General features: G+C 35.7%; 4 protein-coding genes across 4 annotated transcripts; 2 read left to right on the plus strand and 2 right to left on the minus strand.

Annotated features, from left to right (window-relative positions):
- Positions 1-11,455: 11,455 nt before the first annotated feature.
- LOC136227867 (sister chromatid cohesion 1 protein 1) lies at positions 11,456-20,138 on the minus strand. Its single transcript, XM_066016636.1, has 20 exons — positions 19,940-20,138; positions 19,521-19,589; positions 19,378-19,436; positions 19,243-19,287; positions 19,129-19,148; positions 18,925-19,001; positions 18,692-18,815; positions 17,898-17,973; positions 17,723-17,798; positions 17,419-17,534; positions 14,241-14,311; positions 14,003-14,161; positions 13,609-13,774; positions 13,456-13,541; positions 13,205-13,374; positions 13,031-13,126; positions 12,777-12,919; positions 12,582-12,666; positions 11,785-11,897; positions 11,456-11,538 (listed from the first exon to the last, which is right to left on the minus strand). Exons 1-20 carry the CDS (start codon positions 19,990-19,992, stop codon positions 11,456-11,458), a joined length of 1,887 nt encoding a protein of 628 aa, XP_065872708.1. The 5' UTR covers positions 19,993-20,138.
- Positions 20,139-33,641: 13,503 nt separating this feature from the next.
- LOC136226124 (protein VAPYRIN-like) lies at positions 33,642-37,419 on the plus strand. Its single transcript, XM_066014454.1, has 2 exons — positions 33,642-34,681; positions 36,814-37,419. Exons 1-2 carry the CDS (start codon positions 33,725-33,727, stop codon positions 37,252-37,254), a joined length of 1,398 nt encoding a protein of 465 aa, XP_065870526.1. The 5' UTR covers positions 33,642-33,724; the 3' UTR covers positions 37,255-37,419.
- A 7,088-nt stretch (positions 37,420-44,507) lies between these two features.
- Positions 44,508-47,257, plus strand: LOC136226123 (peptide-N4-(N-acetyl-beta-glucosaminyl)asparagine amidase A). Its single transcript, XM_066014453.1, has one exon. It carries the CDS (start codon positions 44,567-44,569, stop codon positions 46,358-46,360), a length of 1,794 nt encoding a protein of 597 aa, XP_065870525.1. The 5' UTR covers positions 44,508-44,566; the 3' UTR covers positions 46,361-47,257.
- A 248-nt stretch (positions 47,258-47,505) lies between these two features.
- LOC136226474 (probable methyltransferase PMT23) lies at positions 47,506-52,263 on the minus strand. The gene is made up of 8 exons (XM_066014976.1): positions 51,525-52,263; positions 49,459-49,608; positions 49,110-49,380; positions 48,920-49,030; positions 48,655-48,826; positions 48,280-48,531; positions 47,965-48,159; positions 47,506-47,886 (listed from the first exon to the last, which is right to left on the minus strand). The coding sequence occupies exons 1-8, from the start codon at positions 52,062-52,064 to the stop codon at positions 47,700-47,702; spliced, it is 1,878 nt and encodes a 625-aa protein (XP_065871048.1). The 5' UTR covers positions 52,065-52,263; the 3' UTR covers positions 47,506-47,699.
- Between the last annotated feature and the right edge of the window lie 10,891 nt (positions 52,264-63,154).

A 63,154-nucleotide genomic window follows, 5' to 3' on the forward strand; every position in this document is an offset into this window, starting at 1 on the left:
AAAAGGAAAACAAAAAAAAGATGAGAAGATGCGCACCTCTGGATAAGATTTGGGATATATATATATCCCAAATCTGGAAAATATCCAGTTTGATCCTCAATCTTTATATAATCTTTTAAAAATTACCCTAAACTTTTAATTTACATATAAAACCATCGAATTAACTCCAAATTTTTCCTATAACACCAAATAAAAATCACATACCCAATAATTATAATATATATTAATATCTAGATATAAATTTTAGAAATTTAGACACGGACGTGTCAGTTACCCACCGTTTAGGCGAGGTTTGGAAGTTGGCTACTTATTGTAAGAATTATGGTTAGAACTTTGGTAGTTCAATTGTAATATAATGGCGTTGGATAATTTGGAGACTCTTAAGTATTGATTATGATCTTTCTATTTCACGCCTGATGCCGATTGAGGTCGTTTAGGGTCGGGTGTGACAGTTTGGTATCAGAGCTCTAGATTAAATTCTTCGGACCTAAGGTTGATAGTAATTGAGGAATATGAATATTTGGTGATAGCTAAGAAATAATCGATAGTAATTGAGGAATATGGATATTTGGTGCAAGTTAAGAAATAATTTGGAATTTTTCGAGGATTGAGTAACTAGCTAATGATGGGTAGAAATGAGATTTGATAGTTAGTAAAATATTGGGTGTATTCGTATCTAAATCTTATAATACATTTTTCGACCAGATATAGGTTGAATCTGTCATGGAGTCCTAAATGAAAGTTCTTTATTATTATCTTACGTTTCCAAAGGTTTTTGAATCGCCTTAATCGGACTCCGTATGAAAAAGTTATGCTGAAAACGACATATGTTGGTCATTTTAGCGTTAAACTAGAATTTGGTTTTTGCTTTGATTTTTCTCCTTATTTGAGAGACATTGCTACTGGTTTACATGATAAGTTGGTTTTCTTAGGAATATATGAAATTGAGGAAATGATAAAGTGATCAATTGAAGATAATAGATATGGGATTGAGAAAGATAAAATATGGAGGTTTCATTTAATGGGTATGGAAGTTGATTAAAGATTGGGAGATCATAACATGAATTTAGTGTATTATAGAATCTTAAGTTGAATAAATGAGATCTGAAATTTAAATTCATGTTTTACTGGTGAACTTCATTGGGTGTTGAGATTTAGAATTATTGAGAGTTATATAAATGATGTTTAGAGAGATACGGATGTTAGTGATCAATGAGAAATAAAGTGTGAGAATATATTAGATGTTTGAGGAAATAATTAAGATATGAATTTTGAAGACAAATTTTCTGATCTTAAGCACAGTTTGAGGTAGGAAATTAAGAGATAAATATGAAAGAAGTTATTTTTAGTTGAAGTTTGTGTGAATATAGTTTCAGATTATATAAGGATCGAATTGAGTGTTTATATGTCAAATAAGAAATTCTAAGGATATTATAGATTTATTGACTTTTATGGATGTATAGATATTATTTGGAGTTTGGAAAAAAAAAACATATTAGCTGGATTGATTTTAAGGAGTCAAATGGAGACTTATAAGAGTGATGTTAATATTAGGATTTTATGAAATGACTCTGATTGATAGGAAATTGTATCATAATAATGAGGTTTATAGTTGATTGATGATGGTGATTGAAGTTAATGATATGAATTATGATTGGAGTGAAAATTTATAGATATAAGTACATTATTATTATGATGAAGTAAGATTATATCAGATTCAAATCATTATTCGAATTATTTGAAGTTTAAGAAAAATATAATATCATACATATTAGCGGTTCAAAAGTGATATTTTTGAAGTCTGTAGAACTTGGAGATAGGTAAAATATATTTGATATATATCTGCAATTGATGGAATTCAATTGTGATTTAAATTTATTGCAGTGAGATTTGGTGTATGAGAATTTGTGGTCTTATTATGCTATAAGGAATCTTGATAATGTGAAATAATTTTGTGATTTTGGTGATGATTTGAGGAAGAAAATTTCGATTAGAGAATATGAATTTCAAGGACAAAATTTCTTAAGGTGGGGAGAATTATCACGTCCGCGACTAAATTTCTAGAATTTATATTTTGATATTAGTATATATGATAATTATTAGGTGTATGATTTTTATTTGGTGTTATAGGAAAAGTTTGGAGTTAATTTGATGGTTTTAGGTATAAATTAAAAGTTTAGGATAATTTTTAAAAGATTATATAAATATGGAGGACTAAAAGGGATATTTGCCAGATTTGGGATATATATCCCAAACCTTCCCGTATGATCCACCACCATCATCATCTTTACTTTTTCTTTTTCTTTTTCTTTCTGCTTCTTCTGCAGATTCATCGATACCGAACCGTTTCTCCACCGTTTCTTTGATTTACGGATATTTGACCGTCCGAATCACTCAAAATTGGAAACATAGAATCCTTATACATAGATTTAAGTCATAACCGAAGAGTTTTTCAATTTCGGCAGTGTTTTGAGAGAAATGTCTTAGACAGAATTTAAAGAAGAATCGATCGGGTCAATTAGTAGCCAAGGTAAGTAACTATCAACTATATTTTGAGTTTATGTGTATGGATATATATATAATCAAAGAAGTTTCAGAAATTGATATTTTGGGGTTATGCATGAATTTTGTAAAATTGGGTTTTTCATGATTTTGCTTTTTATTGTGAAATTACGGTTCAAATGAAGCTATTGATTATGCTTCTATGTGAATTTCAGATTTTACTTGATTATGTTGATTTACGGCTTAATTTGGTTGATTTACATATATACATATATGTTTTTGGTTTCAATATATATCTATATTGAACAAAATGAATTTGATGATTTCTTACGAATTGTTTTTGGATTGAGAAATCTGTTGCGGTTATTGTTGTTATTATTTTGGATTGAAGTCCAAATATGATTTTTATGATACAAAAGGGCTAATTGAAGCCAAATGATTTATGGTTATGAAATAGTTTGGAATTTGATCGTGAAAGGAAATTTGAGCACGTTATGATTTTATGATTTTATATCCATCGAGAGTTATCCGGATCGGTGGTTTTATATTTGAAGACCATGTTCAGTGAGGGACATGGCCTGTGTACACAGTGTGAAAGACCTATTGGGTATGGCAAAGAAGTGTCGAGTAAGACCATATGGGATAGGCAATGTTAAGAGACGTCTCGACTATATATGTGGTTATGGATTGATACTTACGGGGAGAAACTCGATGATGGATACAATGTTTTAAGTTCATTTGGATTATGTTTTCGGTTATGATTGATTTTGATGTAAGGTTTTACGATTTGGTTTGATAAAACATTTATTTGATTACAAGTTGGTTTGATAAAACATTTATTTGATTATGAATTGGTTTGATGAAACGTTTATTTGTTTTGATAAGATGCATTATAAAAGGTTTTGATTAAATCCCTTTATAAATGTATATATACAACTATGTTAAGTAAAGTTGGTTTTTATAGCTGATAGTTTCTTACTGAGATTTTTGTCTCACGTTTTTAAATGTTTTTAGGTGAGAAAGTACAGGATATAGAGGAAGTTACCGACCGTTTAGGTGAGGTTTGGAAGTTGGCTACTTATTGTGAGAATTATGGTTAGAACTTTGGTAGTTCAATTGTAATATAATGGCGTTGGATAATTTGGAGACTCTTAAGTATTGATTATGATCTTTCTATTTCACGCCCGATGCCGATTGAGGTCATTTAGGGTCGGGTGTGACATGTTCTTCAGCTCTAATGTCAAGTTGGAGGATAGATTGGCTATTCGCAATATCCTTCAAATTCAGGCTCCCCTTGACACGGTTCGGTATCTTGGCCTACCGTCACTCATTGGCAGATCCAAACGAGCAATTTTTGGTTTTCTGAAAGACAGGCTGGCGAAACGACTTAGTAACTGGACCTTTCGTTTCCTCTCTTCTGCGGGAAAGGAGGTCCTGTTAAAATCTGTAGCACATGCACTACCTACTTTCTGTATGAGCACTTTTCTCCTCCCAAAAGGTACCTGTGACGAGCTGCAGAAAATGATGAACTCCTTCTGGTGGGGTACGAAGGAGGGTGGGAGCAAAAGAATACACTGGTTTGATTGGAAGAGAATGTGTAGTAAGAAGGAGGGAGGAGGATTAGGCTTCCGAGATCTTAGGGAGTTTAATTTAGCCCTTCTTGGGAAACAGGGTTGGAAATTGATTGATGAGCCTGACACTTTGGTGAGTCGAATGTCTAAAGCTAAATATTACCCTAGAGATACTTTCCTTTCTTCCAAATTGGGCACTAATCCCAGTTTTGTTTGGAGAAGTGTCTGGTGTTCAATTGATTTGTTAAAAGGAGGCCTAAGATGGCGGGTGAGTAGGGGAGATCAAGTAATTGCGCATCAGGATGTGTGGATTTGGGATTCGGAAAAGCTGTATGTCGAGCCTGTGGAGAATTTGGGAGAGAGACAAATTCGAGTTGAGGAACTGTTCATACATGGCACTCGGCTTTGGGATAGGGGTAAATTAAGTCAGTACTTCACCGAGGATATGGCTAGGAGGATCGAAAATATGGTTGTCCCGTATTCAGTACAGTCGGATAGGTTAATTTGGCATCACACGTCAAATGGAGTCTACTCATCCAAATCAGGATATAACCTTCAGGCGGCAAGAAGTGAAAGTTACCCGACAAGCACAGGGTGGAGAAGGCTATGGGAGCTAGACTTACCCCCAAAAGTCAAGTTCTTTACATGGAAGCTAATGTCTGGAATTCTCCCTACACGGACAAGATTAGCCAGCAGAAGGGTTCCTATCCCAACTCATTGTATTCTTTGCCCAAATGACATGGAATATGGTTGGCATCTATTTTCCGGGTGCAGCTTCGCTCGTGAGTGTTGGCATGTGATAAATACTACACCCCCAGGGGAAGAATGGGAAAGCATTGAAGAATGGGTCCTACATGTGTGCTCAAACTCTCCCTCTAGCTTGCTTTGCAAATACATTACTGTATTGTGGGCAATATGGAATGCCAGGAATATTCTCTTATGGGAACAGAAGGCGCAAAGGCCACAGGTTGCTATGGAAGTAGCTTCCCATTTTATTACAGAATGGAAGTTGGCACAATGTGGAAAAAACGAGAGTGCAAATGGTGCCAGGGTGCAGCAGGAAAATTCCGGGGACAGGGGCTTGGAGGTGGAGGAGGATAGGGAGAGAGAAGGAATAGATGAAATGGGTGGGGAAAGAGAAAGGGATGTTGGTGGGGGAGATCAGGAGGGACCACACTTTTTTCCTAACACTGTTTGTTCAGTTTTTGCAGGTGTCTCGGATCGTTCTGGAGCAGTGAACCACCGAACCGGTATTGATGTTATCACCAACAGTGAAGACAGGCGAAACAACATGAATGCAGTACATGTCGACACAGAAATGGAACTGATCGGTGGAGAAACAGCAGTAATACTGTCACAGATACATGGCGCAACAACGGATTGCAGAATCAATAGCAATCATCCCCGGCAGACGGAACGCAGCGCTGTCACAATACCAGACGTCCAGGAGCCTCAACCAGCAAGAACAGCAACAAATCAAAGCAACATTGCTGCAGAAATTCACCTAGCTCAAACCACCTCTGCTGTAGCTATATCAGCAGGTAACAGAGCTATCCCGGCTATTGCAGAAAGAGAAGATCCAGCCAGCGCGTCTACTGAGCTTCCAAGCAGACCGCTAAGTGCAGTTCGCTGGAAGCCGCCTCCGCAAGGCTCACTGAAATGCAACACGGATGCAGCATTATTTCATGACGGAAGACTAGGTGGAGGTGCAGTTATACGTGACTCCCACGGACTCTTCATTCAAGGTTTCAGTATGCATCTACAAGGTACCGTACCCGTTAAGTTGGCAGAGGCCCTCGTCCTAAAAACTTCTATGGAATGGGCTACCTCTCTAGGGCATCATTCAATGGAATTTGAGTCGGACGCCAAGATTATTGTCGAAGCACTCAAGGCAAATAGAAAGGACCTTACTGAATTTGGTCAGGTCCTTAACGATATTTCATTTATTCTTTGTTCTCATCCTAGGTTTACGGTGAGTTATGTTTCAAGGTTAGCAAACGGTGCAGTCCACATTTTGGCACAAAATGCACGTTCCTATGCTAATTCTTTCATTCATTTAACCAGTCCTGTATTCGTTAGAAGCTGTCTGATTCAGGACGCTTCTCCTTATTGCTAATAAAGCTTATTTTTTCCTTCAAAAAAAAAAAACCTAAATAATTTTTAAAGCTTTTTACATAAATATCAAATTGATTATAAAGTTACAATTAAATCATTTCATCAAAATTACTTTTCAATATGCTATTATTTTTATATATAAGAAATAAAATATGATTTTATACTCTAATTTAAAAAATTTAAATCCTAATTCATAAATTCTAAACTTTAATAAATAAATTCTAAACTTTTAATTTATATTAAAAATAATAATTTTATCTGTTTCACATAATTTAAAAGTACATAATTATAAATATAAATAAATTTTTAAAAGTGAATAATAATTTTTAAAAGATATGTTGGTCTAAAAAAATATGCTTTTGTCACTATTCGAACATAAATTGTTGTTTACCTATATAAATACTGATAAATCGAATAAAACTTTGGACCCCTTACGGCCTTGGGTTCTAGGCCAGTGCACTTCTGGCCTAGGTCCAGGGCCGGCCCTGGGGGCTTAATGTATCCAAATAAAAGATCAAGGGCTTAATGAACCAAAAAATGAAAAATCAGGGGCCTAATGATGCTTTTTGCCTACTGGTTTTCAGTATACTTAACAAACTAGACTGAACCGCTTGGGTATCACTATATACATCTTACCAATAAAGTAGCGGAGCTAGGAATTGACAATTGGAGGGCTAATTTTAATCCGATTATTGGGAGTAATTTTTTGAAGTCCAGCCTGTCAAGGCTGGGCAAATTTTTATTTTTAGCTATAGATTGTTTATATTTTTCATAAAATTTAATTTAGAAATTAAGTTAATTGAGTCTTAAAAGTAAAAAGTTGATTTTTTTATAGCTAATAAATTCTTAAAAAAATAGATATAATAAAAATAAGTTCAAATAAAAAAAAATGAGCCTGGTGTGATTTGAACCCATGACCTCTCATTTTAAAACAAGAATCGTAAGCAACTTAACCATTTTAAACTATTGAAATAATACTACATATGTTAAATATATATCAATATTAGGGGGAATTACACGAAATAAAACTAACGATACTCAATGGCGGAGCTGGTGGCCGAGGGGCTTTGGCCCCCCGAGATCTGGGCCGGCTCCACCCCTGACTAGACTAAAAGGCCAAACTATGAGGTCAACGTCAACGCATTTTAAATAAATTAAAGCAATTAGTAGATCACTTTTAATCAATTTAAAAAACTAACAAAATAATCTATAATTTAAGAGGTAAATAATCTATATTTGACTCTAAATATAATAAAGACAGTAACTAAAAAGTGATTTACCTTTTAAACTTATAAATTCAGAAGGTCGGCATTATTTTAAATAAATTAAAGCATTAATAGATCACTCTTAATAAATTTATATTTCGATACCGTGAAGGGGCATTCATTGGTTTGATTGGTCTAAAGGGAAAAAGTTAGGGGGTATGGTTTTAAAGATTTACATGTTTTTAATCTGGCCTTATTAGGTAAGCAGTGTTGGAAATTGATTAGATCTCCAAATAATTTAGTGGGTAAAATGTTCAAAGCTAGATATTTTTCAAATGAGGATTTGCTTTTGTCCAAATTAGGTGATAATCCTAGTGTGGTTTGGAGAAGCATTTGGAGTGGCATGAATATTCTAAGGCTGGGTGTTAGGTGGAAAGTGGGTAATAGTAAATCAATTAGGGTATGAGAGGCCCCGTGAGTGCCTAATTTAGATGGTTTTTACATAAATTTTCTTTTACTCCCTAAGATGGGTGATTTAAAGGTTGCAGATTTGTTACTTGAAAAGAGGAGGGGGTGGGATATGGGTAAGCTCCAAGGATGTTTTAGTGAGTCAGAAGTAAAGGCAAATTGTGATATTATCTTACCATTTAGAACTTGTGACGATGAATGGATCTAACAGTGGTCAAAGGACTATATGTATAATGTGAAGTCAGGGTATCACGTGGGAATGGGTCTAGGGGGATGCTGGAACGACTAATGCTAGGTGGAGGAAGCTTTGGAGTATGGAGATTCCACCAAAATTGAACTTATTTGTCCGGAGAGTTTGTGCGGGGTGTATACCAACTCGGTCCAGACTGATTCAAAGGAGGGTCCCCCGTTACTGTAGAATACCCAGTCTGCATGGATGGGGAAGAAATGGAGACAAATTTATTCATGGATTGTTGTTTTGCACGTGAGCTTTGGCGTGTGGCGGGGATGGCTATTCCGCATCTTGGAGATCTATTGCTCGATCAATGGTTGCTGTAGGAATTAATGAGTGCAGCCCCGAAAATGTCGTTCAAACTGTGCTGCGGATTACAGACTATTTGGGAGCACCGAAATCGCGTCTTTTGGCAGGCAGAATGGTGGCCGACGAAACCAAGATGGCGGATGGTATTTGATGGCTATCGTGATTGGTTGGCCTTTAAACAGTCTCTATGCAGGTCTACAGGGGGTCGAATAGCAACTCCTCTGTGGCGTCCGCCTCTCCACGATGCCATTAAATGTAACTCGGACGCGGCCATCTTTGCACCTGAGGCACAATGCGGGCTAGGTGTTGTGGTACGGGACGAGACGGGATTCTTCTTATTTTGTAGCAGCAGTCTGATGGTAGGGTTGAAGGACCCGAAAATCGTTGAATCTCTAGCAGTGCGTACTAGTGTGCTATTGTTGGAAAGTCAACACTTCACCCATGTGGAGTTTGAAACGAATGCCAAATTGGTAGTGGATGGAATTGACTCTACATCGACGGATCTCTCTGAATTTGGTTCACTGATATAAGACCGCAGGGTCCTTCTTTGGCTCTAATCCCAATTTTAAAATTTCATTTATCTCTCATTTAGCGAATGAGACTGCTCATTTAGTTGCTAGGCAAACTTGTTCCAATGATAGCGATTACTTTTCTTCATAACTGCAGAGTTGGTTGATAATGTAATTCTTAAGGATGCACATCCTACAAGGGTAAATAATTATAAAGTCCTTATATTTTTACATAACAAACGAGTAAGTTTATTATATTATTATAAGATCTTTAAATTTTGTTTTAATCAACTCTTTAGTTCTTCCATTTATTTTTTAGATGAAAGTACAAAATTGCACCTAGTTATATACATAAAAAAAAACTTATCTTTTAGTTCCAAATTTAATCTAAATAGTTTTAATGATGTTTTTGAAATATATACACTAAAATTGATATATACTTATATATACCAATCATAAAAAATATATTATTCATTCTGTTAAATTTTTATTTTTAAATCAGATTCTATTTGTTGATTCGTAAAATTTATTAGAGATAAATAAAGATTACTTTTTATAATTTTATATAGTTTTACTTCTATTCTATTTTAATATTTTTTGAAATAATTTTCATTTATTTTTTTTAGTCAATAAATCTTATGTTACTAAATTAAAGTTCTATAATTATATAAAACTTAATAAATTAATTACTTAATATAGGAGAGATTATGATTATGTAGAAAAAAGAATAAAATAGAAAAAATGTAATATGTTTATTATTAAAACATAGATTAAAGGGTAATTTTGTTATTTTAACATTTTTTTAGTATAGTTTGACCATTGACTCAAACATAAGGATTAAGAAGTTGACGAAAATAAAAACTGTATGGACTTTATAATTATTTGTAAAAATAGAGTGACCTCCTAGTATATTAGATAAAAACAGAGGAAACTTATAATTATTTATATAAAAAAAACAATAGTCTTATGCTTGTGCACATGGAAGTCATAACATGTTTGTGGAATTAGGTAACAGGTTTAAAAGAAAGCAAAGTGGAATTAAATTGCCACCAATTTATGACATGAGATTCTGACTAGTCACTGACCTTTCAGAATCTAAACTGTTGGCATCACACAATCATACAAGGTTCAGAGATTGGAGGTATGAAAATGGATTATCATCTTATATGATTTATATATATTATAAAATTGTTTCAAAAAAACATATATATATCATAAAATTATATATAAAATATAAACATAATAAAAATAAAAATTATATCATATATATTGTGTCCAGCAAATTATCTTTATAAATCTGTAGGTATGCCAAAAATTGATAACTCACGGAGTGGTCATTCAACCGTTAATAATGCTTCCTTATGGTCACAAAACATCAATTTGTACTTAAACTTTCATTTTATTTTTGAATAAAGTTGCATTCAATTGATAATTTCAATACCCAAATATCACTTCAGTACCACACAATGGTGAATACATAATTGTTTGATTGGAAGGCCTATTTTACATGTGGTGTGTAAAAAAAAACATTTTGCTAAATTAAATTTGTTCAAATTTTTTTCGTTTATATACATGTTATAATCTGAGTAGTCAAGAATCAATTTTTAAGTATTAATGAAAAACTCTTCAAAATTAAGTTACATTGTATTTAAGATTTTTAACATGTAAATTTTTTTTTGTCTAATAGAAAAATTCGGATTTAGAGAGGGAAAAAAATAGAAATTTGGATTTAAAAATAGCCTAACATGTCAAAAAAATTTAGAATTTTGGATTTAAAGAGGGTTTAACGGACAAAAAAAATAGAATTTTGAATTTGGAGATAACCTAACATGACATAAACTGATTTTGGGATGCTAATTCAATACTCGATCTAAATTTCTTAGAGACTGGTTCCGGCGGTCAGAGGGGCCGGGCCTCTATATCCGCCCCCTGGTACGGCATGTCAAAATTGTAATCCTAGATCAATAAATTTGGAGATTCTTGGCAATGTAGTTTTATGTAGACATGAATTGAACAATTAAAAATTTGATACGTAATGCGTTAATTTAGTTGCTCTAGCTATCTATCGCATTGATATTGTATAAAATCGGTCAAATGCAACTTTATTGAAACAGTACTTTTAGATGTTTTATTGGTACAAATTTTGAAGTTTTATGACCATATCTAAATATTATAATTATTAATTGAGCTACCCTCTCTACATTTAACCCCAAAATCACAATATCACAACTATAATGCAAGAGAGAGAAGAGAAAGGAAAACTTCTGATCACATAGTAGAAAAGGCTAGTGTATTCGCATTGAAATTGTATAATACAGGGTATGTCCTAAAACTATATAGTAGAAAACATATATTATAGTACTACTTTGTTAATAGAGAATAGGTAATTAACTTCTTTCTAGAATAATAAGCTGTACCAGGGAGGAATTAACTGTAATATTAGTAGAAATATGTATCTAATGAAGTTATAATAGAAGAGAAATTAAAATTATATGCTAGAATATATATAGAGAGATATATACTAGGTACTCACCTTATAAATCTTTACAACTTCCCTCCTTTAAAGATGAAAATATCCCCATAAGGCACCTTCTGTTCAACTTTTAGGAAATCACGAGTAGCAAGAACTGCATCAAATTAGCCATATTTATTAAACAACTAAACTAAAGAAAAATTTCACAGTACTCTAAATGTAATACAGATCAATTAAAATCGTTTTGCGTACGATTACATGAGAGATGATTGATGTAAAAAAATGTACAGATATAACATTAATTGATTTGTCGAGTGTGTAGTACTCCAAATATTTTCCTAAACTTAAATGAAATGGTATTTTAATTGGCAACATGATGAAGTAGAAAATGTTCAAATACCACAAGTTTGATAAAAGAGCATTGCTGCTCCTTTTCTGTTCATCCCATCAGCAAGTTTATTCAAGGATTCTACTGAAGGAGCTCCTGGTGTATCAAAATGTGCTTTCATCTGCCTGTAGGTGTTTAAATGATGTAAGTCAGCTGATCATACCATAGGCAATAGCACCAATTTTACATGGAAAGGGAAACGGATACGTAAATGGAGACCGATCCTAAGAAACTGCATTTGAAAAAGATATAGGAATATATGGTCTCAAAACTTCAATTTGTGCAATGATACAACTAAAGTTTTATTTTGTTTCAATAAAGTCGCATTTGACAAATTTTGACAATTTCAATGCGACAATAATAGCTAGAACAACTGAATTACCATCACATAAGCATTACATATCAAAATTTAAATTGTTCATTTGGATAATTCATGCTAAATAAGATAACATCGTCAATGAATCTTTCAAGAACCTTAAAATTTATTGATCTAGTACTAAAAATGTGGTACTGAAGTGACGCTATTTTGATTGTTCTAGCAATACTACTTAGCATTTCGGTATTAAAATTATTTAAAATTTGTCAAACGTGACTTTATTGAAACAAAATGAAAGTTCACTTATATTTATTCAATATGTGATTAATATTGATTTAATTATGGATATATTACATTCTAGCAAACGAATTTCCGGCTTTTAAAATAATAGAAACATGATTTGAAATGCTTAATACAAGTTTCCGCGAGTTTAGTTTCTAAAACGTTTTAAAATCAAAGTTTACATGCAAATAGAATAAGACAAGAGACATACATTCGCATGGTATCTGTTATCTTGTCCAACTGGTGGCCGATTATTGGATGTTGAGTTTGTGTAGGACCAGTTTCCAACAAAACTTCTGAGAGAAAGATTAAGAAGCTTGATCAGGGGCATTAAGATCTCTAACAGAAAAGGATTTAGATTTCAACAGCAGAAGTTGCTGCAACCAAAGGACTGTTTTACAGGTACCTTGATCAGTTGTTGGATCATTCTCAGAAAGCCTTGATAACTTAAAATCAGGGTCAGGAAACTGCCATGTATTCTCTTCTTCAACAGGCTCGAGACTACTACCACTATTTCTAGATGATGAATGGGGCCTTTTCTTGTTGGCTCTGTTAATCGAAATATTATCCTCATCATACAAACATATATATTTCCATTGTGAAAACTTAATAGTTGTACACTCAAATGAAGATTTCACTCAATTTGTAGGTTCGTCTAACCTTGCTGAATGGACCTCTGAATGATGTGCTGGCAGACCATGTCCTGATCCTGAGCTAGGGATCGATCTAACTTCATCATCTGTAAATAAAAAAAAAAAATAAATAAATGAGACAAGAACTTGTTACATGAAAATACTAAGAGAAGAGAGATTTGACATACCAGAAGTTCTAGGTGTAACAATATTGGCCTCAGTTGTCTTCTTACCATTGTCCATAAGGCCAAAATTAACTCCTTCCACAGGGATTTCCATTGGAATCGCATTGTTGACAACATTTGTCCGCAGTTTCTCTATGGAGATACCCAGTGAGTCAGAGCCAACTCCACTGTTAAAATCTTCAAAGGGCTTCATGTCCAAACATTCAATTAGATAAACTGCAGTTTTTATCCATCGAGAAGTAACTTATAGATGATTGAAGTGACTTACATATCCTATTGGATCTTGATAATGTCCTCCCGGCGGTGGCGGTGAAGACGATGATGGTTCTGGAGGCAGAGGCACATTAGTCCTAACTGCTAAGAGAGTTAAAATATTAATAACTTATCTGTTCTCCTTCTGATAATAATCTAAAAGTCTCACCGGAAGGCGAGTCATGAGGAGGTTGTGTACTTTTCATCCAAAGATCTAGAAGAGGCGCTGGATAATAGATTTGATTGTCACGTGTGGATAAATCTTCAAGTAGTACTAGAGGTGGAAGCTCCATGAGGTTAGGTACCTTCATCCTATATACAATATGAATATACGCCTGCAAAACATGCAATGTATCAAGGATTGTTTTTGTATTTTGATCTTAGTGCTGGTATTGCAATTAATGTGGACAAGAATGTTCTCAAAGTGTTATCCTAATAATGGTAAATAATTGCAGGCAAGTTGGATAACATAACCAATTCTATTCACATAAATAGGAAATGACAAGATGCTTATTATTGAACTTAATTTTGATGTGGATCATGTTGGAGATCAAGGAAAAAACCTTTCTTTTTCTTCGGCTTCTTGAGACAATACCAGAAGTGTTTTTAAGCCATGACGTGTATATGTGACCTGGAATAATGATCTGATCATAGTCCATTTCTGTGTTTGTGTTTGCATGTCTTCTTGTTTTCTTTCTAACTGGTTCTTGCATCACCTGTTCCTGCTTCAGCCCTATTCAAATTAGTTCTTTTTTTTCTTGGTCTCACAGCTAATCCTCCAGTTGTATTAACTTAATTTACCTGCTTGACTTCCTTGCATTTATCCGGTTGTTGATCGAATTGTTTTTCTGGAGGGTCTTGAACTTCATCAGCTGCAATCGTAAAGGTAAAACATAGACAGCTTAATATAGCATGAAAATGTTTATCGGTTTAAAAATTAAAACTATCAATTAATATTGATTGCGAAGAGATCATATCTACGATGTCCTACTTCACTAAAATGAAGTGGAGGAGGAACTAATAATGCATACCTCCTAAGCAAGAAAAGAAAGCTATCGTAAGAAAAAAATGACCACCGAAAAAGTTTGTCCAAGGTAAACAAATTATTGTTTATGAAATTAAGGAACTTCGCAATAAATGACAAGCAACTAATAAAATACATACCACTTTCTTTCAAAAAAAAAAAAACATACCACTTAAAAACAGAAATACAGTAGAACCTCGATAAATGAATGTTCGATAAATGAATAACCTCGTCTAATGAATAAATTTCTTCGGTCCCAACTTAGTCCAATGGACTTAACGAATAACCTCGCTTAATGCATTAACGAATAAATACAAATGAAGTCTTTATAGGCCCTATGTAAATATAAATGAATAATTACTATATTTCAAATAATATATTTTTATTTATATAATATATCATGAATACATTTCATCCAATGACTAATTTTCAAACACATTAATAAGTCATATTTTTTCGAAAAATGTCTCCAAAGTTGATTGTTTCTTTCCTCCCCCAAAATGCATCTGATCTTTGATTTTGTGTAAAGCATGCACCACTTCTGGAATATTTTGATCATGTTGCACCAGGTAATTTTGTATAGTGACAATAGCTTGAAAAGCTTCTCTTGAGGACACTTGTGGTATAGTGATACTATCATCAGGTTCAGGATCATTTGCCTCATCATTTAGTCTAAAAATATCATCTAAATGAATTATTATTCATTTATCGATAAATAAATATTATATTCATTAATCGATAAATAAATAATCTCGCCAAATGAATATTTTTTTTGGTCCCAAAGGTATTCATTCATCGAGGTTCTACTGTAGCTAGATAGATATATATATATTTGCAAAGAAGTAGATAGATAGATATAAAACATGCTTCGTATAATATGCAAACATTTCCACATTACTAGATTCATTAATGGGCCGGTAGAAGCTGCATCTCAAAAATGTCTACCTAATAACTCAGCCCAATATCAATTTAATCAAATCTGGATCGGATTTAGATTTAAAAATCAAATTTTAACTCAATCCAAACATCTTCGCCTCATTATATATATTTTTATTTTTAAATTTCCCTATCAATTATACATATAATTTAGGAAATTCACATCGAAATTCACTTTTAAAAAACTATTTACAACTATATCAAATCATAATTTTAAATTATGTCAAACTAATAAAATCATTATTTTTAAAAATTAAAGTTTATAAAATAGGGGTCTAGAATATATTGTCAAGAGTTTGGAATTTATAAAGTAGGTTTTTAAACTTTTTAAATTAGGTGTAAAAACATAATTTATTTAGTATATATAAAAAAATGACATATTGAAAATTAAGTTTGATTATATGATTTGACCTTAATTTTGGGTGCCTTCTATGGTTACTTGGTGTGTTTTCACCATTGGATGATGGAGCATAAAATTAATCCAATGGTGAAAATATACAAAATAAGACTTACTTTGTAAAAAAACAAAGTAACCATAACCTTTACCTTAATTTTGTAATCAATATTCATGTAATTTAATAGTTACATGTTGGGCTGGGATGTCAGTCCGGGCTGAACCACCTTATTTTTACAGATCAAGCCCAATATAAAAATTAGCGGAAGCTTGGTTTGGCTAGACCTAATATCCCTTTGGGCTTTTTTCATAATAAAAATCATCCGGCTATTTATGAAAATCACGTTAGTTATAAAAATTATAATTACATCATATTATAAAATTTAATTCTAACGACTTCATTATTTTATAAAAATCATAAAATAAGTATGTTTTTATATTCTAATTTATAAATTTTAAACCTTTATTTATAAATTCTAACCCTAAAAATATCCTACACTCCTAATTTATAAATTCTACCCTTTAAAATATATTTTGTTTGACATAATTCAAATAATGATTTGATATATTTATAAATAATTTTTAAAAACCGTATTTCCATGTAAATTTCCCAATCATTATACATAATTACATAAAAATTTACAACTAAATCACATTACTAAAAAATAATTCTAAATCTTAAAAAAAATCTAAATATGTTACCTTTTTCTATATATTTTGTATATTTTAATTTAAAAATTTTAGATCTCAATTTGTACTACATCTTAAATTCTAGAAAATATATATTAGACCCACAATTTATAAATCTTAATCCTTAAATAAGTTAAAAATAATGACTTATTTAGTTTGATATAATTAAAATTAGGGTAATTAATTTATTAGTCCCTATATTTTGACAAAACACACTGTTTAGTCCCTGTATTTTCAAAAACACACGGTAAAGTCCTTAACGTTTTTCTCGGTGAACTGTTTAGTCCCTGCCGTTAGACTCTCATAAAGATTCGGTTAGTCAATTTGGATTTGCATTTTTCTTTTCCTTTCTTTTCCTTTCCTTTAAACTCTGATGCATCTGAAATCAACTTTGAATGTTCTTCTTCTTGATTTTTTTCTTAATCGTTCAAATTCGTAAGCATTGGGTCTGTTCTTTTTCTTGTTCTCCATACAAATAGTTTCTTTTTCTAAATTGGATTTCCTCTTCTGAAGTTTGAAGGTAAATAGTAAAGGGTACTTTAGTCATTTCTGAAGTCATAAACGGTAAAAAATCTAACAAACAGACAGAAGGACTAAATAGTTCACTGAGAAAAAAGTTAGGGACCTTACCATGTGTTTTTGAAAATACAGGGACTAAACAGTGTGTTTTGTCAAAATATAGGGACTAATAAATTAATTACCCTTAAAATTATTACTTAACTAGTAGATAAGTTTTGAAAAATGAAGTTGTATATAAATTGCCCTATCCTTTTGAGGTAATTACATTTAAAAAAAAAATACTGTTTTAACAAATATCAACATCTGTAAATATTCAACTTTTTTATGATTTTCATGTAACTGTGCCTATCATTTTTATTGACCCATTGAATATGTTCTAGACAGACCGGACAGTTATTTTATTGGGGATTACTTACCTCTTGGAGCCTCTTCCTGTATGGGTGGGGAGGGTATGAGAGTGCTTGGGATGTCCGTAGTATGATCTCCGGAAGTGAAGTTCAGATGTGGCTCTTCATCCTCTTCGATATCAAATCTGCCACGACAGCAACAGAAATGACGTGAAATGATAGTATAAACTGTAAATCTTAGAATATTAAGTCAAATGTCTGTAGTTCCCTTGTTGACAATGTCTATAATTGCATGCCACTTGCTACTTGAACCTCATCCTCCAAAACGAATCATAAAACCAGAAAGTGAATTTCAACCATGTATTGGAATTACCTCTCAAACCGATTGTGTTCTAGCTTTGCCTGATAGAAATCAAAACGTTCGTACAATTTGATGTTTTCAGCATCAGCTGAAAGAGCAACACTATTCACGTTAACAATGCCATTCTAGTCTTCTAATTCCTTTGTCATTTAGCTCATGATAAAAGAAAGAAAGAAAGAAACAATACCTTGATGTAATTTCTGGGCTGCATCTTCTTCCATGGGATCATTGTTAATATTGGGTTCTTCTATATCATCAAGTCGCTGCACAAGAAAAAGGTGGTTATGCAGATATTACCTCAAATTGAAGCAGGAAAAGAATTAACAAGCATTTAGACCATAATTTTTTTCAGACTAACTTATAAGCGAGAAAAATGGTGATTTTTCTATCTCGAAGTTCACAGTGGTTTCATTTCATAAGAACAGGAAGATCTGACAATGGGATAAATCAGGATGGGCCAACTAACTAAAAAATAATCAAATTAGAGAAATAAATCAATGGAATAATATATAATACAATTTGTGATCCGAAAAGATTAAAGATGACTATATGAAAAAGGGGGGAGAGAGCTTCACCAGATTTAAATGCACATGACCAAATAAGCAGAGAGTATGTAGTCAAGTCCTGTTATCAACATTTAGTGCCTACTTTTTCGTGTACTTATCCCTATCCATATCTACAATCTAATGGGTTTGGTTAACTGAAGCAAATTTTTTACTCAGTTAAAATTAACAGCCAGGGCTATTTATAGGAATCAATGAAGAGTAAAAGGTTGCTTATAGATTCAGGGGTTCATTGGGTCTATATATCAAACATCTTCCAATCAAGCAAAATGAATCAGTAGTCGACTAATCATGAATGGTTCAAATAAAGGAAGTTGCTGCCACATATACATTATCATGCTAAGGACATAAATACACTAATTAGCACTTCATAAAACTAACTATACTGTGCTAGTGTGAAGTACTGCTGTTAAGTTACCATGGCAAAATAGGCAGTTCGTTGGAACGCCATTGTTGCGTTTGAATTGGGGAAGTTAACTGATTGCTCAATATCTCCCAGGTCCGCCGTCTCTTGGTTCTCCGGCAAAGTCACAGTTTCTTTCCTGAGAAAATAGGCATATTACAACGGTTAATTTTTTTTTTTTCGCGGCTGCTAATGTAATGACCTTGGATTGTGCTAAAATTCACAGTGCTAAGGAAATGTTAACAGACTTGGCCTGTGATTTCCCTTTAGGGAGGACGGTACGGTCCGGAGCTGGTTTTACTTTCCATGCTTCGTTTATTTCCACCTGGAAACGACAAATCGTTAACAAAAACCAAATGATTCAAATTAAATCTGAACTAGGAAAAATGAAAGAGAAGAAACAGAAGAATGGCTTCTGTTCTTCTTCCTAATATAGAAGCCAGTGGAAATACCAGTAAACGGGTTACATCCTCTGCATTTGAAACACAGTGGAAATGGTTAATCAATATGGCGAAAACTGAAATTGAACATAGAATTTTAATAAAAATGGATTAGATTAAATCTACCATAGAGGAGTTTCACTTTTCGTTCATAAACAATAACAACCCCACCTGAAAAACAAATTCACAAAAATCTAGTTAATCTGGCATTGAGCAGAAAATTGATTTCAAAATAGAAAGCAATCGAGAAGGATGAAATACCCATGAGAATTCCAGAGAGCCGAAGTGCCATTGGTACAGAGGGATTCAAAATCTCCTCACTGTAACCAAAAATAGAAACATTAAGCTTACTTAGATACAGGAATAGAAATTCAAATGACAATTTTAAACGAAAAAATGAGTACCAGATTTTGATGATATTTAGCTTGCTAAGATTCTTTCGATTCATTTTTGCGTGCATAGTTGCAGCCATCCTGCATCATAGTGAAGAAGAGCAGAGAACGGAGAAATGATATGAAATACGCAGATATTAAACAGATTAGAAAAACAGAGCACACGCTTTCAAGTGCACTGAAAAAACGCAATCAATGTGAAAACAATTTAACAAAGAGATTCATGATCTTCCAAAAAAAACGACGAAAAATCACGCAAATGCTGTTAATCATAAACAGATTTCAGAATTCAGAACACTATAAAAGCAACGGAGAGACCAGCAATGTAGCTTATCAAACAAAAAATAGAGAGTATCATCAACATAAAAAAAAAAATAAAAAAAAAATACATACGAATCGAAGAACCGAAAATTAGTGAAAATAATGCTCACCAGATCTGGCCAAGAGGCGCTTTTCGAGCTAGAAGCTGGTGAGAGTAAAACATTGTTGATAGCTCTAAAGTTTCACACCGCAAAAACAACAGAGTACGAAGCAGAGGAAGAAGAAACTGGTAACGACTTTTACAGATAAGAAGAAGAAGAAGACGAGTTGTGAAAGTGACGCAGAAAGAAAAAAAGGTACGATTCAATATTTCAGTTACACTTGCCCGCCATTGCACTGTGGCAGAGAGGGAGAGATGGTGCGAGTGCAGGGGAATGTTAAAGATTCATAAAGTGACAACAAAGGAAGGAAACTTTTGGTACTACTGACTATGAGGGATTACGTGGATATATGTGACAAAAATGGCTCGTTTTGTCACCAGAATGTGAGATTAGCAAAGGGTGTTGTTAAACCCAGTCTCATTTTCCCACCCCTAGCCCTGTGAAAGGACGAAATTACCCTTTCATAGGTTTTGGGGTAGAAAATTCACTTTTTTTTCCTCTCTCGATGCAAGGGCGTATGGGCATCACGCCTTACCACATGGTGGGGCGTGTGAAGATCACGCCTTCCCGTGTGGTCGGGCGTGATAGCCCTACGCCTCACCGAATGGTCGGACGTATGAGTATCACGCCTGACCACTCGGTGAGGCGTAGGGCTATCACGCCCGGCCACACGGGAAGGCGTGATCTTCACACGTCCGTGTATCGAGAGAGCAAAAAATTGTGTTATGTATCCCGTATATATGCCGTTAAACCCGTAAATAGTCCGTTAAATGTACTTAACAAAAAAAATTTAAAAACATAAAAATTAAAATAAACATTAATAAACATAAACATTTATAAACGTAATATATACAACAAAAAGTGTTCAAATATATGAGTATCTAGTTCGCCCGACGCCACGCATCCATAAACGCATCCATCTCCCTCTTAATGCGTGGAACATCCTCGTCAGATCGGTGGGTAGCCGCTAGTTGGGTGACACGCCACAACCAGCTAACCCACTGCAAAAAAAAAAATGTATAAATAAATATTTAAAATTATACACATATAAACCAATATAAAATAATAATATTAAAAAATAATAAACTTACCAATTCGCTGTTGGCGCGAGAATGCTGTACCGGTCCAGCCTGTGGTGCATGAAGGAGATGGGGATGCGAATACTGCATATACCAATCCATATAAGCAGGATCACAGGCAGTGGGATCGTATCCGACTGGTCGGCATCTCCTCCGATCGATGCCCCGAGCCGATGGAAAACTCCGCCAGGTATCCTCAACTGTGACTAAGGAATGCGTGAGCTTGTACGATAACGACTTCCATGGTCGTACTGCTTTATCAGGTCTAATACGCTCAGCTGGGATAGGCTGAGTATATCCGACCTGTCGCAGCGCTCGGTCGGGCATATACGGCTCGACGATGTCTCTACACCGTATCCAACCGGCGTAGGACACCCGAAGCCGATCATCATCAGCGACAGGACCATAAGGCAACCACGTCACCTGGAAAAAAGTAATACTCAATTATAAATTCTAGAATTTTATAAATTACCTCTGCCGCCGTCATACGATCCAGTTGCCCCCGAAAGGTATCTAGTCGGGCGGTCGTCTTGCCTGGGACCCCGACCTCCCATCTCAGTGCACGGACATGGTTAGCTGGGATCAGGTGAGCTCCTCTATGCGGCCGGAAAACCGGAAAATACTCATATATCCATGCCTGCAGTAGGGTCAAACATCCGCATATACCGGAGCAATCTCCTCTGCTCGCTATCCCCAGCTGCCGATACAACATGGCTAATGTGGCAGACCCCCATGATAGTCCAGCTGCCCCGCTGACACCGCTGTAAACCTCATGAAGATGGGCCGGTCTAATCCTATCTCCACTCTTGTCAACAAACAGAGTGGATCCAAGCATAAGCCACATCCACGCCGCTGCCCGAGTAGCGTCATCCCTACCCTCACCCAGTAGCCTCTGTACAGCCGCAACAAATACACCTCCACCTGACCATAAACGACTAGTCGGCAATAGAAGCTCATCCTGACTCACCCCAAACATCATCATGCACATGGCATGAAGCGAGTCAACAGGGGGAGACTCGGACACCATCTGACCGTCGATCGGGATCCGAAGAATATGCCACACATCATGCAGCTGGATAGTCATCTCACCGAACGGCATGTGGAAGGAGTTCGTATCGGGCTGCCACCGCTCAACGAACGCAGTCAATAACGGAGTGTCGAGGTTCCTGAACATGGCACGTGGAAGGTGGGACAAACCAGTCCTCTCGATCATCTCCCTCAGCTGTAAAATGACACATAAAATTATAAAATTACAGAATGTTTTGTATGTTTATAGTTAAAAATACGAATTACAATAAATGTTGACACACTATATTATGCTTACCTCGGGTGACGCATCAGAAAACCACTGACACAAATCTTTGCATGCTGCTGATCTATTATAGCATGTCAGAAACGACCGAATCTCCCCTCCCAACATCCGTGAGGCAACATGTCCTAGAAAACTAGGAATCACGGAACCATCAACGGGACCACCAGCAACCGGTCCGGTAACTACCCAGCTCTCGTCCTCACTAGCTTTGGAACGTTTGCTTGTCCCTGATAATTATAAAAAATTATACAAAATTATACTAAATTATACTAGATTATACTAAATTATACTAGATTATACTAAATTATACTAAAAAATACTCAATTATACAAAATTATACTCAATTATACTAAAATTATACAAAATTATACTCAATTATATAAAATTATACTCAATTATACTAGATTATACTAAATTATACTAAATTATACTCAATTATACTAGATTATACTAAAAATACTAGATTATACTAAAAATACTAGATTATACTAGATTATACTAAATTATACTAAAAAATACTAAAAAATACTAAATTATACTAGATTATACTAAAAAATACTAAATTATACTATAAATACTAAAAAATACTAAAAAATACATGTACCCGCAAAACGACCTCCTACGCGCTGGGTCGGCTGTCTCCCCGGGGTCGGCTGCTCATCGCTCTCCTCAACCTCGGGATCATGTGCAACAGCGGACTGTCGCACTGCCCGGGCTGCCACATCGAGGTAGTCCTGCAAAGAATCGCTACCGGGCTCTCTGTCATCAAAATCAGTCGCCCCCTCTACGTCATGAATATCGGCCTGATCCGCAATCGGCCCTCTCCTCAACTGCTCCGTCGCAGTCCCTCTCCGCCTACGACCAGATATATCTATACCACGCAATCTCGTATGCCGTGGTGTATCATCCTCGTCCTCCATATCTAGACGACGAGCAGATGACGGGATGGATTTTTCACCCCTAGTAGGCCGCTCCGTCTACATAAAAAAATTATACTAAGTTAATAAAATTGTAAATATACTATAATTATAAAATTATAATAAATTATACTAAAGTTTTAATCAATTTATACCAAAATTATAAAATTACCCTAAATTAATAAAATTGTGAAAATCATGCTAATACTATACTAAAATTAAACTAAAATTAATAAAATGTTAAATAATATAAATTAAACTAAATTAATAAAATTTTAAATAATATAAAATTTAAAAACCCACGTGGGCGTAAGGGAATCACGCCCGAACCATTGGTCGGGCGTATGAGAATCACGCCCTACCAATGGTTCGGGCGTGATATCACCACGCCCTCCCTACGGTTCGGGTGTATGAGTATCACGCCCTACCGTTGGTGAGGGCGTATGGCAATCACGCCCTCACCAACGGTAGGGCGTGATGCTCATACGCCCGAACCGTAGGGAGGGCGTGATACTCATACGCCCGACCTGCGATTCCGGCGAATTCCAACAAAAACCAAACAGATTCGTTACGAGCTCGAATTCAACGAAATAAAGCGGTGAATCTTACCATTTTATCTTTTCCTTTACGTCTTCTCTCGCCATCCATGATTCGGTTCAATGTGTTGTCCGGATTTGAGCAAAAAACGTTTAGGGTTCTAGAGAGGTTTTGGAATTTTTGAAATTTAGTCCAAAGGGTATTTCGGTCAATTCTAGGGGCTAGAGGTGGGAATTAGTGGCTAGGTTTAGTAATCCACTTAGTAAAACTACGTTAATGAGCATGAGTTTGCTATTTGGGGCTTTTGGACCTGCTGTATCAGCTGCTTGCTTCACAATCTTTTAAAATTGTATTACATCTGCCACATTTGATAATAATTATTAGTAATTGAGAAATTTTAAGTTTTTATTTGATTTGTTGAATTTCTTGAAAATTAAGGAAAAATAATGGTCGAGATTGTCAAAGATTCTAAAATGACGTAATTCCATCAGCAGTGCCCTAGTGTTATGGGCCTAGTTCGGGCTACAGGGGCATCGAACTTCCTAGATTCTTCGGCCAGCTAACTGATGTCTAAGGAGTCTATTCTATATACACGATTTGTCAATGCATAATGTCATTATTCTGTTTCAGAAGATCCCTTGTATATTAAACTTCGTCCTATAAAGGGCATGTACTTTGAGTTGTCTCGCAGCTCATAGTGTCCATAGAGTTTCACCCTTATTCAGACACGCATCTCTCTTTACGAAGATTGAATGCCCAACTCTCCTAGTTTCTAATGGACTAAGGTGAATCGATTAAACTAATACCGACTACTGACACGATGGTGGAGAAGATCTAACGTTAATGGTGTCCTTGTCAATGTCACCTATATTGTTCCTTATACCAACTCGGCCTCCATTGACATGTTACATTCACCAATCTCCATGGAAGCCTCATCGTAGCCTTAAATATGCTTAGGGTTGAGTTTGTCTCTATCTTACAATCTCCCCCACTTGGAGTATCAACGTCCTCGTTGATCAAACTTGCCTCCTGCAAAAAGTTCCACTTTAAACTCGAATGGTACCGAGGTTCTACACAAGTTGTCTTGCCCTTTTATTTCCCAAACTGATCTTCGCCCGCTCTTGAACTCTACTGAGTATCCACACTGTTTTACTTGCCTCTGGAAATGGTTTTAACTTCAACCATCTCTCAGTTGCTCATGCAATCTGCAATTTGAAGTGTCTTGAAACCATCACATATGCTCTTGAAATTCTATATGGCCAACTTAATAGGAACAAGAAAAAGATCAAGGGAGTTGACAACGTTTTTGAAACCTCAAGTCCCACCCACGTCAATACAACATCTTCTTGGAAAATACCCTCCTTAGCCAATCATAGAGTGATGATTCGAAGATGCAATTTGTCTTGAAAATTAATGCTTTGATGACTTGTTGGGGGCAAACTCTAAAGAAGAGGATGAGGAAGAGATGATCCTCTTTGACCTTATGTTCGATTTTCTGAACAAAAAATTGTTAGAGTTATTCTCCATTTTACCTCTTTATAATTATCTTACTGATTAAGATAACACTTATCCTAATTTCCTATTCACTATATTATATTAGGTTTATTGTTCTACGATTTTATATATAAGGTTTAGTTAAAACTTTCTTTGTAATTATAATTATCATTATTCTATACAATAATCCTAATTATAGAAACATGGCATCACAATGTTAATGTGTAGTAGCAATGTTGATAAGATTTTGTGGATGGCATCTCTTTCATCTTAGAGGTCTCTAATCCTATTAACATGTGGATCCCTACTTAGGGCTCCCTTCGCTTATTGGCTAGAAAAAGAAAGCTATTTTTCTCATTTCAAAGAATGGTTATGGAAGAAGCTTTAGAATCGGGGAAGTGAGCTTATTTCCAAGGCTGGTGTCTACTCTCATCTTGGTAGCTCGATAGGCACTCCCAATCTATTTTATGAGTGTCTTACTCCTTCTAGTTTATACTACTGAAGAGCTTTAGAGAATGTTGAATTATTTTTAGTGGGGTAACAAAAAATCAAGGGAATGAGGGTTGAATTGGTTATCTTGGGAAATATTGTGTGTACTTTAGGGTCTAAATTTCTGAAACTTCACTGCTTTCAATTTAGCTATGTTAGAATAACAAAATTTGAGACAATTAATTGATCCAACATTGCTAGTAAGGTTTTCAAAGTTAAATGCTACCAGGGGGGATTTCTTGAATGCTAAGTTAGGGCATTCACCAACTTATATCTAAAGGAGCATTTGGAGCTCTCATCTGGTGCTGAAAAAGGTTTTAGTGGAAGATATGCAATCCTACCTCTATTAGTGTTTGGAAGGATCATTGGCTTAAGGATGATAACAACCTATGTATTTCAAACTCTTATAATTGAGAAGTTAGAATAACTTAAGGTGTGTGATCTTTTTGCTCTTAAATCATTGGAATAGGATACTAAGTTGATGGAGGAGTTAATTATACCCCGAGTGATACAGGAAATGTTGATATTACCAATTAAGTAGGGGAGTAGAAGTAATTGTTTAATATGGCATATGAACCCTTCTAGGACTTACTTAGTTATAAGCACTTATAAGCTTGTTATTACTTTTGAGCTGATGACTCATTTACATATGTCGAGGGAGTGGCAACATATTTGGAAAGCAAAAGTTCCTTTCAAAGTTCATTTTTTTCTTGGAAGTTTTTTAGGAAATGTTTGCCTACTTGAGTTAATCTTCTCAGAAAAGGTATAGATGTGAGGAGTACTTGTGTTTATTGCAATGGGGATATTAAGGATGAGTGTCATTTTCTTATTGCATGTTTGATTGCAAGGGTTTGGAACGAGGCGAACTTGTTGGATTTAATTCGGGTTGCGATTGTTAATATGAAGAACTTTTCATCTTTTATCTGTGATGGTTTTACGATTTCAACAAAGACTTTGATTGGTAATTTCCTCATGCATTTATAGAGCCTATGGTGTTTTGAGAATAAGATTATGGAACAACTTGGTTATCTTATTGGAGCAAATCTCCTTTGCTACCAAAGACACAACCTGCAACCTATTTAGAGTAAAGCGGATGAAGCATGTTACTGCTCCAATTTGTGTTGTTCTATGCTATTTGGTGTGGCATTCTCCCCCTTCCTAGGGGATTAAATGCAATTCATTGTGGGTTTTTTAAAATCTTCTCGGTCGGGCATCAGGGCAGTTATTAGATACTCTATAAGGCGGTTTATTACTACTCAGACTGCATTCATTTCTGGAATTCTGCATGTCAAAGAATGATTGGCTCTAGCACTATTAGAAGTAATTAATTTGGCGGCTGAATTGGGCTTGAATCATATATTTTTGAGTTGGATGCTAAGGTGGTAGTGGATGTTATTATTTCAGGTAAGAAGGATCAATTAGAGTTTGAGGATTTCAATTAATAGTTATCGATATTTAATTCGTCAGAATTACTCTTGCTCAGTCAAATTTATTCGGAGGCAAACGAATGAGTTGACTCATGCTCTTGCACAGTCTATCTTTCTTCCTCTTGCCCCATGTTTTTTTATAACGTCCAAATTTGGAAAAGATGCCACCAATCATCATCGGATAAGCAAATACGCAGAAGATAGGAAACATGAAGAATCCACAATAAGACACAAATGAATCTAGATGAGAGGATTCACCTCCAAAAGTCTGATCGTGATAGACTCGCCATGGTAAGAGGTATGCCAAATACATGTACATCCAGATAAATATGAAGGGTTGATTATGGGATTCAACAGAAGATGGTGGAAAGGAGGAAAGAATGTATATTGCACGTCTTGTACGGTTATGTATAAACTTAAGGAAACCATTAATCTTCCTAAATCATATTATACCTTCTAGAAGGGGAAGTAATTATAATCAATGAGAGTAATGTCAATTAATGGAAGTAATGATGAAATGACCCAATTAAGCCTAATTAAGGCAAGTATGTTACAAAAGGGAGTATATATCTCTCCATCAAGACATCTTTAGAAGTAAGTTAACAACAATTTTCTAAATACTTTTCAATATCCATTTGATATCTAATATCATACTGACACTCCTAAAGACATTGGCTATTGAGTTAATCTATTTTGAGCACGTGAATAGGAATATAAAGAGGATCTAGACTTTTGGGCCATTTGGGAAAACTGTATGGGTCAACCCGGGGATGGAGAGTACCACCTACTTGATAAATACGTCATGTGGGGTAACCAATTGTGTTTACCATGAACCTCCATCTAGGAGAAAATGATCTGGGATCTTCATGTGGGAAGCTTAGGGGGGCACTATTGGTCCCTGATAATTAGTTCCAAGGGGGGGGTTAGGAACTAATATAACTTTTTCGCGTTTTAATTAAGCTGACAGGAAGTAATTTTGAGAGTTTATTAACTCTGCTTTTGGTCAGCTTGGTGAGATATGTTTGAAGACAGCTTTAGTCAGAAGTTGACTAAAGTTGTTTTCTTGTGAGTTGAGAATTGACACTCTTGAAGGTCAGCTTCTAACTCAGCACCACTTATTTACTCAAGGTCAGCTTAGGCAATTTATATGCTGAGTAAATTTAGCAAACAACACATACGATATAAGAGAGAGTTCAGAGATTACTCAGTATCACTTATCCTGGTTCGGCCTCTCTGCCTACGTCCAGTCCCCAGAGTCCTCCGGGCTTTTTGAATCCAATACTGAGCTCTTTAATGGTAGAGCACAAACCAATTACAAGGCAGTTGAATATGCAAGAGTACCTTCCTCTATTCGTCTACTCAAGTCCTACTAAGTGCTACAACCCAGCACCTAGATTTCTCTACTACTGAAATGCTTACAACTAGGCACTCAGCTTTACTCTCTCAATATTTCTATTGATCACAGACTTGTTCCTTTTTGAACTAAGGAACACTTTAGATGATTACAACTCAATCTAGCATTTACACATAGAATAGAAACGTCGGTGTAAGATTCTTTTTGTATTTGAGTGCTTTTGAAACTTTCTCTCTTGTATTTTTCTTTTTGATGCTTCAGTACTCTATATTTTGGTTCTTCGATTGTCCTTTTATAGACGAAAACTTGTGGACTTGATCGTTTAAAATGTCTTGACCGTTGCAACCAAAACGGCTCTTTTGGGGAACATTTTCTGGAAAGCTTCAGACTGTACGCCATTCCCTGCTTCTGTTTTTCTTCAGGTGTCAGGTTGTCTTCTAGCGTCTGTTTTGTTTGTTTGTGCCAGTTGTCTGTTTCCAATAATCCAACGTCCCATGACTCTCGGAATCAGTCTTCTTAGATGTCTTCGAGGTTCCAATTATTGGTGCAGAAGATTGGCAGACTTTGTCTTTTAGTAAAACAGATCCTTCATGCTGTCCTGACGAATACTCAGCTTCGTTTGTTCATGGTTCATGCTGAGTTCCTTCAAGGTCAGGTCCGTTTTGTTTAACGACTCCTGAAGAGGTCTTCAGCTTTAGTCAGCTTCGTTTTGTTTTCTGAACTTTAAATCCACTCAGCTTCTATTCTGTCATGCTGAGTTCTTTTCTACTCAGCTTCGTTTGTGCTGACTTTTATCCTGTCTTTTTCTTTATATATTTTTGCACTCCAGATTTAACAAACATATTAGTACAATTAAATCAAAGCATCTAAATTTAATTGCCTTTTAATCATGGATGATTTTGTCAAATCAAAATCTTGTGGAAAGGTGTTTCAACAGGCACTTTGGGCAAGACAAGACGTATGAAGCGGTAAGCTCTCAATACTTTTGGCCAAGGATGAGAAGGGACGTGGCCTACCTTGTAGAGAGTTGTTACAAGTGACAAACTTCAAGAGGCACTCTACTAATTCGGGGTTGCACATGTCGTTATCGGTGTCAGATTATGTATGAGAGAACTTATCAATGGACTTTGTATTGGTTCTGCCAAGGACACAATAGGGCATGGATTTTATCTTTGTGGTGGTGGACTGATTGTCCAAAATGGCACATTTCATCTCGTGCGGGTAAACCAATGATGCCACCGCTATTGCTAAACTATTCTTTCGAGAAGTGGTAAGATTACATTGTGTTCCAAAATAGTATGGTTTCAGATAGAGATACCAAGTTCCTAAGCCACTTTTGGCCTACCTTGTGGGCTCTATCCGATACTTCCTTGAAGTTTAGCACAATCGTCCACCCACAAATCGACGGAAAAACGAGGTAGTCAACCATACTTTGGGAAACCTCTTGAGGAGCAAAGGTATGGATAAACCAAGGATGTGAGAATTGGTATTGGCCCAAGCGGAGTTTGCTTACAATGGAGCTATATATTCGGTCATGAGGAACTCACCTTTCAAAGTGGTATATATGAAGACCCCCAACCATACTCTAGACATTTTGGACAACCCAAAGAGTGACAAGAAGAATGTGACCACCCATAACCTTGCTAACGAATACTAAAAAATGCACTTAGAGGTGAAAAAAGCCTTAAAGAGCAGAACAAGAACTTAAAAGTAAGGGTTGATGAACATCGAAAGGACCTTCAGTTCGAAGTCAAGGATGATGTGATGGCATACCTAAGCAAGGAGAGGCTCGCTAGCGCACTAAATAGCAAGCTTCGGCCAAGGAAGTGTGACTCGTATAATGTAACCAAGAAAGTCAATGCAAAATGCCTATCATGTGGCTCTCCCCAATTGGCTAGGCAAGATGTCAACTTCTTCCAACGTACGTGATCTATGTCCATGGAAGCCGGATGGGTCTCTTAAGTTTACTAAGGGTGAGTCGGGGTCCAACTCTTTAAAGAAATGGAGAATAATGTGGACACCTCCTTCAAGGGTCCAAGTCAAGATGGGGGAACGCCTCGCATGACGTGTAACATCAGCCACACATCGTGTGAGCAGGGTGCTTAATGAAGAAGCGCATGAAGATGGATCCACACGGTGTGTTAGAAGGCCACACAACGTGTGGATAGCTTACTGAAGCTTCTAGAACTGTTGTGATAATTCACATGGCGTGTGACTTTCCTCACACGCTGTGTGACCTGTTGAGAGAGGCCATCGAAGACCACCCCTTGCGACCATTCGAGCTATCAGAGTTTTGAACCACACTATGTGTCAGACAGATCACACGTCGTGTGAGATTACTTCTTCACCTAGGGGACAAACCTGCCATAACAATGTTTCATTCTAATACTTTTTTGTCACTCTATTATTATTGTTTTGCCATTAAGGTTTATTTACTGCTTTTCCATTTACCCTTTCTACCTCACTTTACCCCTTATTGAGTTATAACCCTATTGAAGGCTTTATTGTCTTTGGTCTTTATTTTAGGGGAGGTATTTAAACCTGAAGTTTGTTGTAAGGAGGGTAAATTTCATCAATGGTGTACAACCTTTGCCCATTTTCACACTTTGGTGTACAACCTTCAATTTGTATCAGTAATATGTACGAATTTATATGTGACCTCTCACTTTGGTGTATGGCCGGTTAAAATGACCGGTCAAACGTGACACCTCATCAATTTTCATATTTTAAAAATTAAATTTGACCCCACTTATTATTAAATTACTTTTATACCCCTTAATCAAAATATTGTTTTCTCTAATTCTCTCCTAATTTTTATTTCTTTAATTCATTCTCTCTCCTAGGATTAACTCTTCTCTCTCTTAATTTCTATCTCTAAAACCTCTCTCAGAAACCAATTTCGAACCAATTTTTTCCTAAATATCCAGCGATTGAATGGCTTTACCTTCCATAGAATTTGAATGTCAAAGAGTGAAAATCAGAATAAATTATGTTTGGTTGCCCAGAAAATAAGAGAATAGAGAAAATATGTAAATTCCAAATCTAATTTAGATTCAAGCAGCCACATAAATCTCCTGTAAATCCCAAATCTAAGCATCTAAAAAGGCAAAACCCACACATCAATTTCATCTTCTATATCTGGCTGAACTTGATTTTGACGAAGAAAAACCCACACAAGGATTTATATTTACTTGCTTTCCTCCATATTGCTGGACCTGTCATGCTTTATTTGGAGATGGAGTTCTATCCAAATGAGAGTTTCACCCTCTTGCAACAATGCACGACCGACCTAAGTTCCAAAAGGATTTACTTTCATAGCATTATTTATACATATTGGTTTCTCCTCATTATTTTGGCTAATTGATATACTAATTTGGGTTTTATTCTTTTGAAGTTTCTCCATTTGTGGGTATTAAGAGAGTATTTGGAGATTGACTTGTAAATCTCTGATCCATAGAAATAGGGTATTAATCTTACATTTTTTTTCCGTTAATCTACATTGTTGTCTGATACTTTTAAAAGCAATTGATTTGTTGATGAATGTGTACAAAACAAAAAAAAAACATACCGTAAAGAGAGAAAGAAAATGAGAAGAAGATGAAAAGATTTTATTAAATACAGATCTTGAATCTTTGAAGAGAGAGATTAGAGAGAGAAGAAATGGAGCAAAGAAGATGAAGATAGAGAGATAGGGATAGGGAAAAGTAATAAGGGTGCTTTAGACATTTTAAATGTAAAGGGTCTTACATTTTTAAATGGGAGAGATGAAAAAAGATGATATGACATGTTGACTAGCGTTGACCGGTCATTTTAACCGGCCATACACCAAAGTGGGAGGTCACCTATAAGTTCGTATATATTAATGAGACAAATTGAAGGTTGTACACCAAAATGTGAAATTAGACAAAGGTGGTACACCATTAATGAAATTTACCCGTTGTAATGATGAATACTTTTAATCAATCAAACACAGATTCTCTCTATCTTGAGAGCAAGGTTTATATCTATTATTTGGGATTCACGCCTTCTAGTTTTAGCTTTTCTTTATTGATTTAAGATCAAAATCAACACTATCGTTATTTATCCATATAAAAAAAAATTGAAGTGTCTAAAATATTTTATGTGCTACTAATATATTTATAAATAACCAACAAAAAAAAAAATGGACGAAACTGTTTCAGTTTACCGAAAAACTTATTTAAAAAATTCGATGTGACAGTTAAATAACAGTCAGTCAAATTAGTGGTTAAAAATTTCCGTAAAATATGGTTAGAATAGATTTTACTTAAAAATGTTAGGATTAAATTTATATAATTTTCTATGTTAAAATTAAATCTATATTTCCCTTAAAATCAAATTTAAATCTTATACTAGTGTATATCATAAACTTAGTTTTAATTGTCTTCTCTTTTTGTTTTTTCTTTTTCTGCCTGGCTTAAACGCCTTCCTTTTTTTTTTTGAGAGAAAACACAGAATTTCTATTCATTTTCAGGAGGTGTAGTATCATTACAGATTAGGTGCCAGACAATTGTCGGGGCATCCTCGATTAGGTAAATTGGTGCCGTTAGTTCCTTTGCCCATTGTGCAATCCCATGAGCCACAGAATTGCCTATTCTAGATATATGCACGAACTCGCAGCTACTGAAATCGGAGGCAACTGTGAGAATGTCCACATACATTTCCTGGAGAGCTGTATTCGGGATACTGTTAGCATTTATAGCGTCGATAACCTTCTTCGCGTCGGATTCAAAGATGGTCGCTGAAAATCCACAGTTCCTCGCCCATACAACGCCTTCCTTAATCCCAACAAAATAATAATAATCTCAATTATTAATTATAAAACCAATAATTAAAATGTAATTATTTAGAACACTAAATTCTAAAAATTGTAGTATCAGTTTAGAAACCCCTCTCTAGCAATACTACTCTTCCAAAATAGCCGTACTTGTTTTAAAACCTCTATCCAAGCCAAGAATAATACCATCTAGTAAACCAATGTTTTCAGCTATAATGACAGGCTATAAACCTCCATGTAAACTCCTTATCTCAATGTCGTTTTGGCATCTTCTCTATAAAACGACAAAGTCCCAAATTTCCCACACTTTTGCATGAGCCCCCACAGTATCACGTGCACCCTCCCCCTTCCTCAATAACTACTCCTCCTCCATCTCTCACCTTCTTCAAAATGGAGAAGCCGTTGGTGGAGGTTTCCGACACCGAAATTCGCCTAGATTTCGTGCTTAATTCGAAATGCAGAGCCAACATTCGCCTCCGGTCACTCTCCGCCACCACTCCCATAGCTTTCAAGGTACAAACCTCATCTCCTCACAAGTTTCTGGTTAATCCACCCACTGGATTTATTCCTCCCTTATCCATTGCCACATTTCAAATCATCCTCAAACCCCAAACTCATGTTCCTTCCTCTTTCCCTCGCTCTCCGTCTGATCGTTTCCTCATAAAAACGGCACCGTTTGTCGCCAATTCTTCCGATTCGCTTAACTCGTGGTTCTCTTCGCTCCCTCACGGCTCAACTCAGGATTTTAAGCTCAAGGTTGCTTTCCTCGGTCATTTTCTTCTCCGTCATGCTGTCGGCTCCGGCGATGTTGACTCGGTGAGGAATATGATAAAAAGGCAGAGGTCGATTCTGGCTGAGTTGTCTCCTAAAAATGCTGAGTCGCTCCTCCGTGTCGCCACCGAGTTGAATGACCCGGAGAATATGGTTAATCTGCTGCTTGAAGCGGGATTAAAAATCGAGGCACGTGTGGAAGCAGATAATTTGAGTTTCTATCCGGTGGGTTCTCAGTTGGTGTGGAATGACATGCAGTCGGAAACGGCGTTTGATCGGACGGATGAGATTTCAGATTTGGTTGAAAGATTTGGGCCGTTGGATTTGAGAGATAACGCGGGGAGAACACCGTTGCATTTGGCGGCAAGTAAGGGGGATATCAGCTGCGCTAGAGCGTTGCTGGAATCGGGTACAGATAAGAATTGTAGGAGCAAGGATGGCAGGACTGCAATATATAGGGCGGCGGCTAATGGTGACCGTCGGATGGTTGAAATGCTAATTGAGATGGATGCGGACCCCACTATTGCAGATAATCGTGGCCGTTCAGCATTTGACGCTGCTCGCGATAAGGGATATGTGAGTTCCATTTACTTACTGCAAATTGCAATTAGCTCCAAATTTAAATTGGTTTGAAAATTTGAATCAATGATAATGGCCTTGGTAAAGAGCGTTTTGGAATAAAAAGAGTGGTTTTGATCAACTTTAGAGATTTGATCACTGAAACCGCTAATTAGAGTGTTTAGTGGAGAGAGGTTTGGAGGAGAGTTTTGGGATGAAAACTCTAATTTAGAAAAAGCTGTTAAAAGGAGCTTTTTCAATTAGTGTTTTGTAATATTAAAATTAATGGACTTCTTTAACCTTAATTTTAAAAGATAAGACTCATTCTTCTCCTGCCCCAAAATTAGTCTTTTTTGCACAAACCGCTATTATCAAATCAGCTAGTCAAATCATCTAATGTAATCAGCTAACAGCTAATAGCTAATGTAATCAGCTAACAGCTAACGGCTAATTCCCAAACAGGGCCAATGTTATTTTATTGAGCAGTTTGAGCTGTGTTTTGGTACATATGGTGATAATAAAAGGAAATTATTAGAAGCATATGAATTCTCTTGAAATTGAGAACATTCATAGATCATCTATATTATAGAAGGTCACACTATTTTAATTATTCTTTTTTTAGAAACACTATTTTAATTATTAAATGGAGTCACAACATATGTATCCAAAAGTGAATTGGAGTCTTTCAAGTAATATGGTGATAATAAAGGGAAACTATTAGAAGCATTCGTTTTTCTATATATGTAACATGGACTCATTCATATTATAATATAAGAGATCCCATCATTTTAATTATTAAGTGAATCACACTACACTACAGTTGTTTAGATGTGAATTAGAGATTCCAAGTAACATGAAAGATTTTTAATAAGAACTCCAAATTTATGCTAAATAGTGATTTTTTTAATAAATTTTTACTGTGCATATTGATGGCATTGATGATGTATAAATGACTTGATATTTAAGTTGATATTGTTTTATTCTTATTATTTTTTACTCTATGGTCTAGTTTAATCCTGTACTTTCAAATTGATAGTTAAATTGATAAAAAATCTTTGGTACACGGTTAAATTGATATTTGATTCAATGAAAACATCAGTTCAAGTTTGATGGTCACTTTATTAGAGTATATAAATGGGTTAATTTCAAAAACGTTCCGCAGTGAATTTTTTCCCCAAAATAGTCTTTCTGCTAATCCTTTTAACATTTTGTTTAATGATATTTAGATATGTTGATAGGTTGCTAATCTATTAAAATTTTGTTTAATGACATTTAGATATGTTAATGGATTGGATTGAACCGGGCTTTATGGCTTTACATTTAAAGCACCCAGTTCAAATCTTGCTAGCACACTATTAATTCAATTCGGTTTGAGAAGAAATTTTTATTGTAGACCAGGATTAATATTTATCTCTATATTTAGATGATATCACATCAAAACTTGAACTGATCGTGGTATACTAATACCTCATAAACTTATTTAAAATGATATTCATTTTAATTTTTTCATAATCAATCTTTTTTTCGCCACAGATAATTAGAACTTAATCCTATTATTTTAAACAAATCCAATAAATTAACGAGATATTTCTTAAATTCAAGAGTTAAGTTTATGGGCTCCCAATATGTTAATAGGCTCTGTCGGTGCTTTCATTTTTATAAATCTCAAAGTTCGGCCTAGAAAAGGTGGGCCTAGGCAAATTTTGTTGTCTAGTATCATTTTCCTCCAGTCTGAGCAGGTTTAGTAGTACTATAGTAAATATTCAGATTCTTAGGCGGATATTCGGTTCATGAATAGATTTAGCAGTACTATAGTACTGCAACAGAAACCCCTCCAATTAATTTTTTGTAAGGAGGCTGAGTTATTGCCCGTTTGTTTCTGTTTTCTCAGAACTGGTTTTTACTTTTCAATTCTAAACAAAAGGTAGAAAGTGTTTGGTAAAATTCCGACACAGCTTTTTTTCTTCTTTTTTTTTTTTTTCAAAAAAAACAACTAATATCTACTACTTGTCGGCAACAGTAAGCAGGAACAGCCGAAATAAACGAATCCTTAATGTTTTAATTTTCTTTTTCAACTTTACATTTGGTATTCTATCTAATTTCAAAACTGTGTATAATATTCCTAACAGCAATATTAACCAACAATGCAGGAGGAGATAGTCGAGATCCTAGAACGCGGAGAAGCAGTGTTAACAGCAGCACGCCGTGGAGATTCAAAACACCTCCAATCACTTCTAACAAAAGGTGCAACCTTAAATTACAACGATCAATACGGCTTTTCAGCCTTGCACGCAGCAGCAATAAAAGGACACAAAAACACAGTAGAAACACTAATTCAATTTGGGGTAAACTTGGAGTGCCGAGACAATGAGGGCAATGTGCCACTTCACTTGGCCGTCGCGGGCGGCAGCTTAGAGACAGTTGAAGTTTTAGTTGAGAATGGAGCTAATTGTAATGCTGAGAATAATCATGGTGCCACCCCTATTCTCATGGCTAAAGCAATTGGCTATGATGGTATAACAGAGTTTCTTGTAAGTAGAGGTGCTTCTTTCTCTTCTTCTCCTCTTGATGATTTTTCTTATTTTTCATAAATTTATGGTTTTGTTGTGCATTGTAGTTAAATTAGTCTAGCATTACTAGAGGTAGCAATTGGTGTAACCGGATTGTATTAGTTCATGTTAAACACCGGGTTAGTATTAAATGAGTCAACCAGTGGCGAATACAGAATTGTTCGGTTGGGGGGCTGATTTTACACATGGTGCTTTTTTTTTTTTTTTTTTTTTTTTTCTAAATTGAATTTGTTCAAAATTTTTTAAGTATATATACGTGTTATAATTGAAATGGTCAAGAACTAATTTTTAAGTATCAATGTGTTTAAGATTCTTAACATGTAAGAAAAATTTGTGTCTAATACAAAAAAAATCGGATTTAGAGACGGCCTAATAGGCCAAAAAATTAGAAATTTGGATTTAAGAAGGGCCTAACAGGCTAAAAAAAATTAGAATTATGGATAGGGAGGGCATAACATGCCAAAAAAATTGAAATTTTGGATAGAGAGGGCAAAACACGCTAAAAAAAAAAATTGAAATTTTGGATTTAGTAGCAGGCAAAAAAAATTGGAATTTTGGATTTAGGTAAGGCTTAACCGGACCTCGACTAATTTTGGGGTGCTAATTTAGCACCCGATCATTATTTCTTGGAAATATGAGGCTGGAATCACCACATCCTCAAATTTCGTGGAGACAGCGGGACCGAAACTATTCGTGGTTATAGTGGTTTCGGCAGCTGAAGAGGCTTTGGCCCCTCTGGATCCCTCCATGTCTCCGCCCCTAGAGTCAACCCACCCAATCTAAAAAGTTTGTGTTATAATCATGTCCGCTTAACCAGATTAGTGTTGTTTACGTGAGTAATATGTTTTCTTAATTCTTTTTTCGTTGATGGTCACATTTTAAAAGGGTTAAATGCATCATTGGTCACTGAACTTACATGGTTGTCTCAAACTGGTCACTCAACTTCAATTTGTCTCAATAAAATCACTGAACTTTGAGTTTTGTCTCAATTAGGTCACTCCGTTGATTTTAGTGGTTAAAATGCATCGAAATAATAACATGGATGACACGTCAACATGAGTTAACTCAAATCTCTGATTGGAACGAAATGTGACAGCCGCATGTCGGGTATTTTTATGAACAAAACTAAATTTTAGTTTTTTTTTTCATAAAAATAATCGACACGTGATAGCCATGTGGCACATATGTGGATGTCATGTGTCATTTGTGTTAGAAATATGAATTGTCTCATATTGATGTATCACTTATGTCATCATTCCGATGATTTTTAATTATTAAAATCGTTATAGTGACTTAATTGAGATAAAACTAAAAATTAAGTGATTTTGTTCAGACAAATTGAAGTTGAATGACTATTTTAAAATAACGATGTAAGTTTAACCCCATTTTAAAATATAGGAAGATAATAGGTTTTCTGAGGCTCAGCTGCATCCATGTTCTCATTCATGTTATATAATATGTGTTAACCAAGCAAGGATAAAACCTAAAATCTTCACATTTAAGGGAAAATTTTAAGTGCGACTCGTCTTTATATATCTTCAAAAATGATCTAGGTTAGTCTAGCAGTGGAAATAAATCTCTAACAATCCTAACAATACAAAGTATAAAAAGATATGCATGCTATAGAAATTTTTTTGGGTATTCTAAAAGTATTACATCCGACCAATCAATTAATGTCATATGTATATATTTATTTTCTTTACACCAATTAGTTCGTATATGGTGGTATATAAAAATATTTTCATTTATCCAATATATTACTTCTGGAATACCGTACAATGCAGGTATATAACGAAATTGTTGTTTATATTTTTTATTAAAAATAAACATAAAAATATAATTAATTACAAATATATACATTTTTCTTCTTGAATTTCAGCATTTTGGAATATTCCAGCATTTTGGAATTTCCAGTTCTGAAAATTCCAACGTTCTGGAATTTCCAGAAAAAATTCCAATGTGAACGCTGGAAATTCCAGCGTGAATTTACAGTGCTGGAATTCCAACTTCAACGCTGGACTGAAAAATCCAGAAAAAGAAGTAATTGAGAGAGAATGAGGAGGTCAGTGTAAGGGAAAGGATGAAGCATTTACGTTTCATGCTACATATATACACTTTTTCTATTATACCAATCATTTTCCATGTAATAATAGGTAAAACGGTTTTTATTGATTAGATGTATTACTTCTGAAATACTATAAAATTTCTTATAAATTAGATTTTTTAATTTAAAAGGTGGAATACAGATGTTAAATGGAAAGAGATCCGAGCTCTAATATAAAATCCATTCCACAAAAGCATAAAAGAAATTAAAAAAGAATGAAAGCTCGGTGCTCTTTCCAATTTCCAAACTTGTAACCAATGATTCTGGATTTCTTTTGTTAAAAAAAATACCAATAATTGTATCCAATATCAAAAACCATTTTATTATTTAAATTTAGATGACATTTTTACAGATCAAAACAATTCAATACCTAAAGTTAGTTTTATTTCGATTGATGTATATGTTGATAATGGTGTTTTTCTAAATTTCTGGACAAGAATTATTGCTTTCATGGTTGATCAATAATAATAATAATAATAATAATAATAATAATAATAGAAGATGATGTATAAACTTGGAACAAATTTGGAATTAAGGGACGTTTGGTTGCTCCTTTTTATTCTCATGTTTGATTTTTCACTAAAAAATTGAAAATTTTAGGTATTTGGTTAGTGATCTTTTCTTAAGTGGCAGTAGACATAAAGAAATCTCTCAAAGGCTCGTGTTGCCAAATTCAATGGAAAACTTAAAATCGAATCCATAACAGAATCAATAATTAAGAGCTCAATAAAAAAAAAAATTGATCGGAGGCTTTATCCTTGAAATACATAAAGTTTAAGGACTTAATCATGCTTTTTTTCTTTATTATAAGATGATGAATCCTATTCTAAGTTGAATTTTATTATAATTAACATTTAAATACATAGTAAAATGTGATTCTACTTGGAATATGAATTATTTCCCAACTCTATAAGCAAACAAAATAATTATATATAAATATCAGTGGTGTTTACATGGACCTTCATGATCAAATGAATTGTGGTCACTCACCATTAGATCTAGGCTGATTAAATATAAGCTTTAGGATGCTTTGAATCTCCATCCTATGATTTTGATCAGTCGAGATCTAACGGTGAATGACCACAATTCATTTGGTCATTAGGGTCCATGTGAACACTACTAATATAAATATACATTGAAGTTCAATAAAGCTGCGAAAAATTATTAAATAGACACGGAAGTTGATCAACCTAGCGCCATGTCATTGCCACTGTCACGACCACTTTCAATCCGCGAAAAATGTTACTTTTGCCTATACTTTTTTCTGGTTTTGTTCATCGCTGGGCTTTTTTGCTACACGGTTGCATCATCATTTGTACGTAGACCGACCCGAGTTTTATAAACCTACTTTTTTAATCAATCCCATCGCTATTTATCATTTCGGCATCTCCGATTCACATTTAACAGCCGATTGGAATCTCTCGATCACTGTTAAAACAACTGATTCTTATCCCTTGGTTTTCGAAGATGTCAAAGCTTCCGTTTTGTTGAAAAAATGTGGTTGTTTCTTTTACGACAACGACGAAGAATTTCTCTTTTAAAAGGACTCGATATGGGGAGGTAGATGAGAAGAAGTTTCAAGTGAATCTAGATTCGTCTCGTGTGGCTATTAATGAGAGTGTAGCAGAAGCTATTAAATGGTGAGAGAATAAGAGATGAAACTCTCACTCAGGGTGAATCCAGGATTTCTCGCCCATGGGGGTAAACAATACGACTAAAATAATTTTTATCTAAAAAATAATAATTATAGAAAACCAGAGATCAAAGTTCAAGTTCAAGTAAAATAATAGCAGAAATATCAAATCAAAATTCAAGTAGGAGTTAAAAATTACCAAAGCAGAGAGGCAAAGATCGGAGATGGAGTGCCGGACCAACGATCCAACTACGGAGGGATTGGCTGCAGATTTTGATTTAATTTTAGTTAGGATTATGGATTTCAATTTAGGCTTAAGAAGAAAGAGGAATTGAGGAAGAAGAATTAAAGAGATTAAAGAGAATAAGAGAGATCGATTGTTTGTTTTAGGACCTATTTAGTTTTACATTTAAATATTTACTTTTTATTTTTTTTTATTTTTGTTATAAACAAAAGGACGTAGTTCTAATTAAATAAAACAACGTCGTTTTGCTTTAAAACATAATTAAAAAAATAAAAATAAAATATTAAATTTAAAACCATTCTTCATCATCAATTATATAACCAGTAAACCCTAAACCTCCATTGATGAAGGGGGAAAGCTCTAAAACTTCAAAATTAATACATGAGTTTTACAAAAAATACAAATGTCAGTGGGGCAACTGTCTCCAGTGCCCCCATACTGGATTCGCCCCTGCTCTCACTTTCTCTTTGAGCATCGGTTCTTTAGGAACCATGAATCGTGAACGACAACATCGTAAGAATTTGATAGTTGTAAAGCATATGGTCGTGTTATGTGAGGATTTGAAGGTTGTTTTTTCTTTATAATTCTACTGCTTCACCCGCTCCTTTCTTTGGAGGACGATTCTTCTGCAATAATATTCGTCTTTACTAATCAATTTTGTTCGTGTCTTCAAAAACACAGTTCACTGTGTTGGCATTATTTTTCATATTTTTCTTTTTATCTTACTTTTTCTGTTTAAGATTCGGTTTTCTTTTTTTGTTTAGAGTTTTATCTATTTAAAAGCTTTGTTTTGGTTGTAAGAATCAAATTTGCTATTATTAATAGAATAATTTTATGTTTTCTAAAGATGTATAAATTTTAACGGTTGTTGATAGATAATTGTGTACTATTAAACAATTAATAAGGAACTGTTTTATACTTTTACCTTACTTATAAAATTGGCTTAATATATATTTACACTTTTAAATCCAGGCTATTAGAACATTTGAACAAGTTTAGGACAATGAAGCGCGGAAATGTTGTTTAAGCAGCGTTTCTACGTTTCCACAACATGTGGGAAACGGAAACGTCCGGAAATGGAAACGAACCGTTTCCGGGCACGTTTCTGTAAATAAAGAAAATTGGATACGCGTTTCTAAAATCTAAAATCTGAAAGAGATTCAAAACTCAAACGGTTCATACTGAAATTGATCTGCAAACTTAAACGCATGTAACTCCATGGTTTCTTCTTCTTCTTCTTCTGAGTTTTGCGACTTTGTGTCTGGTATGGGTTTTCTTCTTCTTCGTGCGGGAATTGCGACTGCTTCTTCTTTGACTGGTTTTGGAAATCACAATACCAGTTTGATATCAAGTTCCTGCGTCGTTGTTTTCAGTTTTTTTTCTATGCATTCTTGAATGGTGTGATGGAGAGAGGCTTCTGAATGTTTGGGTTGGTTGCACTGACCTTTTATATTGTTTATTATTTAAGTAGTGCTATTTATTTTTTTTAACTCTCTAGCTAAAGACTTTAATTTTACACTTTTGATATTTAAACATATTTGTTTTTATTAATTAATTCGTACTTGATATTATGATATTAGTAACATGTTTATTTCATTAAATTTGTAGTTTTTTCATTAATTTATTTTCATTTTACCAATAATATATATATATATATATATATATGATTTATGATTATTTTTATATTTATTATATTTTTTAATATTTATAAATATGTCCCTATATTTTTAATATTTACGTGTTTCCCCACGTTTCCGTTTCCTATGTTTTTTAAAAATCGCGTTCCCGTTTCCGTTTCCGTTTTTATATCCGTATCCGTTTCCATTTCCGTGCATAATAGGTTTAGGATATTAAGCCAAATTTAAATTATATATCTTATATTTATAACTTGGGTAAATTATATACATGGCCACTGAATTTTATATATTTTAATATTATGATCACTAAACTTCAATTCTTAACGGTATGGTCATTGAATTTTACACTTTTTTAACATCGGTGGCTACTCAATGCCTCAAATGATCATTGACGGCCTCAAAATAAAAAATTCAAAGAGTTACTAATATTCTAAGAAACTTTAATTCTAAAAAGTTTTCGTTTTGAAGTCAATTAGATATTGTCTGGTTCGGAGAGAGAGTGGATTTTTAGAGAGAGAAAGCTTTCAAAAATGTGATTTTGAAAAATAAAAATTGTGGTTTCATGGTAAATATCGTTCTGAACAACTTTAATCTTTTAATATTTTCATTTTGAAGTCGTTAAGGGTAATTTTGAGAAGTTAGTTAAAGTTGAGTGGCAACCAATATTAAAAAGTGTGAAGTTCAGTGATTATATCGTTAAGTTAGGATAAATTACACCCATGGCCACTGAACTTTATCCATTTTAACGTCGTGGTCACTGAAATTCAATTCTTAACGGTATGACCACTGAACTTTACATTTTTTTAACAGCGGTGCTCAATTTTAACTAACTCCTCAAAATGACCGTTAACGACCCTAAAAATGAAAATATTTAAGAATTAAAATTGTTCAAAACGACATTTACCATGAAACTATATTTTTTATTTTCTAAAATAACATTTTTGGAGTTTTCTCTTCCTAAAAAATCAATTTCTCTCTCCTAACCAAACAACACCTAAATGATTTCAAAACGAAAATTTTCAAGAATTAAAGTTCTTTAAAATATCATTAACTCTTTGAATTTTTTATTTTGAAGTCGTCAACGGTTGTTTTAACGTGTTGAGTAGCCACTGGTGTTAAAAGGTGTAAAGTTCGGTGTTAATAATTGAAGTTCAGTAGCCACAATATTAAATGAATGAAGTTCAGTAGTCATGAGTGTAATTTACTCACTTAAGTTAGCCCTTGTTTGGGAGGAGGTTAATGGGAGTAAATGGAAGTAATGGAAGGTTAAGTATTAAGTTAACCTTGTTTGAGAGTTATTTTTTGAGAGTAAATGGAAGTTAATGGGGTTAAATCTTTACTTCCTCTAACCTCCAAACTCTAACCTCCAAATTGGGGGTTAATGGGAGTAACGTAAATTTTTTAAAAATTTCTTGTCTCTGCAGAGTAAATTTAACCGTCATTCCCCTCCAAATTTAAACTCCCAAACGAAGTTAAACATTTAACCTCATTTACATCCTATGAACTCCCAAATAAGATTATTTGTTAACTTTCATTTTTATCACTTCCCTTCCCTTTTCATTACCTCATTTAACTCTCACCTCCATTAAACTTCAAACTCCCAAACAAGGGTTTAAGTAAAGTTCAGTAGCGATAATGTTAAAATGAATAAAGTTCATTGGGCATTATGTAATTCACTCTCCAACTAGAAGAACACACAACTGAACTAGCTAGCTATGAACGAAAGAATGTACGGATCAGCTTCTCTTCTGCTACTTCTCCTCCTCTTCACTGCAATTTCCCCCGTCGTACTCTCCGCGTCTCCAGACCGCTTCTTCAAGCGATCATCATCGTCACCACCACCTACAATCAAATCCACTGATTCACAATCGAAATACAAACAATATTTTGAACTCACTCGTCCTCTGCCGTCCGATCATTTGACTCCATCATGCGCTCTCCATGTCATCCACCACAGCTTCGGCAACACAATCAATCGCCCTCCTTACTCCGTTCCCTATTCTCCACCCTCCAATTGCCCCTCCCCCTGGCCCCTCGCCGTCCTCGAATTCAAAGTCAACTCTCGCGGTGACCAGTATGACCGTATCTCCGGTCTGTGGCTTGGCGGCGCTGAGATCCTCCGCACCAGCACCGCCGAGCCGACTCAATCCGGAATTTACTGGACTGTTCGGAAGGATATTACTCGATACTCCTCTCTTCTCAAGAAAAGAGACCTTAATTTCACGATAATGCTTGAAAATATCGTTAATGAAGTTTACACTGGCGTTTATCACGTCGATGTCACCATTTTATTCTACAACAGTACCTCAGTTAGTGTTCAAGCTGAGGTCGGCATTCTCAATCGCAAACGAGGATCGATTAAGGCGGCTGTGTATGAAACGCCGGCTGATTTGGTAATTCCGATCTCTTCATCTAATTATGATAAAGGATATTGGTTCATTATCAATGAAGAATCAGATGTTCATTTCAGGAAATTCAGACTCCCAAGTAACACCTGTAGAGCCGTTTTGGAATTGTATGTGTCGTTTCATGGAAATGATGAGTTCTGGTATTCTAATCCATCGAATTCTTATCTAAGAATGAACAATTTAACGAATCCGCGTGGGAATGGAGCGTTTAGGGAGGTTTTTGTGACAATTGATGGAATGTTAGTGGACTCATTAGTGCCGTTTCCGGTGATTTTCACTGGTGGAATAAACCCTTTGTTTTGGGAACCTGCAGTGGCTATTGGTGCGTTTGATCTTCCTACTTATGATTTCGATTTGACGCCATTTCTAGGTCTTCTTTTAGATGGGAAGGATCATGTGATTGGCTTAGGTGTTACTGATGGCATTTCTTATTGGCTTATTGATGCTAATTTGCATTTATGGTTGGATCCTGGGTCTGCTAGTGTGGAAGCTAAGTCTGTTGTTTATCAGAATCCTGGTTCCTCCATTAAAAGACAAGAGGAGTTCAGATTGCTTGATGGGTCTCTTAAAATCAAAGGGACAAGGAAGACTCAGCTGCTGGGATGGATTAAATCGAGTACCGGTAACTTTACTACTTCTGTTAAATATGAATTCAAGTTCATAAACTCCATAAACTTTGATAGGAATGGAACTTATAAGCAAGCCAAACAGCATATGAAGTCGACAAGAGAAGTTAAGGTACTTGATGAATTGGGAAGATTGCTTAGTCTATTTACAGTGAAAAGAAAATACCCTCTCAAAGTTGTGACTTTGAATCTGCCCGGATCAATGAAGAACAACACTTACATGCTTATTACTAATGTTTCTCATGCTTTATTTGACAAGTATTCAATTGGAGAATTTTCAAGCTCTGTTTACAACAAACAAGTTTCCAATGGTTGGATGGAAGTCAAGGATCATGATGTAATCTCTGGTTATTCAGAAACTAACCAAACTTTAACTTGCAGGGATGAGTCTGGTTGCTATGTTCGAACTGTCGCTGCAATTGATAGCATACTTGTAAGAGACAACTCAACCTATGCTTGTCCATCAGCTATATAGTATTGTTTGTTTAAGTTTATTAAATTTTAGGTTCTTGTTTTGAGATCTTCAAGTTTGTATCTATCCGTTGCATTTGCATAGTTTCCTGGTTTGGAAGTAAAAGTGTCATATTGTTGGAGAGTGAATGATTGGTGTCTTCTTGATCCTCTAAATGAGGCCACTGAAAATGTGCGGTACAGCAGTTCAGAGTTCATCTTGAAAGACCTGACTGCATCAAACGGAAGTATCACATACCCGGGCAGTTTTCTGTTGCTTCGGCCTATAACATTCTTTTAGAATAAAAGCTGCTAAGGTTTTTGGAAGAAGAGAGTTTGGGGTTATCCTTGTATGCCGCGTTGTGTATCAGTTTCATTTCATGGTTAGCCACGTTTAATAGGCTTGCTGTGAAGAAAAGGCCTTTGAAATGGAAGGTTGGGAGTGGTCAGAAATGTATTTTTTGTTGTGATAATGCTGTGGAGTCTATTGACCACTTGTTCTTTGAATGGTTTGATTTCAAAACAAGTGTGGTCTGCTATTTCTATCAGATCCAATTCGCGTTTGGTTGATGTGTCCCGGAGAATGATTGTTAGCTGGTTGGGTAGCAAGGCTATGGGGAAGACCTTTTTGGCTCGTCTGCCTACGGTGGCATTTGCTACTGCTGTATATCTGTTGCAGCAGGCTAGAAATCAATTGCGTTTTAAAGGCATTCAGCCTCATCTTACTAATTTAATTAGTTTAGTTTCTTTTTATGTCAAGTGTCAATGTATAATGTAAAGTGTTCTTCAGGTTTTGACTGGAATTTGTGGTCCTAATGTGATCTGAATAGCAATATGCTGAAGGAATTAGAGTGTATTTTTTGGCGTTTATAATTTAGGGTACTCCAAGACCATTCAATTCAATTCAATTCAATTTATGACACATGTATATATATTTTTTCTTGCCGCCAGTTATATAGTTGATAAGTGACGTAAATTTTGATGATGAATCTTGAATGACAATGAATTGGCGAGTACAACTTTTGGTTGACTCGTCATGTATATAGCTGGGTTTTTTCTCTAATCCGACCATAGTGATTTTATTGATACTAAAATTAACGAGAAAAACAATAATAGGAAATAGGATTAGTGTACTTCCTTTATAGAACTGAAACAAAAGATAGAAAGAAAAGACATACAACTGAAACAAATCTTGTATAGAAGAATCAAATCATATATTTCAGTTATAGCGGTAAATGCCTCATTCGCTTGTTCTTAGTAAGATTTATACTCGAAAGACGAAAATGAATGCTTTCTCTTTTTCTCTTTTCAAAGTATAACCGTAAGTAGAAATAGCATTTTCTCCGTAGTTTTCAACTTCTGCATCAGTTAGGCCGCCAGGAACCTTTTTGAGCAAAGAGATATTGTCCTCCATGGAGAAGGGTTTTCCAGTGAAGTGAACGCAGTATTGAAGCAAGCTTATGCATCATTTCCATAGTATCTTGAACTACAACATAGCCACCAGGTCGTACAATACGATCAATCTCGACAGCTATCACTACGAGCTCACACCTACAACAATAGCAAAGTCTCAGGGCCGCCTTGAATCACAAATATGACGAGCTAAGGTTTTGAAGTACGAGTGCGTACCTTTGCATCAGATTTTTGAAGAGGAAGCTGGAATGTAAAAGGTCGTAAGTTCGAGGATAGGTATTGAATGGTTCGCACCAGTCGTGATAAACTCCGATCAACCCTCTTTCGAAAATAAGGGGAAGAGTATCCTTTGTGTCGAATTGAACAACGTTCATCACCCAGTGTGGGAGATCAACTAGTGCTGCTGCGAATCTGTAAAAAATATATAAGTAGAATGCTTGAAAAATCATTACGCCTCATCGGTTCTGACTTCATCAAAGATATTGAATTAAACATAACGAATAAGAACTAGAATGCTCGAAAAAAAATTACCCTCCATAGCCAGCATTCATATCCATTACATTCCGCACGTTCGTCCAGTTGAGAAATTTTGCATTCAGATAAATATCAGATACGAGCACCGACCAATGTTTACGGTCGGCCAAAAACTTTTGTAGCGCAACTTGATCATTCGACAGGCTTGGAGCTTGATTAAGCCTCACAGGCCACTGACCCGGCCAGCTGACCGGGTTACCACTGCTATCAACTGGAAGTCTTGAAAGACATCCACTAAGAGGAACATACCTATGAAAGCATAAGATGAACACAAATCAAGAATCATAACCCGGAAATTATAATTACTCCAACGAACGGTGAATGAGACGTTCGGACAGGAATGGACATTGAAAATTCTGAAGGATTGAATACCATGAAGCATTTTGTGCAGCATTCTGATCACACATAGGAGGATCGTTTTGTTGGCGTTTTTCGTAGCAAGTAGATGTGTCAGGCTTCTGGTATATTACAACTCCAATTCCCGTCGAATCCATTGTCTTAGCCACCACGTTCCAGCATATAGATTTTGTTATAGTTAACATAGCTGCATAAATCAAGCAAAACATCTTTCAACACAATCATAGAAACAAAACTTTTAGTTGCCAATTGCATTATAAGCACAAATTAGAAGACTCACATTGCCAAACATTTTTATCCCTGTCGTCATTACGGTATACTGGGGTAGCAGACCAGACAAAGTAACCTCCTGGCCGGAGTATTCTGTTAAGTTCGATCAGCGGTTTTCCACCTGAAATTTCGGTACGTGTCATGACATTTGAGAATCAATATAATACAAGGTCTTCTGAACCAACAAACAAGAGAAGTACCATCAGCATCCCAATGAACTCTGCATCGAGCACAATGGATCAGATCGAAAGCATTGTCCGGGTATGTTAACTTTTGGGTACCGATAACAGAAAGGGTAGCAGGGATTCCTCGTTCGAGAGCAAATTGTATCTGAGCTTCGTGTTCATCCTTAGGAGCAAATGACATTGTAATAACTTGTCTGTCCAGCAAATAGCCACCAAAGCTAGCAACTCCGCAACCAACATCTAAAACAACCCTCGTGCGCCTTCCCCAACTGATCGCGGGTAAAGCCTGCAACATTCGGGATAAATCAATCAACGAAGAATTTGAACTTAACAGAAAGAGCAAGTAGAAAGAAAGAGAATAAACCGTTTCGATGAAATCGATGTAGTTCGAAACTCCATCTTTGAATTGAGTACCGCCTCCCGGGAAAACGAGTAAATCACCCTCCCTTTTCACCCAGTTTTGATCTTTCTTGTATTCGACTAGCTTATCGTGAGGAACATTATTGTACCAAATCTGAAAAACCGAAACAGAAACTACATTATCGCGATTTTCTTGACAAGTACAGAACAAAACACAATTAGATGATAATATAACATAATTAGTTCAGATATTCTACTCCAACATCACCTTCACGAGATCGGGTCATTATAACGTCCCCTCGAAAAAAATGACAAGAATGACACCATTAGTGACATTTCCTACATATTTCTTGCTCCGTTAACAATAAAAAAAAATATCGTATTAAATGTAACAATCCGGTCCAATAACACATAGATAATGTCTTTTAGCTCAAGTCTCGTTCTTTGAAGCTCACGGCTTTAAAAAGCAGCTACATGAATTGGAAACACATACACTCAAACAAAAAATGACAAGCATGACACCATTAGTGACATTTACTACATGTTTCTTACCGTGTTAAGAATAAAAAATAATGTTTAAATGTAACAACCTCGTTCAATACCAGGTAGATATTACCTATTTTACCTCAAATCTCATTATTTGGAGCTCAAGGCTTTAAAACATATCTACTTAAATAGGAAACACATCTTACTAAAATAGTCCAGGATCGAGCATCACCTTCACCTTCACGGGATCCGGTCATTATAGACCTACTAGCTTATGTTTAATTCATCCTCGAACCAACAAATTATAGGTGGGGAGTAAGCGACAAATCAATTATAACAACCTAATCCAATATCATGTATATATTATCCGTTTTAACCTAAGATTGCATTCTTTGGACCTTACCGCTTTGAAACATGTCTATATATATATATTTTGGAAACACAACTTACTAATATAACCTATCTCCCCCTTTCCATTTCCATGTCTTTTAGCTCAAGTCTCATTCTTTGGAGCGCACCGCTTTAAAAAGCAGCTACATTAGTTGGAAACACATACAATGAAACAAAAAATGATAAGCATGGCACCATTAGTAACATTTACTACATATTTCTTACCTGTTAAGAGTAAAAAATAATGTTTAATTTAAATGTAACGTCTCGTTCAATACCATGTAGATATTGCCCATTTTACCTCAAATCTCATTATTTGGAGCTCACGGCTTTAAAACATATCTACAATGGAAACACGCCTTACTAATATAGTCCAGGATCATGTCATTATAGACCTACTAGCTTCTGTTTGATTCGTCGAACCAACAAATCGTACCTGGAAAGTCCGCGTTGATATCAATTATAACAATCTAATCTAATATCATGTATATATTATCCGCTTTGGCCCAAGATCGCTTTGGCCCAAGATCGCATTCTTTGGACCTTATAGCTTTGAAATATGTCTATGTATATGTATATTATAACACACCTTACTAATATAACCTATCCCATTTCCAATGTGGTATTCCATTCATTTTTAAGCCATTTAAACCATTGTCATCCTTTAGAGCCCCTACATACTCAGGCTTTCCACCCCGCGCCACCCCTCATAACCGGATCATTACACAAAATACCATTACGATTTTGATTATTAGTGGCAGAGGCAGCCTAGCGCTTGGGGGCCGGAGCCCCCCTCCTCCGGAGAAACCCTGAGTAGGGTGATCCTTCCTCCGGAATTAGCTCTCCTCCTCTCTTCAACCTTCTCCCTCTCTTCTGAAGTCCTAACTTTTTTTTTTTTTACTATCAATCCTCCTCCTTCCTCAGTTCATAGTGTCCGCCCCTCTCTTTCCGCCCCCTGGAGGACTAAAATTAGCCCTGCTAATCTCAAATCCCCATTATGATCGACCAAATGCAAAATTATGCCTTAACTTATTCTTTCATCCAAACTCTTATTCTCAAGGATGAAAACAACAAGAAAGCTATGAGAAGCTTTCTAAAGCTCAAAACTCTAAAAACTAAATGATTTTAGCAATCAAACCCATTAGAAAATAACAAACAAAAACCAAAATCTTACCAAGGAATCAATAATCTCACCATGTCCCTGCTCTTAGGCCAATGAATGGGTGCTTTATACCCTTTAGGAAGACGCACCAAACACATTGGACTTGGTTTAGGGCAATGTCTTTCCCTATGCTCCATATGCCTTCTTGATTTCAATGCTTTAACAGCTTTCATATTATCCAAACACGGTATAACATCCGTCGCTAATGGACCCTTACAACTCTCCCACTTTATATCTGCAATTCCCCCAAAATCAATCACCGGAGCTGAACCTTTCCTCACCTTCCCTTTCCAGATGCCGATATTACTATTTCTATCCTTGTCGGTGGTGGTGGTGACGGCGGCAGAGGTGGTGTCTGGCATCGGTGGGGATGGACTTGCGGTAATTTGGGTGGAAACTGGAGGCGGTGGGAATGATGGATTCGATTGCTTTTGAAGATCGGAGATGGAGAAAGAAGGAAAAGGAGAATCGTTAGTGTAGAGAACGATTGTAGCACAGACAAACAAGACGAAGAAAGTGAAAATGTAAGGGAATTTCTTTTCCTTGATTACATTAGGAACTGAAATCGCCATTTTTGCTTGATTCAATGTGGAAATGAACTGTGAAAAAGGCGAGAAGAAGAAGAGGAGGAAGAAGAAGATGAGATTCAGAAATGTCGCGATCGATAGCAGAAAAAGAGGGTAAAGATTTGGGCTGTTCTTCAGTTGGCGGGATCTAAGAACTGTAACTGATTTAAGCAGCAGCTAAATTTTCGATTCCTTGTTCAAAAGTCAGCTTAATTTTCTGTTAGGGAAAGACTTTAATTTATATTATTATATTTGTTATTTTTTAATTATTGTGTAATTTTTGTAGCCATATGATTTTTTTTTTAAATATTGTAAAATATTATTTGTATCATGTAAATAGGAGGAATGTTTCAACACTCTTAATATAATAAATAAAAGGCCTAATACACAAATAACCCCCTGAACTTGTTTAAATGTTGTAACTGTCCCTTCCAACTTTCAATTGTAACAACTTGCCCCTTAAACTTGTTCAATTGTAACAACTTACCCCTTAAACTTGTCAAATTATAAAACACAACCCCAAATTGCTGACATGGACTGCAATTGAAGAAACACGTAAAATACAAAATCTGCAACGCTCGTGAAGTATGATAATCAGATCTTTGGCGTGATACAAATCCGGGAAAATTTTTTTACGATTGCTTCAAATACGGGGTAAAAAAATTTCCAATTTGGAGTTATGTTTTACAATTGGACAAATTTAAAGGGTAAGTTGTTACAATTGAAAGTTGAGGGAGGCAGTTGCAACATTTGGACAAGTTCAGGGGTTATTTGTGTATTAGGCCTAAATAAAATATAGTTAAGAGTTGAATAATCATGTTAGAAGATATATTAATCAATGGATTATGTGTTAATGAGGACAACATTAAGATTCATGTCTAAACTAGAGATAACAATTTTTAATACTTTATTTTTTTGATCTTATTTTTAATAGTTTATTTGAATCATATAAAAGTATTTATATTAGAGATGTCAAATTGAGTTGATATGAGAGTATACGTATCGCGGCTCTAGACATGTAATCGGAATAGTTTCATATTAATTCTGATGACAAAATTAATAATAGAAAAAGAAACTAAATTTATTATGTTGTACGATAACACATTTCGGTAGTGTTTTCACATTTCGTGTCCATTTCGAAAATGAAAACTATCGAAAACTAGTAGGATATGCTTCCAGACGCATTTCACTAAATATTGAAAATAGGAAATGAGTTTTTTTTTTTTTTTAGAAAGATGTTCCCATCATCAAATACAATTCAATTTCAATTTCGACTTTGATTCTAGCTAATTTGTTAGGGTGTTGAAGCTGAAGAAAGCGTTTATCCCACAAGAGGATGAAAAAATGTTATGAATACCTCTAGTTCAATATGAAAAAATATTATGAATACCTCTTGTTCAAATGCTACATGAGGAAACTAACTTTGTTGATGATAAATATCTCGAAGATGATGATGGGATTGAGAATGAGAATGAGAACTTTGAATAAAAACATGATGTTAGGGAATAAAAAAACTAAAGAGTTCCGAGCAATTCTAGTGGTTCCTTAAAGGGACCATTTTGTAATTATTAAGAGTTTTAAAAGTACATGCAACACGATATGTAATTTTAGTCTTCGGGTTTACCTAAGTAGGTACTGTGTCATTTTTGGATTGACATGAAACTGACACGCAAATTTTTGGGTTGGTTTATGGTTAATATGCAAATCCGAAAATGACACGAAATCACATGAATATTTAAAATTATTGTTATATTCTCTCGTATTTTTATATGTCATTTTATTAATAAATATAATAAAATATAATTATTACTTGCAACTAAATTGTTATAAATACATTGCATGACCCCCTAACGTGATATTAACGGACTTTTCGATGGTTAGTGTTAACATAATAATTTAAAAATGACATAAAGTATTTGAAGCTACTATATCATGTATTTCAGTAGTGCTCACCTGGATCCTGAATGACCATATGAATTTGGTCATTCACCGTTAGATCCAAGCTTATTAAATGTAAACCTTAGGATGATTTGCATCTCCACCACATGATCCTAATAAGCTTGGGTCTAACGGTAAATCACCAAATTCATTTGGTCATTCAGGGTCCAGGTGAGCACTACTACATATCTTTATATATTTTTAAAAGCTATCATTAATATACATGCATAACAAAATTTATATAATCCGAAAACACGACACGAAATTGACACTAACCCGAATAGGACAACACGATTATGACACAGAAGTTTTCAGATTGGGTTTGAGTTTATGCTTTTTAACATGACAAGAATACGACAATTGTTAGGTCTATCTCTAACCACTAGACTTTATAATTTTGAAGTCTCCCGAAACTAAAGACTCTATAAGCATCAAAATAATTTCGTGAATCAGACGTCGGACATGGGAGAGGAGTGCCATGTGTCACGAGGCCGAGTTTGAGCTAGGCCAGAACCCCATGTGACGCTAAGACTTTCCCAAGTTTCGGCCAACTAACTCCTACTAAAGGGGTCTATCCCCTTTAAACATCACATCCATGGTCTATAGGTATTTCATCCTGGTGGGACTCCCTGTGTGTAAACCATGCCCTAAAAGGGACACGTAGTATGAGCTAACTCTGGAGCCTATAGTGTCTATAGAGTTCCATCATATGTACATTCGCCTCCCTTCATGAAGGTCGAACATCTGACTCTTCTAGTCCTTATTGGACTATGATGGATCGCTTAACCGAGTACCGACAACTAACCCAGGGAGTGGTGGAGATCTAAAGCCAAAATAGTCCATGTCCCTTATAGTGTTTCTTATACCAACTCAGTGTAGATGAAGTCTATCTCGACAAGCTTTCACCCGCAGGAGGTCCATCATGACAACTACGGTACTATTTGGTCTCGGAGTCCAATCGAGAAAACGACCGGCTTAGTAAGGCCGGTGTCAGAGAAAGAGTCGCCACCCGGATTTTAGGTTCGAGAATGTTACTGAAATTTCTTGCGAGAAGTAAGTGGGTTCGGAAAGTTAGGTATGCTTGGGAAATAAAATATCAATAACTTTTATAAGCTTTTGATTTTTATTGACAAAAACACTAATAAAAAATATCGATATTTATTTGTGATTTGATTTAATTTGATAACATAATTTGTAAATCTTAAAATTTTATATTGTTGGATTCGATAAAATATTTGTGTATATTTTATAAATATATTTATATTTTAAGAAGATTATTTTATACGAATTATTAAATGAATTCGGGATACTAAACATTGATTTGCGGACAATAACAATATAATGAATAGTGTAGTGATAAAATAAAATACTAATAAAGTAAAGTATACAATTAAATCATCAATGTGTCAATCAGAGTGTCAATAGGTTAAGAGAAATATAAATATACTAACGTGGGTAAATATGTGGATTTGATTCCCGATATAAATATTAAAAGATGATTCGAGATACGTAGGAAGCTTGATATACGTAGGAAGCTTGATAGAATTATCGAGTCCAATCCAAATAAATTATTAAATTTTAGATAGTTGGAAATAGTGTTTCTCACGGGCTATTAGTGTTGAAACACCTTTCCACATGATTTTGATCTGATAAAATTATTTAAGTTAATCCATGATTAAGGGGCAATTAAATTTAAGTGCTTTGATTTAATTGTACTAATATGTTTGTTCAATGTTGAGAATAAAAATATATACATATAAGAACAGGAATCAAAGTAAGACAGAACGAAGTCAGCATGATAACATAGCATGAGCTGAGTAAAAGTATAACTCAGTATGAAAGAAGGAAAGTCTTCTTCAGAACTGAAACTTGCAGATAAAGCTGACCACAGAAGCTGAGGAGAACGTAACTCAGAAATATCTTCTTTGGAACAATATCTTGCACAACAAAGCTGACCATGAAAGCTGAGTAAAAAGCAACTCAGTATCGTAAATAACAACGATCAAAGACAAACGGCTATCAAAGTAAAGTTGAGTGCTCTTCAGGACAGCACCAATGATCCGTTTGCTAAAAGACAAGATCCGATAGTGATCTGCGCCAATTCGGAAGCTTTGGAATCATGCAAGGATATAGTTTCGAGACGCATGGGTCAACTGTTCTCTAGCTAAAAGACGAAACTGGTGCTAGAAGACGAACCTGCGGAAAGAAGACAAGCCTGACGCCTGCCAAATTCAGACGACAGGATTGGCCTGCAAATCTGAAGCTGACCAGAACAATGTCGCATGAAGAGCCGTTTGAATCCAACGGATAGATCCAGATTCAAATGATTTAGTCTTCAGATTTCAACTATAAAAGGACAAGTTCATTCTTGGATCCTTTGCCGATTGCTGAAACAAAAAGAGAAAAAGAGCATACATACAAAGCACATCAAAACAAGAAAAATATCTTACACCAAATCTCTATCTCTGTGTAAAAGCTAGATTGATTTTTGTAATCATCTAAAGTGTTATTCATCTAGAAAGAACAAGTTTGTATCAATTGTAAAATTGAGAGAGTTGTGCTGAGTACTCGGTTTTAAGTACTCAGTGGTAGAGAAATCTAGGTGTTCGGTTATAGCACTTAGTAGGAGTTGAGTAGACGAATAGAGGAAGGTACTCTTGCATATTCAACTGCCTTGTAAACGGTTTGTGCTCTACCTTTAAAGAGCTTGGTATTGGATTGAAAAAGCCCGGAGGGACTCTAGGGACTAGACGTAGGCGGAGAGGCCGAACAAGGATAAGTCGTGCTGAGTAATTTCTAACTCTCTCTCAATATATCTATATATGTGTTGTCTGATTAAATTTCTCAGGATATAAATTATAAAAGCTGACACTGAGTAATCTTGGTGCTGAGTTGGAAGCTGACCTCAAGTGTTAATTCCCAACTCACAAGTAAAACAGTTCTAGTCAGCATCTGACTAAAGCTGTCTTACATTTCTCGGCCGTGCTGACCTAAACTAAGTCAAGTAACCTAAAGAATTAATTAAGTCAGCATTATTTAGCGAAAAAGTTACATTAGTTCCTAACCCCCCCTTGGAACTAATCACACGGGACTAACAAGTGGTATCAGAGCCAAATAGCTCACTACTCAAAGATATAACTATCTTGAGCTGATCCCGATAAAAGGCTGAGAACAGCACTCGCTTCCTTCCCGGAAATCAAACAACACAGATACTCCCTGAGGGATTATCGATTAATCGGCCTCCCCTGTTCTTTGGATCTAATTATACCTTCTGGAAGAACAGGATGAAAAACTTTATTTAAGCCACAAACATGAGTGCATGGCTTGCAATAGTACAAGGTCCATACGTGCCTTATAAAACTGTTAACAATGAGAAAGTTGTTAAGAGTGAAACTGAGTGGTCTGAAGATGACCTTAAGAAACTACAAAACAACGCTTCGGCTATCAATATGCTTCACTGTGCTTTAGATGCTGCAGAATACAATAAAATCTCAGGTTGCAAGTCAGCACAGGAGATTTGGAAAAAGCTGTAGGTGACCTATGAAGGCACAAGCAAGGTCAAGGAGTCCAAAGTGAACCAACATATGAGATTGTACGAGCTGTTCGAGATGAATGAAAATGAAGACATCTCGGAGATGAACTCAAGGTTCACCAATATTATAAATGAGCTCAAGAGGCTTGGAAAGAATTTCACCGAGGAGGAACAGGTGAAGAAAATATTGAGAAGTCTTCCCAAAAGCTGGCAAGCTAAGAAGACAACTGTGGAAGAAGCTCAGGACTTGACCACGTACAAATACGATGAGCTGATCGGATCTCTGCTGACTCATGAGATCTCTATGAAAAACTTCTAAGCAAAAGAAAAGTCAGAAGACAAGAAGCAAAAATCACTTGTCATGAAAGCTGACTCAACCGAAGCTGACTCGTCAGATGATGAGGAGATGGCCATGTTCACAAGAAAGATGAAGAAGCTGTTCAGAAAGAATGACAAGAACAGCAAGAGGCCATACAAAAGAGGCGATAGGTACAAAGCTGAGTCCAGTGATAGCAGATATAAGAAGGACAGCTCAAAGCCTGTCACATGCTTCGAGTGCCATCAAACTGGGCACATTAAGTCAAGTTGTCCTAATTTAAAGAAAGAAAAGAGGGGAAGCAAAAAGGCAATGGTGGCTACATGGAGTGACAGTGATGAGTCAACCTCATCAGAAGCTGGCACAAATGAGACAGCAAATATATGCTTCATAGTCGATGACGCTGCTGACCAATGCCAATCTGAGCAAGCTGACCTCTCAGATGATACTGACCAAGAGGAACACTCCAATGAGGTAACATCTCTACTCTTGCTTAGAAATGAAATGGTTAACGCCCTGAGTGACTTATATACACTGACTAAAAAGTGTAACAAAAAAATAAAGGCACTCAGCAGGCGGTGTGACGAGATTGAAGAGGTCAAACTCAGTGACCTTCGATATCTTCTCCAAGACAACTCAACTTTGCATAACAACATGGAAATCATGCACAAGTTTGTCTCGGAATTCCAATCAGATTCAAAGAAACTGAGAAAGGATGTCACAACCCTACAGAACCAAATAAAAGGTTCAACTAAAAATAAATCCCACGCTGAGTACTCAGGTACTGGCCAGCTTAGACAGTTCACTCAGTGTGACTGTTGTGGGAAGAAAGGACACACAATAGATGTGTGTTGGTATAATCGGCGGATTGTCCAATGTGACTTCTACGGAAAGAAAGGTCATACCACTAAGGTATGCTGGCATGCTCAGCACAACGGTGCTGACCAAAAATAAAGTCACCCTAAAAGGGTAACTCATTGTGACTTCTGTGGTAAACAAGGCCACACCATAAATATATGCCGTCACAAATTAAAACATGATATAGCACCTATTTATGCTAACCAACGAGGACCCAAAAAGAATTGGGTACCTAAAGATGAATGATTCAAAATGCAGGTGAGCCTGAGGTGTGTGGAGAATTCAAAGCTTTGGTATATTAACAGCGCATGCTCGAGGCATATGACTGGTGATGAAACTCAGTTCATCACACTTGAGCTTAAACGAGGTGGTAACGTAAGCTTTGGAGACAATAAAAAGGGTAAGATAGTTGGGTCAGGTACTATCGGAGGTAACCCTACTATTGAGTCAGTCTCCCTAGTTAGAGGTCTCAAATATAACCTATTGAGCGTAGCTCAGCTGTGTGACAGCGGTAGAAAGGTTGTGTTTGATGCCACTCAGTGTCGGATACTCGAGGGAAAAACAAACGATTTGATTTTAACTGCTCCTCGTGTTGACAATGTATATATGTTGAGCTTAGAAAAACAGTTTTCTAAAAATATATGCTTAGTGTCTAAAGAGGATAACTCCTGGCTATGGCATAGGAGACTTGGTCATGTAAGCATGGACCTCCTTGCCAAATTATCTAGAAATAAATTAGTTGAGGGATTGCCCAAATTGAAATTTGAAAAAGATCAATTATGTAATGCTTGTCAGCAAGGTAAACAAACAAAAAAGTCTTTTCAAAGTAAAAATATTGTCTCAACCAAGAGACCATTGGAATTACTACACTTGGACCTTTTCAGACCTGTCCAACCACTCAGCTTGGATGGTAAGAAACTTTCCTTAGTCATTGTAGACGATTTCTCTCGGTATACTTGGATCATCTTGCTGAGTAGCAAGGATGAAACATTTGAGATGTTCACAACATTGATTAAAAAGCTTAAAAGTGACAAAGACCTAAGAGTAGCTCATATTAGAAGTGATAATGGCGGAGAATTCAAAAACCAACAGTTTGATGAATTCTGTGAAGTCAGTGGCATTGACCATAACTTTTCTGCTCCTAGGACGCCTCAACAAAATGGGGTTGTTGAAAGGAAGAACAGAACAATAGTCGAAATTTCTAGGACAATGATAAGCGAAAATAGGCTTCCAAATTATTTCTGCGGTGAAGCTGTCCACACAGTATGTTATATACTGAATAGGGCTTTAGTTAGACCCATACTCAAGAAAACCCCTTATGAACTTTGGAAAGGACGAAAGCCCAACATTGGCTACTTTCGTGCCTTTGGGTGTAAATTTTTTATACTCAACACAAAAGATAACCTTGCTAAATTTGATGCTAAAGCTGACGAAGCAATCTTTTTAAGGTACTCAACTAACAGTAAAGCATATAGGGTGTATAATAAACGAACTCAAGTTGTAGAAGAGTCTGTCCATATCGAGTTCGATGAAACTGACCCTACAGGAAAGACAACTTAGTCTGCCGAAGATGAACCAAGCTCAGCTTCCGCTGACCAAATTGGAGCCTCTGAGTCATCAGTGCAAGGGATGACCAAAGGTAAACACGAACCTGAAATTACCATCGCTAACCAATCTACTCATGCAGATATTGTAGAAACACATATTCTAGACAACTCAACATTACCTAAAGAAGTCAAAATTCTAAGAGGACATTCGGAGAAGTCCATTCTTGATGCTGCTGAAAACAAGCTGATGACGAGAGATCAGCTTAGAAAATATCTCAGCAATGTTGCGTTCGTCTCAGTCTTTGAACCAAAGAATCTTACCGATGCTGAGCACGACGAATTCTGGATCAACGCTATGCAAGAAGAGCTTGATCAATTCAAAAGAAATGAGGTATGAGATTTAGTACCAAAACCTAGGAATCAAAGACCATAGGAACTAAGTGGGTCTTTAGGAACAAACTAGATGAGCAAGGCAATGTAGTTAGAAATAAAGCCCGACTGGTAGCCCAAGGCTATAGTCAGCAAGAGGGCATTGACTACGGTGAAACCTTTGCTCCCATTGCTAGGTTAGAGGCTATACGTATATTGTGTGCATATGCTAGTTTCATGAACTTCAAACTATATCAAATGGATGTCAAAAGTGCTTTCCTTAATAGATTTATAAACGAAGAAGTATATGTTAGTCAGCCTCCTGGGTTTGAAGATCCAAAGTTTCCAAACCACGTTTATAAACTCAAGAAGGCCTTGTACGGCCTGAAACAAGCACCTCGTGCTTGGTATGAGAGGTTGACCAGTTTCATACTGACCAGGAACTATGTCAGAGGCAAAGCTGACACAACCTTGTTCATTAAGAAGAAGGGTAAAAATACCCTGCTGGCACAAATTTACGTAGATGATATAATTTTTGGTGCTACTGACGAATTTATGTGCAAAGAATTTAGTAAACAGATGCAAACTGAGTTCGAGATGTCTATGATGGGCGAACTCAACTTCTTTCTTGGACTTCAAATCAAGCAAGGGAAGAATGGCATCTTCATTAGTCAGTCTAAGTACGCCAAGGAAATGTTAAAGAAATTTGATATGGAAGAATGCAAGCCCATATTTGCCCCAATGGGTACTGACAACGTCCTTTGTGCTGACGAAAAAGGTAAGTCTGTAGACAGCAAGTTATATCGAGGTATGATTGGCTCTCTACTCTATCTTACTGCAAGTAGGTTTGACATTCAGTACTCAGTATGTTATTGCGCGAGATATCAAGTTGACCCTAGAGAATCTCATCTTATAGCTGTGAAAAGAATTTTCAGATATTTGCAAAGCTCAGTTAATGCAGGTTTATGTTATCCAAATACAAATGACTTCACACTCATTGGATACACTGATGCTGACTATGGACGAGATAAGCTAGAGCGTAAAAGTACTTCAGGAGGGTGTCACTTCCTTGGAAGCTGTTTAGTATCTTGGTTCAATAAGAAGCAATCATCAGTGGCCCTATCAACAACTGAAGCTGAGTACATTGCTGCTGGAAGCTGTGTGGCTCAAGTCCTATGGATAAAGCAACAACTTGAGGATTATGGTGTAAAACAAGAAACAATAGAAGTCAAATGCGACAACAAGAGTGCCATTGACTTATCTAAAAATCCAATCCAACACAGTAGGATGAAGCATGTCAGCATAAGGCATCACTTCATAAGGGATCATGTACTCAAGGGTGAGATCAAGCTGACCTATGTTCCTACAGATGAACAGCTTGCGGATATCTTCACAAAGCCTCTGGCTCGTGAGCAATTTAACATACTAAGGGAAGCTATCGGTATGTCTAATCCACTTCACTAAAATTACATGTCTAAAATGAATGTTGAGTGATTACCATACTGAGTGATTAACATATGCTGAGTTACTAAGCATGATGAAATTCTTCTACGTAAAACTGACTACTCAGAATATCAAACGTTTAGAATTCTAGATACTAAGTAAATCCGTTGCACAATTAATGCTAGCACGCGTATTAAATATCCACCTAGGATGACGTAGGTGCAATAATTATAAAACAAATGTGCCGATTGTGTCATATCAACTCGGATTAACTCGGCATTTCTATAAATAGTGGATGAATTCCCACTTGTATCTCCTTACACTCGAAATTTCTGGCATTCTATCTCTCTCTCTCTCTCTTAAATCCCAAAACCTCTCAAAAATCCCTGAGAAAATCATGTCGGACTCTCAGAACATCTCCGGTGGCGGTTACGACGACAACCACTCCGATGAAAATCCCTCGTCGCACACTGAGCAGGAACGTGAGGAGACTTCAACTGAGTCTCAAGAACATGGTCAGCATGACCAATCTAAGGTCATTACTCCGAGTAAGAAACCCCAAGGACACCAAGCAACACCATCTAAAAGGAGAAGGGCAAGATACCACAGGAAAGAAACTACTCTCCGGTCTACAACAGTGTGAGGGGATACAAGATCGACCATTCCCGCTGGTAAAGGATTTGTAGATGCTGAAAAACCGTTCTGCGACTGGATTTCGAAAAATGGCTGGACCGAGCTATTTTCCCTTCGCGAAGCCACCTATCCAGAACTAGTAAGGGAATTCTACTCTAATCTACAGGCTGCTAATGACGACACTGACTATATGGTCACAAAGGTCAGGGGCAAAGAAATCTTCGTCAATCCTCCCTATCTTGTCACTTTGCTCAAACTAAAAAAATGAAGGAGCTAAACTCCGAACCACGAACGACCATGCCAAAATTGACTACCCTTCGGAGTTCTGTAAACCCGCTGGTCACGTAGGAGAAATCGCTAGCACCTCTATGGGTCAAAATCAGAAGATGGCCCATTACATTCTGATAAACTTCATATTTCCCAAGATCAATTCCACATCCTCAGCGTCTAATTTTGAGCA

This window comes from Euphorbia lathyris, chromosome 4 (genome assembly GCF_963576675.1).
Source record: "Euphorbia lathyris chromosome 4, ddEupLath1.1, whole genome shotgun sequence".
Lineage (NCBI taxonomy): Eukaryota > Viridiplantae > Streptophyta > Magnoliopsida > Malpighiales > Euphorbiaceae > Euphorbia > Euphorbia lathyris.

Excerpts from the sequence above, each read along its gene's own strand:
- LOC136227867 (XM_066016636.1), bottom strand. The coding sequence starts at position 19,992 with ATGTTTTACTCTCACCAGCTTCTAGCTCGAAAAGCGCCTCTTGGCCAG. Across the intron at positions 18,816-18,924 it reads AAAGGGAAATCACAGGCCAA|GAAAGAAACTGTGACTTTGC; the intron begins GTCTGTTAACAT and ends CTATTTTCTCAG. Across the intron at positions 13,375-13,455 it reads ATCAAGATCCAATAGGATAT|CCCTTTGAAGATTTTAACAG; the intron begins GTAAGTCACTTC and ends TTGGACATGAAG.
- LOC136226474 (XM_066014976.1), bottom strand. The coding sequence starts at position 52,064 with ATGGCGATTTCAGTTCCTAATGTAATCAAGGAAAAGAAATTCCCTTAC. Across the intron at positions 49,381-49,458 it reads ACATCGATTTCATCGAAACG|GCTTTACCCGCGATCAGTTG; the intron begins GTTTATTCTCTT and ends CGAATGTTGCAG. Across the intron at positions 48,827-48,919 it reads GGATAAAAATGTTTGGCAAT|CTATGTTAACTATAACAAAA; the intron begins GTGAGTCTTCTA and ends TGATTTATGCAG.
- LOC136226123 (XM_066014453.1), top strand. The coding sequence starts at position 44,567 with ATGAACGAAAGAATGTACGGATCAGCTTCTCTTCTGCTACTTCTCCTC.
- LOC136226124 (XM_066014454.1), top strand. The coding sequence starts at position 33,725 with ATGGAGAAGCCGTTGGTGGAGGTTTCCGACACCGAAATTCGCCTAGAT. Across the intron at positions 34,682-36,813 it reads CTGCTCGCGATAAGGGATAT|GAGGAGATAGTCGAGATCCT; the intron begins GTGAGTTCCATT and ends CCAACAATGCAG.